Below are 61,352 nucleotides of genomic sequence, written 5' to 3'. Positions count from 1 at the left end.
TTAGATTGTTTACTTGAGATTTTTCTTGTTTCTTGAGGTAGGCTTGTATAGCTATAAACTTCCCTCTTAGAACTGCTTTTGCTACATCCCATAGGTTTTGGATTGTCGTGTTTTCATTGTCATTTGTCTCTAGGTATTTTTTGATTTCCTCTTTGATTTCTTCAGTGATCTCTTGGTTATTTAGTAACGTATTGTTTTGCCTCCATGTGTTTGTGTTTTTTACGGTTTTTTCCCTGTAATTCGTTTCTAATCTCATAGCGTTGTGGTCAGAAAAGATTCTTGATATGATTTCAATTTTCTTAGATTTACTGAGGCTTGATTTGTGCCCCAAGATGTGATCTATCCTGGAGAATGTTCTGTGCGCACTGGAGAAGAAAGTGTAATCTGCTGTTTTTGGATGAAATGTCCTATAAATATCAATTAAATCTATCTCGTCTATCATGTCATTTAAACCTTCTGTTTCCTTATTAAATTTCTGTTTGGATGATCTGTCCATTGGTGTAAGTGAGGTGTTAAAGTCCCCTACTATTATTGTGCTACTGTCGATTTCCTCTTTTATAGCTGTTAGCAGTTGCCTTATGTATTGAGGTGCTCCTATGTTGGGTGCATATATAATTGTTATTGTTACATCTTCTTCTTGGATTGATCCCTTGTTCATTGTGTAGTGTCCTTCTTGTCTCTTGTAACATTCTTTATTTTAAAGTCTATTCTATCTGATGTGAGTATAGCTACTCCAGCTTTCTTTTGATTTCCATTTGCATGGAATATCTTCTTCCATCCCCTCACTTTCAGTCTGCATGTGTCCCTAGGTCTGAAGTGGGTCTCTTGTAGACAGCATATATATGGGTCTTGTTTTTGTATCCATTCAGGGAGACTGTGTCTTTTGGTTGGAGCATTTAAGCCATTCACGTTTAAGGTGGTTATAGATATGTATGTTTCTATGACCATTTTCTTAATTGTTTTGGGTTTGTTTTTGTAGGTCCTTTTCTTCTCTTGTGTTTCCCACTTAGAGAAGTTCCTTTAGCATTTGTCGTAGAGCTGGTTTGGTGGTGCTGAATTCTCTTAGCTTTTGCTTGTCTGTAAAGCTTTAGATTTCTCCATCGAATCTGAATGAGATCCTTGCCAGGTGGAGTAATCTTGGTTGTAAGTTCTTCCCTTTCATCACTTTAAGTATATCATTTTTATCATTATATACTTAAGTGTATCACTCCCTTCTGGCTTGTAGAGTTTCTGCTGAGAGATCAGCTGTTAACCTTATGGGAGTTCCCTTGTATGTTATTTGTCATTTTTCCCTTGCTGCTTTCAATAATTTTTCTCTGTCTTTAATTTTTGTCAATTTGATTACTATGTGTCTCGGAGTTTTTCTCCTTGGGTTTATCCTGTATGGGACTCGCTGAGCTTCCTGGACATGGGTGGCTATTTCCTTTCCCTTGTTAGGGAAGTTTTCGACTATAATCTCTTCAAATATTTTCTCTGGTCCTTTCTCTCTCTCTCTTCTCCTTCTGGGACCCCTATAATGTGAATGTTGTTGTGTTTAATGTTGTCCCAGAGGTCTCTTAGGCTGTCTTCATTTCTTTTCATTCTTTTTCCTTTATTCTGTTCTGCAGCAGCAACTCTGTTTGTTTGTTCTTTAATTCTTCTAGGTGTCTGCTAAACATGTCTTGCATCTTCTCGATCTTTGCCTCCATTGTTTTTCCGAGGTCCTGGATCATCTTCACTATCATTATTCTGAATTCTTTTTCTGGAAGGTTGCCTATCTCCACTTCATTTAGTTGTTTTTCTGGGGTTTTATCTTGTTCCTTCATCTGGTACTTATCCCTCTGCCTTTTCATCTTGTCTGTGTTTCCGTGAATGTGGTTTTTCTTCCACAGGCTGCAGCATTGTAGTTCTTCTTGCTTCTGCTCTCTGCCCTCTCAGCCATCACTTTTATATCCATTTTACAGGGAGGAAACCAAGGCACAAAAAGGTTCAGTACAACTTTTAGTTGTACTTCAAGCAATGAACAGTTTAGAGAGATAAGACATATTCAGATATAAACAACCAGTCACACTCTTTTCCCATACGTTCACCCAAAGACTGCTTTTATTCTGAATATTTATTTCTGCCTTTTGTTTCAGTTGGCATCCAAGCTACTCTAATGCCACCTGTTGACCAGCAGAGGGAACCGTCTGACTCAGTACCTTCCCTATAATCTTCTTCTCCTTCTAGGAGTCCTATGTCAGTGGAATTCTGTCCTACATTCCATTTTTTCCATTTTAAAAAAAAAATATGTTTGCCTGCACTGGGTCTTAGTTGTGGCATGTGGGATCTAGTTCCCTGACCAGGGATCAAACCTAGGCCCCCTGCATTGAGAGTGCAGAGTCTCAGCCACTGGACCACCAGGGAAGTCCCTTCCTAGTTTTAAAATGTCCATTTTATTCTATATAACACTTAAAACTGTCATTTACATCTGAAGAAGAGACGGTTATGAGATTGATCTATGTAAGTAAAACATTTACTCTAAGAAATGTAGTCCATGCATTGTAAAATTTCAAACTGTTGATTCTATACACTGAATGGGTTTCTTTGCTACAGAGAATCCAAGTGGAATGAGGAATGGAGATGGGTAAAAAGTTTTCTTGAAGGAAAAAAGGATGACACTCTGTATACATTTAGCTTTCTGCCCCTTCTGTCCTCACTCTCTTCTCTTGCATTGTCTGATGTCCATAGCGTTAGGTTGTCTCTAAGCTACTGCATGATAAGGATATTTTGTATGAGTTTTCATTCAGTGCACCAAGTTCTATGAAGGCTTCATCAAAAGTCGTTTTAGCCAGTGTGTAGGCAAGCTCTGGGTTATTTAGGATCTCAGAGTAAAGTATAGAAAAGCTAAGAGCCAGTCCAAGGTGGACTGGGCGTGTAGATTGCATCTCTTTCATGTTTATATCTAATGCCTTTTGGGAAGCTCCTTGGGAATTGTCTATAGTTTGGTTTTGATCATCAACTTAGGCAACAGAGGTACTGGAAGTAGTCTCCATTTTCAGATAAAAGACTGCTTTCTGGATTAGCTGCACTGGCTATTATGTACTTATCCAACAATCTCAGGTCAGTGGTGCAAATGGATCTCAGTTCAGACTCTACTTTTTCCCGATAGTTCTTAATCAGCTTCAATTTCTTGTCAGAGGTGTTGGTTTTCTGCTCAAAGCTCAAGATGACTCTCCAGGTGGACCTGGGGCCTCAAGGATGTTCAAGTAGACCTCCCAGAGTAGGTTACATTCTCATTGGTTAGCTCTAGTGGGTCTTCATCTTTCTTTTCAGTCAGAGCTGTGGTTTCGTCAGAGTAACCAAAGTTTCAGCTGGGTGTCCAGAGGTCTCACGCGCATCCATCCACTGCACAGAAAGAGAGTAACAGCTGTGCTATTGCTTATACCAGTTGCCAAAGTGGTAACCCTGATGGGGCTGGAACTCTGGCTTCACTCTTTGCCTGTACCAGTAAGAATTATTTTGTTGAGCCCTGTCAAAACCTGCAAAACTCTCCGTCCAGTCATTAGACAAGAATAAACTACAAGATAGGTTAACTTTGAGACTTCCATGTTCCTAATTCCCCACTCTTGTCACTCTAGGGACACCAAGTGAGACAGAAAGGATGGCACAGCTGTCAGTTGCTCTGAGTTTGGGTCTTCAATGTTTTCCCTCTACTACCCTCCAAGTAGTTTCTAAGAAGAAAAAATAATAATAAATTTCTCCTTTATTCAAGCTTTCCTCCTCCTGTCCCATTATTTTTGGCAACGGCAGAGCTGAAGTACCCTGGTCCCACAATTTCATCAGTGTCCCCCTCCCCAATTCTTTGATATTGACCTTTGACATTCCCTCAGTCTGACTGATATACGGTGCTTTGCAAAATCAGCTTTAAGGCTTCTCTTCTAACTAGTCTGCAGCCTCTAACTTACCCTAAATAGAATTTCTGGACATGCCATTACTTCCTGGAGACCTTTCGCAGGGAAATGACTCAAAGCAGGAAGTCTGCTATCTTTTCTGAACCCCACTCATCCTTTGAAGCCCTCATTCCCCTAAACTGGGTAGGATTAGAGGTGCCTCAGTCTCATCCCCATAGTTTGCATGTGTCCAGGAGCATCAGAACCTGGCTTCTCGGCTAGCTTACTTCTAGCGATGCTCTTTGTGGATAAAGTTCTTTACAGTTTGTGTATGAGGTTAGGGCCTTTCTTAGTCTCAGTGTAGATAGATTCTCCTTCTCTAATTAGCTTCTTTCAGTTCCTTTTAGAGGGTATAGGAATGGGAAGAACATTTTTTAAAGTATGCTTTTATTGCAACCTCCTTTACTCTTTAATTTTACAAAATGAAGAAATTGAGGGCTGGAGAGGTAAAATGACCTGGTTAGATTCACATAGCCAGACAGTAGAGAGCAGAAGACTGAACCCAGGGCTCCTGATCCACAGACTAATGCCTATTTTTCCTGTTTTGTTGAAAAACAATATTCCAACAGTTTTTAAAACATTGTCTTTTCATTTTAAAATATTTGCTATTTCAACTACATTACGAATTCAGTTAGTGGCCTCCCCTCAGAAGTGAATTATTATTTAAATCAAGTTTTCTATAGGAAAATGCATTTCTAAATCTAAATATTTAATTTCCTTATTGTCTTAGTCAATTTGGGCAGTTAAAATACCATAGACTAGGTGGCTTAAACAACAGACATTTATTTTTCACAGTTCTAGAGGCTGGGAAGTTCAAGATCAAGGTGCTGGCAGATTTGGTATTTAGAAAGGTCCCTCTTCTTGATTTTCAGATGGTTGCCTTCTTGTTGTATCCTCATATGGGGAGGCTAGTAGCTCTCTGCTCTCTTTTTTTTTTTTTTTTTTTTTTTTGTGGTATGCGGGCCTCCCTCTGCTGTGGCCTCTCCCGTTGCGGAGCACAGGCTCCGGACGCGCAGGCTCAGCGGCCATGGCTCACGGGCCCAGCCGCTCCGCGGCATGTGGGATCCTCCCAGACCGGGGCGCGAACCCGGTTCCCCTGCATCGGCAGGCGGACGCGCAACCACTGCGCCACCAGGGAAGCCCTCTGCTCTCTTCTTATAGGGCACTAATCCCATCATGAGAACCCCACCTCATTACCTCATCTAAACCTAATTACCTCCCAAAGGCCCCATCTCCAATGCCATCACATTGGGGATTAGGGCTTCAACATATGGATTTTAGAGGGAACACAAACATTCAGTCAACAGCACTTATAAATCTTTGAGACAGCATGTAATACCTTGTAAAGACTTAAAGACACTAGATGAATATTGTAAAATTCTTAGGTGGAAACGAAGCAATTCCAGGCCTTCTCTGAAGGGATATCCATGTACAACAGGTGAGGGAATGTCATGGTAGCCAGTAAGCCTGGAAGAAGAATATCTCCCTCCACCATCAGCCAACAGTTTTAGTTCGGTGCTCAGATTCATAATTTGAGTAATTCAAATTAATTGTATCTTTAATATGCTCTTTTAATTATGCTCTCCTTATTTATGCATTGTTGTAGCACCTACCTTCTGTCAGGAGTGGTATTAAACTTACAAATAAATTATTGTCAGGCCATTTAAGAGCATTAAGTTATATGAATGCTAATTAATAACAACAAAAACAAAAGTTCACAAGCTGGGTAACATTTCCCCAATGATTTTCTGTGGAGATAGAAAAAAATCCCATCTTCAAACACTTTGGGGGGACTTCCCTGGTGGTCCAGTGGTTGAGAATCTGCCTTCCAATGCAGGGGATGCAAGTTCAATCCCTGGTCAGGGAACTAAGGTCCCACATGCCGCAGGGCAACTAAGACTGTGTGCCACAACAAAAGATCCCGCATGCCACAACTAAGACCCAATGCAACCAAATAAGTAAATAAATAAATATTTTTTTAAAACCACTTTGGGTTTTTCCATGGAGCTAATAATTTTCAGAGCTACCATCTACTGAGCACTTACTTGTGGCAGCCACTGCCCTGAGACTACTTGAAGAAGGAGATGACTATCCAGCTCCCAGGTGCTTCAGTCCACCTTGCTCCCTGCCCCAATCTGCTGCTACAGCTTCAGTCACTGTCTGATGTCACTAGCATGAGAGTCCTTCAGGCTGACTCACAGAAACCATAAGAAATAATAAAATGATTGTTGTTTTACCCCACTAAGTTGGTGTGGCTTTTTACAGAGCAATTGTAACTGAAACAGGTATGTAAGTATTACTGGAAGAAATAAGCAAGAACTGGGAAGACCTGGGAGGGAAAGAACTGACAGTGACAGAAGTTTGCACACTGGAAGTTTTTAAAGCTCTAATTACATATAGAGAATTGACGTGTGTGTGTGTGTGCTTGCACACTCACACACATGTTATTGAGTGTGTTTGCCGGGTTGGGAGGTGGGTATCAATCTGCATGCCTTACTTTTGGAACTTTGGAAAAATAGGTTACCTAAAAATTCTATTTTCATGAGGACCCAAATGTGTACAAGAAGAAAGTATAGAGATTTGGAATTGATATGCCTATGGCACCCTACCCGCTCCATGAGGAGCCTTGGACTTGTGTTTGGAACAAGTGTACTGGAACCTCTCTCCTATCCTCAGTCCTATGCTTCATCCCCATCCCATGTCCATTCTTCAGTAAATATACTACACTGACTGATTCCAGGCTCAAGAAAGAGACAGCCTGGTTTTGAATTCTGGCTTTCTCATCTACTAGCAACGTGGCCTTGAGAATCCAACAACTGGAAAATTGTTTTTATAAAGGAAAAAATCAAGGGAATTGTCCAGAGCCTACCTGCCCAGGTAAATGAGGGACTGGTTATGAGAAGCTTCAATGAGTTAGCGACTAAAAGAATATAAATATATAGGAGGTTACAAGCTGCCGTAAAATAAACTTCATTCTGAACACAAAAGTTAACTTAGAAAAACAATGAAGGAAAGAAATCTCACTTCCTAAGAAATCAGGAAAAGTAAAGAGAGTTCTCTATATGGATTGGAAGACAATGAAGAAATTAGAGCCTGTGAATCTGATTACCTTTGTGTATATAATGTGTATACCAAGATTTCCCCACATATATTACAATATTTTGTGCTTTAATTGCCTGGCAGAAATGTGATAGGTAGGTGACTCAGTATGGACCAAGAGTAATGAAGAGAGAAAGCAAAGCCCATTTTTTTGCACAAACATGGCAAAAAAACAAACATTTGAGGAAACCCTAGGCATCTTTAGTTTAAGGGATACCCTGGCCTAATTCCATCAAAGATACAAGGTTCCAATTCACCAGCAACTTGTTAGTCCCCTTTCTCACTTTGCATTGCCCAGACCTGAGCTATGTATCAAACAACCCTGGAACCAAGCAGATCTCTAAAATCCAGGAAACACCACTCAAGCACACCAGATAAGATAAATATTATTTGGACATGCAACAAAAAGTGGGTTTGTTTTCCTCACAAAATGATTCTACAGAGCATTTTCTGCTTCTCTAAGAGACCTCAAATATCAAATTACCTTTTCTTCAAGTAGCACTCATGCTCAGCCCCTAGGATCCTGATAAGCAGTAAGTTTACACTACAGAAATGAAAACCCTCATCTTTTAATATTGTTTGGGAAATAATAGGAAATAAAGACCCATGGGATTCAAATATTTTCCCCAGTATTAAAATAAATTGGATGTTAGTGATAAGAATGGGTTTACAATAGGAAGTAGTTGCAACCCTGACTAGTCCCAGTTAATGAGACAAAAGCTCTCACCTATTTGTTTGAGTGAGAAGAGTCAGAGGTGTGCTATTCATTGGTGCACAAAGGGAGAAAAAAGGACATTCTAAAACTCTTCTCCTGGCTTAACAAAGAAACGTCATAAATACTTAGTTACCTTTTAAAAAGTAGAGATGTCAGTTTTAAAATAATTACTAGGGAGCAAATTATTAAGATAACCAATTAGAACTGCAGGCTGGTGAAGGTCATAGGGAACTTTTCAAAGGACACGGCAGCAATTTCTCCTCAAGTCTGGCTGTCTTTAAAAGATTCCTTTGTATAAATATTTTGCAAAGACAGTTTTATAATAACAGAAAACAGCACAAGTTTATATATTTTTACAGTTGTCTCCAGACTGAACAGGAAAGTAAGACTGGTACTTTTGTGAACATCCTAGATTCAACCCTTTATCAGAAATACCTTGGGAATTCCCTGGCAGTCCAGTGGTTAGAACTCCATGCTTTCACTGCTGAGGACGCAGATTCAATCCTTGGTCAGGGAACTAAGATTCCAGAAGCCACATGTAGTGGCCAAACAAACAAACATACAAACAGAAACCCTAACCCTAACCTTCATGTTATTGAACAGTGTCTGCTTCCCTGTAAGAGAAGAAAGAACCTCTTTTCCTCTTTGTTTTTCTGAAAAATCAGGGGCAGTTAGAGAGAAAAAGGCAAGGCCTACAACTTACTTTTAAAAAGCATGTTTGTTAAAATCTTTGGTGGCAATTGATAGAGACCCAACTGAGGTACACAAAGGGGGAAGAAAGGAACTTGCTGTGAGGAATTAAATTGTCTCACAGAACCCAAGGGTAGAGATGTAGCAGGACCCTGATAGTCAACTGGAACCAGGGCTCAAGCACCACTGGGAAATCAGGAGAGGCTCTCCCTCCTAGGTCTCTGCTTCCCCTTCAGATCTCCATTTTTCTTTGTTCCTGCATACTGGCTATCTCTGTTCTCCAGACCATGGGGCAGAAAATATCACCATCAACAACTCCCTCCCTAGAATTTAAGACAGTTGAAATCTTCAGTCCCAATTCCAAATCTCCAGGGAATAAGTCTGGCTTACTTTGGTCCCCAGGATGAGAGAGGGGAAGAGTGTTCAAGTTTAGGAAGAATATATCTTTATATGGACTGAGAATGTAAGCCCCAAATTTCCAGAATATGGAGAAAGAGGGCAGTTCCCAGGACTCTGGAGGATGCGTCTCCAACTCATAGGCAAATTCTTGAAAAATGATTCTATCCCAGGTGATTGCATTTATATATTTTGCATTTATATATTTCATAGGTAAAGTCACCCTATTATATTGGAAATATAATGTACACTGTATCAATACATTTCAGGCTCATTATCAGCACCTGTTTGTGACAGTTGGTGTTTTCAGGACAGCACTGACAGCACCAAAATGTCCCCATTTCAACTAATTTATTTGGAAGAAACAAGTTCATATGCTAAATGTAATTCTGAGTCGAACGAAATCTCCACTAAAAAGTTAAAAGTGTTTTCAAGCTTATAAGCACTGAGAAGCTATGACCTTATCTTGTTTTATGAGAAGAGCCAAGGAGAGAACCAGGGGGAGAAGAAGCACTTTTCAATTTACCCAAGGATGAGTATGGATATTTGATTTTTACCAGAATGATCTATTTTCTTCTACCTATTTTATTATAGTACTCTCTTTTCTTAAGTTCGCAAATATGAAATAAAAGTCACTTAGGAAACATTCAGTAAAAAGTTGCTGTTGCCTATGCTTTCCATCTCTGGGGGAGTTTGGAATTTCTACCAGAAGATAGAGAATTGGAGAAATTTTGATTACTCAAGAAAATGCCCATTTATTCTTTCAATCAACAAATACCTATTAAGTTCCTGCTATTGAGAGAAATCTGCTTCAGCCCCTTGGGAGGATTCTTCAATGTTTTGGCTATCTACAGCTATGTAACAGACGTGCCTCAACTCAGTAGCGTGGAATAATTGTTTCTATTTTATTATTATCTCTCATAGTGTTGGGGGCTGACTGGGTCCGGCTAAGCCTAGTCTCCTGGGGTTGCAGTCAGACTGGCTGGGGCTGGAGTCATCTTGAGGCTTCCTCATCCACATGCGTGTAGAAGGATGTGGGCTGTTGGCCGGGACCTCAGCAGGGGCTTTTGGCTGGAACATGTATGCATGGCCTTTCTTTGTGGCCTGGGCTTCCTCAAAATAACTGACTGATGTGGGAACATAAAGGTCCAGCCATCTGGTTCTTGGTATACAGTAATCAGCAAAATGGACAAATTCTTTCCCCTTCTAGAGACTATATTCTAGTGAGAAAGATAGTTAATAAATAAGTGCATAAATTTATGTCAGGTGGTCATAAGCAACATAAAGGAAAATAAAAGCAGTATAAAGGGAGAGAGTGATAGAAGTGCTAGTTTAAATAGAGTGAATGGTCAAGGAAGCCTCTTTGAAAAGGTGACACTTGACAAAAATCTAAAAAAAAAAAAAAAAAAAATGAAGGGAGTAAGCCATGCTAATATTTGGGAGATAATGGGTTTTGAAGCTCTGAGTTTTGGTTGATTCCCAGTCTCCAACAAGCTTCTTAAAGTGATCGAGTGAATCTTCCTACCAGACGATCCTAGTTTAAGCAGTGAGTGCACTGATTCCTGTGCCCTCCACCAGCCCTGACACCGCAGGCTCTGGTTCTTCACCATAACGAGTCTCTTGCTCATCTTTGCCACAGAACACCAACAACAATGCTAAGCGCCTCAGGTCTTTACAAGACTTTCTGGAGAATGTCTCAATTCTTTCAGCCAAACTTGGGTGGTCGTCCTAAGAGTAGCTGGGGTGGGCGGATGTGTATGTGCATGCAGGGACTTTTTTCTCACCCCCACATCTCCATCAGCTGCCCAGATAAGCCCTACAAATAAATATACAATCTAAGTTATAGTATACTTTTAGATAAGCAACTTCGAAATAAGTCCCCAAAGTTAATTCCCTTCTCCCCCAACCCCCCATATAGTCAAACACACACACGTACACAAAAGACAATACTGCTCCAGATGCCCCCAGATGGAAGTTCTAGCACCAACACTGACTGCCATCAGATGGTTACAGCTCATTTAGCTCTCACTAGCTAGCCTTCCTTACTGCGTTTACAGTCCCGGTGTTGCTGCAAGCTGGGTTCCCCAGGAACTGACTTGAAGACTGAGTGAGTGTGCGTGATGTTCGTTAAGGAGTACCTTGGGATTAGCACCTGTGGAATGGAAGAGAAGGGAAGGGAAGGAAGCCGGAGTGGACACAGGGAGAAGTCGAATTGTGACCCAGTCCTGATGACAGCCTTGGCTGATGCCACAGGGAGCTCTGGAGCTGGAATGACTCTCCAGAGCTGTCCCAGGTTGGGCCAAGATGGCTAGACCTTTATGTTCCCACGTCAGTCAGTTATTTTGAGGAAGCCCAGGCCACAAAGAAAGGCCATGCATACATGTTCCAGCCAAAAGCCCCTGCTGAGGTCCCGGCCAACAGCCCACATCCTTCTACACGCATGTGGATGAGGAAGCCTCAAGATGACTCCAGCCCCAGCCAGTCTGACTGCAACCCCAGGAGACTAGGCTTAGCCGGACCCAGTCAGCCCCCAACACTATGAGAGATAATAATAAAATAGAAACAATTATTCCACGCTACTGAGTTGAGGCACGTCTGTTACATAGCTGTAGATAGCCAAAACATTGAAGAATCCTCCCAAGGGGCTGAAGCAGATTTATCTCAACATTTTCTAGTCAGAAGCACTTAATATTATTGTCTTCAGATCTAACCATCGTATCAAATTTCCTATCACAGTTTCTCTCAAGAGATTTTATATCCTTCAAAATCGGATCTTAAGATCTGCCTTTCATCTTCCTGAGGTAGACAAGCAGATAATTTTCCTGTAGTAGGTGGCATGTAGATTATGACCCTGAGGACAATGAAGTAACAACTTATTTTCTGTTGAGAGCATCTGCACTACACCACAGAACCAAGTAGCTGTATTCCAAGTAGTGGGATTTTGTAGTTTATTGCTTTGCCTTTTATCTGCTCACATTTACTAGTTCATTCTGAGACTTTACTACAATAAGTAAAAAGTAAATTACTTTAAAGGAAAATAAGTCAATAGTTAAAGAAAAAATTATTATTTAAGCCATTGAAGGATTTTAAAAGGAGAATAACATGTTCTGATTTACATATTAAAAACAATGCTGTTTCTATTGTGTGGAGGATAGAAGAAAGAAGATGAGTTAGGAGGCTATAGATAGATAAGATAGATAAGAATCAGCAGAATTTGATGCCAGATTAGATATGGAAGATAACAAAAGTGAAATTATCAAGGATGATTTCCAGGTTTCTGGAATGAGCAGCTGGAAGAAAAGGCTGACAGAGAAGTGGAATTGGAGGTGAGGGAAAGATCAAAAGTTCAGTTTTAGCCAAGTTCAGAGGTTTCCGTGAATGAAAATATCAGGAAAGATCAGTTGGATAATACCCTCTGGAACCACAAAGAGAGGTGTGGGCTGGAAGGGGAAAAATAAGAGTATAATCCAAGTTGCAAATGTGCTCCTGCATGTATTGTTGTTTATCCGAATGTGCTCGTTATTTCCTTTAGCATCTTCAAAAATTATTGTTCAGCCTTGCAGAAATGCAGATGTGCCTTATTTGTAAAGTTGCTGTGAAATGTCTGCCATCTGGTGGACAGTCATGGAGAGCGCTATAAATTTACTTCAACCAAAGGAATAGAAATGCTTTTACTGTCAAGTAGCACAAATCTTTTTAATGTCATTGTCTTACTAATAAACATTCACATCTTTATCTATATTTCTCAGGGAACATTGGTTGCTGTGTTTAAACCTAAATCACATCAAAGTGTGCAGCATTGAAAAGGTTTATAAAAGGAATCTTTAGTTTAATAAAGTATTAGAGCCAACATTAAGCATAATTCCCCAAATTGGATTTTCTAGGAACTACATCAGAAAAGATGGAGTCTTTGGCCTCTTTGACAGAAAATAAATTAATATTTATTTTTTCCCTCAGGTAACAGCCAGTGGGTGCTGGAGCTGGCTTACCCAGGCTTGAGAGCTGATTGTGCACATCTCTCCCCAACTGTATGTTCTGTGATTTCAGGTTGGTAGCTTGAAGTTGGCCATGGTGGGAGTACTCATACTAAAAAAGTCAACAAAGACTTCAAATCAGAATTTCTTCTTTGTTTTTGTTTTCAGAAAGCCAGTTTATTGGCACACTATGCATATATCACTTTTCTCTCTTGATTCCACCAATTTTTAACAAAAGCATTCCACGGAACATTTGTTTAAAATTTTTAATTTTATTTAAATACGCATTTCCAAATTTGGGAGACCATGGAATCTTTTAGGAAATATTATTTGAGTTTTATACTTTTCTTTTAATTGGAGGAGCCCAGAGTGAATTTTTAGGTTATTTATGATTAAAATTATTACAGAAAAATATTATATCTCACATCATTGCAGTCCTAGTAGGACCATTACCAGTTCCGGTGTTTGGATTTCTTGAAATGATGATTGTCAGCTAATAGGTGCAATGAATGACCATATAGTTCCAAAATTGGGACCAGAAATCTAAAAGTTCTAAGTACATATCAATGGAGGAATATGTGCTTTGAGACTGTCCTGGTCTATTTTTAGAGAGATGGACTTGAGAGGGATATGTTCTTATTGTATTTGTCTGATGACTCAGAAATAGTGTCTCTGATGTTGTCTGAGGGCAGTATGATCAGTTTACCTTTGCCTCTAGTTACATTGCCTTAAAGAGGCTTAAACCATAATGCAAGGGAATTCTTTTTTTAGAAGCCAGATCTCATGTTAACACATAAGGACAAGTCCTAGACATAGAACTATTGGATCAGGGTCTTTATGTTCAGTCCTTCACCATGCCATATTCTAAAATAGGATTTTCAGATCTCATGGGTTCTATAAACTTCCTTGTAAACAGCTATCTTTGTATCTCCTACACCCAGCATGAAACTTCAAAAAATATTTGTTCATTTTTTACAAAGTTATAAAGGTAAAAATAAATGCAATTATTTATTTAATGCCTGTTTTCCCCAGGGGACTGCGAGTTCCATGGGGTCAGGGATCATATCTGTCTTGTAAATACTGTATCCTCAGTGTCTGGCATATGATAGGGAATTCATAAATATTTATTGAATGAACAAATATAGATATTAGCGATGATATTAGGTACTGGATCTAATACAGGTGTATTTAAATTTGTGTTGTGGGTATTCTGGCTTACTCAAAATGCCATTCTGTTTTTTATAGATGATTATATAAAGGAGATTAGGGGGCTTTACTCAACCATCTCATGATACTCAGGTTAATTATTCTGATTGTTAAGGGTCTGAATTTAATACAGTATGGAAATTTTCCTGGTTTCTAGGATTCTTGTCAAACACTAGTCAAGGGAAGAACAATTCACTTGTACTGTTTGGGGGGTCACTCTTCCTACTTTGCTTTAGAGAATACGAGGTCTGCGATTCTCCCGAGTTACTTAGTCATTATGCTTTCCTCCCCTTGAGACAGGAAGGGGGCAAGGGCACAACCTTTGAAAGAATGACATAGCCTGAGGACAAGACATAAACTGATTAGAACCAAATAGGTCCCAGATGGGTCGACTTCCACTAGACCTTGAGCCTCAGTATATGCTCAATGTAACACATCAACAAGCTAAACAACACAGTTACAGGCACCATGACAGTTCCAAGGCCAAACACAAAAGGTCAAAAGTGGGTGGTGGCCCAATTCCTGGAAATCCCCACCCCTTCCCCCAAATAGCTGGAATACTCCTCCCACTCATTAGCCTATGAAATTACCCACCCCTATTAAAACTGACAACCCCATATCATGGTGCCTTTCTCACCTTCCGAGATGGCCCACATTGTCTGTGGAGTGTGTTTCTCCCTGAATGAATCTTCTTTCTCTTTACTGTGGCTCATTCTTGAATTCTTTCTTGTGCGAAGCCAAGAACCCACACTTGGTGGCCATCCCGGGACTCACCTGAGACCTGGGACATGGCCATCCTCTCGTGCCCCACTCTCTTTCCTGCAACACCCTTTCCTTTTCGCAAAATGAAGGAACCTGAAGTAAAGGCACAAAACCATGTCTTAGGCAAGATTATGTTGGTTTTACTTATAAAAGTGTCTCCCGTCTTAAGAACCAAATGCTTCTTAAATAGGTTATAGTCAAAATTTATAATCTTCCTGGTCAACATCCCCTACCATCTGAACTTTGAAAATCTAGTTAAATTTGTCTCCTTCCAGTTTCTCTTCATGCTGTTGGCAGACCCATTTCCTTTGTGCAACATGGTCGTGTCATGCTTTTGCTTTCTTCATGTCTTCAAAGCTTATATTGATATTGATACAATGATGTCAGGTCTAGAAACTCCACCTCATGTCTGAGACTTTTCATGAGACTTTCTTTGAAACTCCCTCAAATTAAGCACTGGTATGTATATCTTTGTAATACAAAATGTCACCCACTCAACCCTGGGATAAAGGGATTAACAGTCAGTAGGGTCCTCAGCTCAGTTCAATGGCAAAAAGTGTCATGGGGGGATTCCCTGGTGGTCCAGTGGTTAGGACTCTGTGCTTCCATTGCAGCGGGCACGAATCTGATCCCTGGTCAGGGAACTAAGATCCCACAAGCCGTGTGGCATGGCCAAAAACAAACAAACAAAACCAACCAAAAAAAAAGAAGTGTCATGGGTCTTTATTTATGTGGGATCCATGCTCAGTTTGGACTCCAAGCAGGAAAATCTTTCTTATCACAGCTCAATGGCCAGAGGAACACATGATCAATTCCTACAGGGAGAGTGCAAACCCAGAACATTCAGGCTAGAGAGACCAAACTGCAGAATCGTCTAGTCATTTTCAGCTTCAACATGTAAAGATTCTTACATACCAGTACAATGAGAATGATAACAGTTTATTCCTTGGGATTTTATTTTCAATATATAGAGTAAACAAAATGAGATGTGTAGAAATATTTTGTAAAATGCAAAAGGGAAAGGGACTTACATTCATCGAACACTCATCAAGTGCCAGGCCGTGCATGTAACAGATGTAGCATAGGCGTGTATTTCTTGGTTCTCTGCTCATTACACTCTGGGGGAGCATTCAACCATAAAACCTTAATTTCCAAGACTAGTCATCCTCTGTCTTCCCTTATGTAGAGAAAGACCTCCATACTTGAATGCTCAGACTTGCCGTTAAGGTCATTCTCTGCTATTTGTCTAAATTTAAACTAGTTTCACATAATTCGAAAAAATACATGCACCCCCGTATTCAGTGCAGAACTATTTACAATAGCCAGGACATGGAAGCAACCTAAATGTCCATCAACAGAGGAATGGATAAAGATGTGGTACATATATACAATGGAATATTACTCAGCCATAAAAAAAGGACAAAATAATGCCATTTGCGGCAACATGGATGGAACTAGAGATTGTCATACTGAGTGAAATAAGTCAGACAGAGAAAGACAAATATCATATGATATCGCTTATATGTGGGATCTAAAAAAATGGTATAAATGAAACAATCCCCCCCAATAACAAATGTTTTGTTATTTACAAAACAGAAATAGAGTCACAGATGTAAAAAACAAACTTATGGTTATCAGGGGGAAAGAGAGGGGTGATAAACTGAGAGATTGGAATTGACATATACATACTACTATATACAAAACAGATAACTAATAAGGACATACTGTGTAGCACAGGGAACTCTACTCAATACCCTGTAATACCTATATGGGAGAAGAATCTGAAAAAGAGTGGATATATGTTTATGTATAACTGATTCACTTTGCTGTACAGCAGAAACTAACACAACATAGTAAATCAACTATACTCCAATAAAATTTTTTTAAAAAAATAATAAAGTGGTTTTACAGGAACTTACCTAGCTCTTTATTATTTTTTAATGACAGTATTTACTATAGCTACATTTAAAACTATTATATCTGCTCTTCTTAAGTTGTGGTATTTCAGTTAAATTAATTTTGTCACTTAATAGTGCTCTCAGTCTTAAGTAAGGGACAGGAATTATCATGCCAATGGGGAAAGTAGTTGCCCATTATAGCAGTTGAAAGAGTTTCTCAGTGGAGAAAAGACAGTCTGTTTGATAAATGGTGTTGGTAAAATTGGATATTCACATGTAAAATAATGAAAATAGACTCCTATCTTACACCACTTACAAAAATTAACTGAAAATGAATTGAAGACTTAAACATGGGACCTGAACCATGAAACTCCTAGAAGAAAACATAGGAAAAAATTTCCTTGACATAGGGCTTGGCAATGATTTTTTGGATATGTCACCAAAAGCAAAAATAAACAAGTTGGACGACATAAAACTAAAAAGCTTCTTCATAGTAAAAGAAACAAAGCAAAAAGGCAACCATGGAATGGGAAAAAAAATATTTGCAAACCAGATATCTGATAAGGGGTTATTATCCAAAATATATGAAGAACTCATACAACCCAATAGCCAAAAATCCCCCCCAAAACAAAAAAACCATAATGAAAAAAACAAATAATTCAATTAAAAGATGGGCAAAAGACCTGAATAGACATTTTTCCAAAAAAAGATATACAAAAGGCCAATAGGTACATGAAAAGATGTTCAACATCACTAGTCATTAGGGAAATGCAAATTAAAACCACAATGTGATATCACCTTATGCCTGTTAAAGTAGCCATCATCCAAAAGATAAGAGGTGAAAATGCTGGTGAGGATGTGCAGAAAAGGGAACCCTTGTGCACTGTTGGTGAGATAGTAAACAGGTACAGACACAGGAAAACACTATGGAGGATCCTCAAAAAATTAAAAATAGAACTACAATACGATCCAGCTATTCCATTTCTGGGAATATATTCAAAGGAAACAAAAGCACTAACTCGGGAAGATATCTGCATCCCCATGTTCATAGCAGCATTATTTACAATAGCTGAGACATGGAAAAAACCTAAGTGTCTGTCCATAAGTGCATGGATAAAGAAGTTGCAGTATATACCTACAAAAGAATATTATTCAGCCATTAAAAAATGAGGGAACCCTGCCATCTACAACAGCATGGATGGACCTTGAGGGCATTATGCTAAGTGAAATAAGTCAGACAGAAAAAGACAAATACTATATGATCTCACTTAAATGAAGAATCTTGAAAAACAAAACAAAACACTAAACTCATAGAAAAAGAGATCAGATTTGCGGTTACGGGCAGGGGGGCGGTTCAGGGGAGGAGGAATTGGAGGAAGGTTGTCAAAAGGTACAAACTTCTACAACCTAAATGTCCATCAACAGATGAAAGGTTAAAGAAGATGTGGTATATATACATACAATGGAATATTAGCCACAAAAAGGATGAAATAATGCCATTTTCAGCAACATGGATGCATCTAGAGATTATCATACTGGGTGAAGTAAGTCAGACAAAGACAAATATCATGATATCACTTATATGTGGCATCTGAAAAAATGATACAAATGAACTTATTTACAAAACAGAAACAGACATAGAATAACAAACTTACAGTTACCAAAGGGGAAAGGGGGAAGAGAGGGATAAATCAGGAATTTAGGAGTAACATATACACACTACTATATACAAAGTAGATAAAAAACAAGGACCTACTGTATAGCACAGGGAACTATACTCAATATTTTGTAATAACCTATATGGGAGAATAACCTGAAAAATAAAAAGTTTTGTATATATATAAAAACTTAATATATATATATATATATAACTGAATCACTTTGCTGTACACCTGAAACTAACACAACATTGTAAATCAACTATACTACAATTAAAAAATAAATAAAATTTTTAAAAAGGTACAAACTTCCAATTAAAGATAAATAAGTACTAGGGCTGTAATGTACAGCATGATAACTATAGTTAACACTGCTGTATGATATATAGAAAAGTTGTTGAGAGTAAATCTTAAAAGTTCTCACCACAAGGAAAATTTTTTTTTCTCTTTTTTCTTTCTTTTTTATCTATATGAGATGATGGACGCTATCTAAACATTACCACAATATATGTAAGTCAAACCATTTTGCTGTATACCTTAAACTTATTCAGTGATGTATGTCAATTATATCTCAATAAAACTGGAAGGAAAATAAAAAGGGAGAGCCCCCTGAGCAGTAGCCTTTCCTAAGACAGGTCTCCTAAGACGGCATTAATGAACCTCTGGATACAATCAAAGAGTAAAGACCAATAGTCCATGCTAAAAGGCACTATTCCCTTTTCATTCTGTGAAAAGGAAAAGGGAGGAAAGGCACATAAATACTTTAGTTATATAGAGTAGATGAAACAAGGACTTTGAAACCGCACAGAACCTGGTTTCAAATGTCATTCCATCACTTCCTATTTGAACTTGGAAAAGTTACTTCACCTCTTTGTACCTTGATTTCTCTTATGAAAATCCAGATAATAATATCTAAGTGCTGTTGCCAGGATTAACTGGCATACAATTTAGCATAATAAATAACACATACAAATCATTTAATAAATATGTATCACTTTATAAGAGCTATCTTTGTGATATATGGACCACAGAAAAGCTACAGATTCCTGCTAGATTTGTCTAGAGAGAAACTACAGCGAATTAAAATACTGACTGCATTTTTCATTTTCCGCTTTACGTTTATATTGCAAAGAGAAAGTATAAAGCCAGTCCAGCTATAACCACATCTTCTAATATTAGTTAGGCTCCAGTTCTTGTAAGTGCTATAAAATTAGTTAGTTCCCCCTTGAGTATAGCCACTTATATGCCTAACAGGTAAAGAACTGAGCTCATCGTCTTGCCTCACACAAACCGTTCCTTTTTTTGACTTCCTGATTTCTTTGAATAGCATCACCATTCTCCCAGTAACTCATGCTTGAAACTCGTCATTTTTGACAACCACTTCTCCCTCACCACCATCTATTGAACTTACTTCCTCATTGTTCTCAAAAATCTATCTCCACTCATCTCCATTTCTAGGGCCACCACCCTAGTTCAGGTCTCCAACCTGTTTTTCTGGACTTAAGTGTCTTTTCGCCACCAAATTCTTTTCATCTATAGTTGCCAAACAAATGTTAAGCAAATAATGCTTTACTGAGACTGTTTCACCCCATTACCTCTGCCTCTGCTGAAACATCTCTGATAGTTCCCCATTGCTTACCAAATGAACTTCAGGCAGTCTGTACCTCCATGAGATGACCCTATACTAAATTTTTGGCCTTGTCTTTAATTACTCTACTATCTGCATCCTCCTTGCCTTTCCCCAAGCAAGGAGGAAGACTTTTTTACCTCCATAAAGCTATTATTATTTATTATACTTTGAAAAACCTACACTTTCATTTCATCTGTTCAAATTATGTCACCCTTTAAGGCCAAAAGCAAATGTCATCTCTCTAACAAATGAAATAGTAGATTTGCAGAAAATTCATTTTAAAATTAATGAACTTATTTAATTCATTGATTAAATGAATTAATCAATGAATGTATAAATGAAATAAAAAAATGAATGAATAAAATTCTACCCTGAAGGGCTACGTTGATTCCTGGAATGAGACCAAGAATTAAAATGGAATCATTAGAAGATTAGTGTAGGGTTTGATTAGGCAGATTAAAATAGAGGCAAGAAATCTTTATTTTGGCAAGAAGAATGGAGGGTTAGAAATGGGGAATTGAGCTGGAACCAAGAACTGAATATGATGGGTCAGGCTTATCAGCAAGCAGAAAAAGTTGATGAGAGAGAAGTTAGGCCAGGATTGGTTATAACAGCACAGACTCTACTCAGAAGGGCAAATTGTGTGAAAAATGGATTGCCACCACTTAGAGTTTAGATTTGTTCTTGATCGGTGGTTCTCAAAATGTGATCTGCAGACTCCATGGAGTCCCTGGGAAGCTATCTGCAAGGTCAAAAATATTTTCACAGTAATACTAAGACATAATTTGCCTCCCTCACTGTGTTGATATTTGTACTATGATACAAAGGCAATGGTGCTAGTTCCTTAACAGAAATCAAAGCTATATACAGTCGGCCCTCTGTATTCCCGCAGATACAACCAACCATGAACTGAAATTATTTTTTTAATTTTTTCTTTTGAAAAGTTCCAAAAAAGCAAAACTTGTATTTGCTGCTCCAGCAAATATTTACGTAGCATTTATGAACTATTTACATTGCATTTACATTGTATTAGGTGTTATAAGTAATCTAGAGTTGATTTAAATTATACAGGAGAATATTCCATAGATTGTATGCAAATACTGTGCCATTTAGTATGAGACATGAGCACCGTAGTATTTTGGCAACTGCAGGGGATCCTGAAACCAATCCCCCGTGGATACCAAGGGATGACTGTACTCACAGGAAAAAAAAGAGAATTTAAGATTATGCTTGATAAAATAGTAATAATTATTAATTTTATCAAATCTGAACCCTTGATCACGTCTTTTAAAAGTTATGTGAGGCAAAATGCATAAAGCATTTCTGCTGCATACCAAAGAACAATGGTTGTCTCGAGGAAAAGGATTTATGTGATTGAGTTGTGAGCTGGACAAGCCACTCTATATGGAACACCATTTTTGCTTGAAAGACTGACAGACAACCTATAGTCATTCAGACTTGGGTATTTGGCAGACAGTGTCTCAAAATTTAATGAACTCTGTAATTTCAATGAAAACAACTTACAGCATTTTTTGTTAAGAATAAAATTTGAGCTTTCAAAAATTAGAATTTTGGAAAACTTATATCCACCCTGTGAGTTTGACAATTTCCTAATTCTCAAGGACTTTTCTGATGAGTAGTTATATTAGTGAATGTTGAGTTTTTGATATTTCAAAATGATACGTGTCAGGATTTAGAAGATATGCATAACTCAGTGAACCACTATTTTGCAAATGACCAATGAATGACATTACAAAACAATGTGGGACTAAAAGAACCATTCAAAGTTCAAGACACACCATAATACACCGATGGATTTTAATGTTACAGTATACAAATGTTCATTCATATAGTTTCAGGTTCCACATTGCTACTAACCTCTAAGAAACTATCACTTTTAAGGTTTTGGTGGTGTGAAAGGAAAGAATTATACTCACAATTAGCTTTTAAAAAAACTATTAAATACTTTTCCAATTACATACGTGTGCGAGGCTGGATTTTCTTCATTTATTTCAACCAAAAAAATGTATCAGAACATATGGAATACAGAAGTAGACATAAGAATTAAACTGTCTTCTATTAAGCTGGACATTAAAGAGATCTGCAAAAATGTAAAACCAATACCACTTTTATCACTAAATTATTTTGGAAAATACAGTTAATTTTCATGAAATATATGTTATTTATCTTAAAATATAATGGGCTTATTATTGTCTTTTTTAAAGGAATCACTAAACCTTAAAAATTACTAGTTTTAATATCTAATATGGTAAATATCAACAGATATAAACAAAAGCTCTTTGGAGTTCTCCATAATTTTTAAAGGTGTAAATGGGTTTTGAGACCAAATGCTTAAGAACTGCTGTCCTCAGCAGCCCCACCCCAGGACCTTTTTAGGTCTACTGGAAAACAGAAGTTAGGGAACGGTAGCTCCTCTACGTAAATGGCTATATTTCCTTGGTCCAGAAATTGTTCAAATCTATCTTGAGTTGAAGTAGCAGAAAATCTGAGAGTCTGATGAAGTTAAGATTACCCACATCCCCTGGTTTACTGATGTCTGATCTAAACTTTAGCTTTATTTGGTTAGAATTCTGATGCCCCCATCCCAAGGTAGCCTCTAGAAGACAGTCTAGAGCATGGGCTTAATGGCACTAGAATCCCCAGTCTAGTTGCAGTCAGAAAAAGTTAACAAAGGAAGGTACCCTGACCTTTGATCTCTTTGTGGTTTTAACAAAAGGTGGTAGTGTTACTCCCTGGGCATTTTTCTCTAGAGCAGTCTTTCCGGACAGTGTTCAGAAGCCATCTCCTAACATTAATATTTTTTACCATCTGGGGAAGATGAAGATTTTCAAAATCATCAAGTCCTGATCCCTTTTTAAAAGATTAGTTTTTATTTTTGGCTGAGTTGGGTCTTTGTTGCTACGTGCGGGCTGAGGGTGGGCTTTCTCTAGTTGCAGGGAGCGGGGGCTACTGTTCGTTGTGGTGCGTGGGCTTCTCATTGCGGTGGCTTCTCTTGTTACGGAGCACGGGCTCTAGGCGAATCACTGTAACTATATAACAAAGTTCCATCACTTACAACTTTTGCTTTCAACAGAACTGCAGCAGACAATTTCACTAAGCTTTTTTGCCACTACATAACAAGGATTCTCCTTCCTCTAGTTTCCAATAACATGCTCCTCACTTCCTTCTGAGACCTTCATAGCAGTGTTCTCAGTGTCCATATTTCTACTGATAGTCATGGTGATTCTAGTCATGGTGCTTAAATTTCTCTATTATGCTCTTCAACATTCTTCCAGCCTCCACCCATCACTCAGTTCCAAAACCACAGACATATTTTCAGGTACCTGTTAAAACAGCACTCCACTTCTAGGTACCAAAATATGTATTAATTTTCTATTTCTGTGTAACGAATCCCATAAACTTATCAGCTTAAAACAACACATATTTATTATCTCTGTTTCTGTGGGTCAGGAGTTCAGGCACAGCTTAGTTGGAGTTTCCACTGTTGGGTCTCCCACTGAACGTGTTGACTGTGTTGTGTTCCCATCTGGAAGCTCAAATGAAGAAGAATCTTCTTCCAAACTCTCAGGTTGTTGGCAGAATTCATTTCCTTGCAGCTGTAGGACTGAGAGCTTCAGACGTTTTTGCTGGCTGTCAGTCAGAGGATGTCCTCCACTTCTAGAGGCCATCTGAGTTCCTTGCCACATGGTTCTCTCCATTGGCAGTTCATAACATAGCAGCTTGCTTCTTCAAGGACAGCAGCAAAGTGACAAAGGGCAATTCTGCTAATAAGATGAATTCTTACATAATGTAACATAATGATGGGAGTGATGTATCCCATCACATCTGCCATACAATGTAATTATGGGAGTAACACCCTATAACTTTTGCCATATTCTATTGGTTGGAAGCAATTCACAGGCTCCACCTACATTCAGGGGTAGGAGCTTAAAGAAGGGCATTAAAAGGCAGGGATCATTGGTAGTTACCTTAGGGTCTATCTGCCACAATGAACAATGAGGGGTGGAAACTAGTAGATAAATGCTTCCCTCTTCTTCACTCAGGCAGACAATTCTAGACGAATTCTAGACAAATATTCAAAGATCTAGAAAAATAAATCCTAGTTGCCTACAGAAATGTCTAGACTGATCATCTAGTCTTGAATTGGCTTTCCTTCCTTCCATGTTTTAGTTTCCCAGTTTTTCACTCATTTGCTGGGATCTCTTTCCAAAATCAACTACCTGCATGTAAGTCATTGTCATAGACTAATTTCTGGGAGGAAGCTAGGTTAAGGTAGAAGGAGTAAATAAACCTGTATAGATGGTACATTACAAAATAGGAGGGATATTAAGCAGGAGATCCTCCTTCCCACAGAAGAATTATGAACCTCCTCCCACAACCCCATATAATTTCTTTGGACTATCTTTAGTAAAGCAATGCTAAAACTTCACAAAAGAAAGCACAAGAGGGTTTTCCAAGATACAGTATCTAAACTCTCTTCTCCACAAAGCCAGAACTTACCCTGGATGCTAGACTGGGATAGGCTAGCAAGTGGAGCTTAATTAGTTTCTGTTGTAGAGAGAGAGTTTTATCAAGTATGAACCTGGCAAAGCTTAACAGCACAAAAAGAATGACAGAAGTATTTAAATATAGAGAAGAAAACTATTAAAGAACACCTATCACCAAAAAAGGACTAGTTTTCTTTAGTTATCTCTATTTTCATGGTGCCTGTCTTCTGAAGTGGTGACTACCATTCACTCTACTTTGGCCGAGTCATTCGTCAAATCAATGACTGTTGGGTCATATGTTTGGGGAGGGTATGGATGGAATTACAAAAAGGGGACCCATGACACTCGGGGTAAGAGTTATGAGGAAGAAAAACCAATGAGGTACTTACAAAAAGGACTTGAGTCAGAATCATATGGACACCATGTCCAGCAGAGTGAATTACTGTAATCTTCACATAAAACTTTGAAAATAGTTGCCTTAAGATTATACTGTCTGTATGATCAGAGTTCTCATTTCCTTTTCTTAAAATATGGGTTAGGACTCTTTGAAATGTCTAAAGATAGGTGACTACCGTTGGTTGAGTATATTATATGAACAGGCCCAGCACTGAGCTAATTGCTTCGCATGCAATTTCACAACATCTTTTTGAGCATAGAAGCTATTATTATTCTTTCCCCTAAGTATGGGGAAACTGTTAACCTCAGGATATTGAGTAATTTGCCCAAGGTCATAACAGCTAGTGAATGACAAAGCCAAGACCCAAAACTCATGTCCACTTACTCTAAAGTTAAGGGCTTTAACCACTGCATCACACTGCTGCCTCAGGTTTCAAGATAGGAAATCTCAATTTTTAAAAAATATTTTAAAAGAATTTAAGCTTTTCCATATCTCATTTTAGTCACTTAAACTAATGAGCTTAAAATTTCTGTTTTTCTCTGAAAAATGCAAACTAATCTATGGTGACAGAAAACACACATCAGCACTTGAGGATAGGAGAAGGCTGGGAGGGGCAGGAGGGGGAGGAAGGAAACACAAAGTGGCATGAAAAAACTTTTGGGAGTGATAAATATGTTTGTTATCTTGATTATAATGATAGTTCCATGTCTGTATACATACGTCAAAACTTATCAAATTATACTTTAAATATGTACAGTTTACTGCATGTCAATTATACTTCAAATTGCAGATGAGGAAGTCAGTATCAAGAAGTTAAAGTGTCTTGTCCAAGATTAGCCAGAGAGATGGTGGTAGAGACAATAAAAATACAGCTTCTAAGATTCTTGAACAAGTGCTTTTTGCATCTCAATTTGATGTTATTTCCATCTGGTTTCAAAAAGGATTTGAAGAGACATAAAATATGACATGAAAGAAAGAAGAGGATCATGCTTAAGAAGACCTATGGGCTAACTTACTTATCTCAATTGAGACTGGAAATCCACTGTGAATTCACTTGATGAAAAAGTCCAATGCATCTCTTTAGAAGTTTGTCATCATATGCAATTTACTGAGAAATACATATTTTTAGGAAGTCTAAAGTTTGTGTGACCAGCAGGAGGCAACTAAATACTTCAGAAACAGCATCTTGTTTTTTTTGGGGTTTTTTTTTGTGGTACGCGGGCCTCTCACTGTTGTGGACTCTCCCGTTGCGGAGCACTGGCTCCGGACGCACAGGCTCAGAGGCCATGGCTCACGGGCCCAGCCGCTCCGCGGCATGTGGGATCTTCCCAGACCAGGGCACGAACCCGTGTCCCCTGCATCGGCAGGCGGATTCTCAACCACTGCACCACCAGGGAAGCCCCAGCATCGTGTACAGGAGAACAAATTAAACTTGGAGACTGTTAGCATTCTCAGCTGTGTAGGAGAACTAAATTCCTTTTAAAATGATAATTAACACCTAGCCACATATTCTCATAACACTGAATTTGTGAAGATGGTTAGAACACTCCCCTAAGTAGACAGACTATAAAACCACATACTAAGGCCTATATGTGGCAGATTGTTTTGGCTGTTTTTTTCCATCTACAAGGTTCTTTGCAAAAATCTATGTATTTTATAATAGAGTTCTTTAAAACTTCTTGTATTATAGAAAATATAGGGAATTCCCTGGCGGTCCAGTGGTTAGGACTTGGCGCTTTCACTGCTGGGGCCCAGGTTCAATCCCTGGTTGGGGAACTAAGATCCCGAAAGCTGCGTGGTGTGGCCAAAAAAAGAAAAGAAAAGAAAAGAAAATATAATAAACATTGACTTATTTCTGTAAGTTATTCTAGAATTCTGCTATTTTACTTGACATATTTTTTTGCAGTATTATCTCACTGTAGTTTTTTTTTTTAATTTTTATTGGAGTATAGTTGCTTTACAATGTTGTGCTAGTTTCTACTGTACAGCAAAGTGAATCAACTATATGTGTACATAGATCCCCTCTTTTTTGGATTTCCTTCCCATTTAAGTCACCACAGAGCACTGAGTAGAGTTCCCTGTGCTACATAGTAGGTTCTCATTAGTTATCTATTTTATACATAGTATCAATAGTGTATATATGTCAATCCCAATCTCCCAATTCATCCCACCCCCCTTTTCCCCTTGGTATACATACGTTTGTTCCCTATGTTTGTGTCTCTATTTCTGCTTTGTAAATAAGATTGTCTATATCAATTTTTTCAGATTCCACATATACGCGTTAATATACGATATTTGTTTTCTCTTTCTGACTTAACTTCACTCTATATGAATCTCTAAGTCGAATCACATCTCTGCAAATGACCCGATTTCATTCCTTTTTAGGGCAAGTAATATTCCATTGTATATATGTACCACATCTTCTTTATCCATTCCTCTGTTGATGGACATTTAGGCTGCTTCCATGTCCTGGCTATTGTAAATAGTGCTGCAATGAACATTGTGGTATATGTCTCTTTTTGAATTATGGTTTTCTCAGGGCATATGCCCAGTAGTGGGATTGCTGGGTCATATGGTAGTTCTATTTTTAGTTTTTTAAGGAACCTCCATACTGTTCTCCATAGTGGCTGTATCAATTTACATGCCCACCAACAATGCAAGAGGGTTCCCTTTTCTCCACACCCTCTCCAGCATTTATTGTTTGTAGATTTTGTGATGTTGGCCATTCTGACTGGTGTGAGGTGATACCTCATTGTAGTTTTGATTTGCATTTCTCTAATAATTAGTGATGTTGATTTTTTCATGTGTTTGCATTGGCCATCTGTATGTCTTCTTTGGAGAAATGTCTATTTAGGTCTTCTGCCCATTTTTTTGATTGGGTTGTTTGTTTTTTTGATGTTGAGCTGCATGAGCTGCTTGTATATTTTAGAGATTAATCCTTTGTCATTTGCTTCATTTGCAAATATTGTCTCCCATTCTGAGGGTTGTCTTTTCATCTTGTTTGTGGTTTCCTTTGCTGTGCAAAAGCTTTTAAGTTTTATTAGGTCCCATTTGTTTTTTGTTTGTTTGTTTTTATTCTCATTAATCTAGGAGGTGGGTCAAAAAAGATCTTGCTGTGATTTATGTCAAAGAGTGTTCTGCCCATGTTTTCCTCTAAGAGTTTTATAGTGCCTGGCCTTATTTAGGTCTTTAATCCATTTTGAGTTTATTTTTGGGTATGGTGTTAGGGAGAGTTCTAATTTCATTCTTTTACATGCAGCTGTCCATTTTTTCCAGCACCACTTATTGAAGAGGCTGTCTTTGCTCCATTGTATATTCTGGCCTCCTTTGTCATAGATTAGGTGACCATAGGTACATGGGTTTGTCTCTGGGCTTTCTATCCTGTTCCATTGATCTATATTTCTGTTTTTGTGCCAGTACCATACTGTCTTGATTACTGTAGCCCTGAAGTATAGCACAGATGCAAGAATCCTCAACAAAATACTAACAAACGGAGTCTAACAACACATTAAAAGGATTATACACCATGGTCAGGTGGGATTTATCCCAGTGATGCAAGGATTCTTGAGTATAGGTAAATCAATCAGTGTGATACACCATACTAACAAATTGAAGAATGAAAACCATACGATCATCTCAATAGATGCAGAAAAAGTTTCCAAAAAAATTCAACACCCATTTATGATAAAAACTCTCCAGAAAGTGGGCATACAGGGAACCTACCTCAACATAATAAATGCCAAATATGACAAACCCACAGCAAACATTATTCTCAATGGTAAAAAACTGAAAGCATTTCCTCTAAAATCAGGAACAAGACAAGGGTACCCTCTCTCACCACTATTATTCAACATAGTTTTGGAAGTCCTAGCCACGGCAATCAGAGAAGAAAACGAAATAAAAGGAATCCAAATTGGAAAAGAAGAAGTAAAACTGTCACTGTTTGCAGATGACATGATTCTATCGTAGAAAATCCTGAAGATGCCACCAGAAAGCTACTAGAGAAGAATTTAGTAAAGTCGCAGGATACAAAATTAATACACAGAAGTCTCTTGCATTCCTATACACTAACAATGAAAGATCAGAAAAAAAATTAAGGAAACAATCCCATTTAACATTGCAACACGCAAAAAAGAAAAAAAAAACATTGCAACAAAAAGAATAGAATACCTAGGAATAAACCTACCTAAGGAGGCAAAAGACCTGTATGCAGAAAACTTTAAGATACTGATGAAAGATACCAAAGACGACACAAACAGATGGTGAGATATACCATGTTCTTGGATTGGAAGAATCAATATTGTGAAAATGACTATATTACCCAAAGCAATCTACAGATTCAATGCAATCCCTATCAAATTACCAATGGCATTTTTCACAGAACTAGAACAAAAAATTTTACAATTTGTATGGAAACACAAAAGACCTCAAATAGCCAAAGCAATCTTGAGGAAAAAAAAAAAAAACAATGAAACGGAGCTGGAGGAATCAGGTTCCCTGCCTTCAGACTATACTATAGGACTACAGTAATCAGGACAGTGCCTGACATTCTAAAATCAAAATATATAGTTTGCACAGGATCTTGTTTTATATATATATATATATATATACAGAGAGAGAGAGAGAGAGAGAGAGAGAGAGAGATTTTAAGAAATTGGTTCATGCAGTTGTGAAGACTCAGAGAAGAGTTGCAGTTCAAGTCCAAAAACAGTCTGCTGTCAGAATTCCTTCTCACTTGGAGAAGGTCAGTCTTTGTTCTGTTAAGGCCCTCAACTGATTGGATGAGGCCCACCCACATTATGGAGGGCAATCTGCTTTCCTCAAAGTCCACCAATTTAAATGTTAATCTCATCCAAAAACACCTTCACAGAAACATCCAGAATTAAGTTTGACAAAATATCTGGGCACGGTGGCCCAGCCAAGTTGACATATAATATTAAGCATCACAGTTTTCCTATTTGTTTATATCTATAGGAATAGAACTATACAGTCAAATAATCCAAACCTTCTCTAGCTGGAACAGCAATGCCTGACACAAAGAGAGCATTCAGTAAATGTATGCTGATTTGAATTTAACTGAATTTCAGTGAATCGAATTAAATATCCCTAGTGATGGCTAGGTCCTGCCAGGCTTCCAGTGTGATGTTGGGAGATCGTATAGGACAGAGGTTAGGCACAAGCTCTGGAGTCAGATTATCCAGGTTCACATAATGGTGCCTCTGCTTACTTTCTGTGTAATCTTGGATGAGTTAGTTAACTTTGCTGAGTCTCCATTTCCTCATCTATACAAAGGGAATAGGAATAAAAGCTATTAATAGTATACATTGCTAGTGTTAATCAACATTCAGTTCTCTTTTCCTTCTGGGTACTCAGTGGATTGACTATTTCTCAGCAACCCTGCAACTGGATGGGGCCATGTAACTCAGGCTGGCCAATGATATATTGTGGAATTGAAATGTATCAATTTCAGAATGAGGGCATGAAAGGCCCATATGAAATTCCCCAGTCTTTCTTCCCTGACTGGGACAACCACAGAAGAAGACTCATGTTAAGATGGTGACACCACAAGCTTGAAAGAGCCTGGGTTATTGTGTCACCATGTGGAGGACAGTAGTCTGCAGCCAGAGCCAACTTTTTGGAACAAGAAATAAATCTGCATTCAGTTAAACCACTGACTTTTTTTTTTCAACTGCATTGTAACCTAGACTATTCTATTCTGTCTCACAGACGTGTTTTGATGATTCAATCAGATATTGTATGGGAATTGCTTGATTGATAAGTAATTAGCACTCAAATGTTATCATTATTATATTGAATGAATCATATTGGCTTTGAATATAAAACACTGCTCTTCTGTTGATCATTGTAACAATTCAAAACTCGAACAAATCTGAGTGCCTGGGAACTTTTATTTAAAGTATTCCAACTCTTTAAACTTTTACTTAGAACACCGCCTAATACACAATAGGCATTCATGAATAAAGAACAAGTTCCTATTTCAGTGAACTGATAATAAATGCTATCATTCTTTTCTGGGATCTTTTATTCCCTTATTGTCAGGCTGCTAAAATTTCTTTTACATTTCTTTTATGAGACCACAGTTCTTATTAAACAACCATTTTTGGATAGAGTTGTCCTATCAATAATGGGAATTAGGCAGTGATAGCTGCTTACATGTCTTAACTCTCTTCTGAATTCAGAACCAGTTCACAGGGATCCAGACAGAGAAAACAAAACAAAGCAAAACAAAACACCTTCTTACTGATAAAACTGCTTGGACAATATGATTTCAACATACAGTCACAACAAGGATTTTCAATACTCCTTCCCAAGTCCAAATGGGAGATTACATACCAAAGGAAAATTTAGGTTTGCAGGACAGATAAACTAAGGCAGAGTCACTGTTTTACACTCAGCGAGGTCAACAGTAGGAAGAAGGAGAATTAGGCCTCAGGCCTGCTCTAGAAGGTAAGCCTGGACCCTGATTCATGTGAGTTTAGTTTATTACACAGAATGAGGAACAGATCAGAACATAATCTGTTGTGCGTAGGTAGATTTGAAAAATATGGCAAGAAAGGGAGTGGATCTTATTTTCATCTCCCCAAATCACCAATTAAATAAAACACTCTTTCTACTTATAGAAGGTTTCAGAAATAAAAATGGAAGTTACTCTTCACTAAAGTTCTAAAAGAAGCATGTTACTATTTTAAGAGCCAGGTAAGGGAGCACCTAAACATATAAAACAAATATTAACAAATCTAAAGGGAGAAATAGAAAGCAATACAATAATAGAAGTGGACTTTAATAGCCTACTTTCATCAATGAATAGATGATCCAGACAGAAAATCAATAAGGAGACACTGGCCTTATATGACATGTTATATTAGATTGAGCTAATAGACATATGTAGAACATTCCATCCAAAAGCAACAGAATGCCATTCGCCTCAAGCACACCTGGAATATTCTCCAGGAAAGATCACATGCCAGACCACAAATAATAAATTTAAGAAGACTGAAATCATATCAAACATCTTTTCTAATCACAATGGTATGAAACTAGAAATCAATTACAGGTAGAAACTGGAAAATTCACAAATACATGGGGATTAAACAACATGTTACTGAACAACCAATGGGTCAAAGAAGAAATCAAAAGAGAAATTAAAATATATCTTGAGAAAAATGGAAGTAGAAATAGAACATACTGAAATTTATGTAATGCAGGAAAAGCAGTTCTAAGAGGGAAGTTCATAGCAACAAATGTCTACATTAAGAAACAAGAAAGAGCTCAAATATATATATATATATATATATTATATATATATATATTATATATATATATTATATATATATATATATATTATATATATATTTTGGTTGCACTGCATGTGGAATCCTAGTTCCCTGACCAGGGATCGAAACTGCACCCCTTGCATTGGAAGCACGGAGTCTTAACCACTAGACTGCCAGGGAAGTCCTGAAAGATCTCAAATAAATAACCTAACTTTACACCTCAAGGAACTGGAAAAAGAAAAACAAACTAAGCCCAAAATTAGTAGAAGGAAGGAAATAACAAAAATCAGAGTCGAAATAAATGATATAGAGACTAAAAAGACAACAGAAAAGATCAATGAAACTAAGAGGTGTTTTTTTTTAGTGGAGATATAATTTACATATAACATTATATTAGTTTCAGGTGTACAACATAATGATTCGACATTTGGATATACTGCAAAATAACCACAATAACATCCATCACCACACACAGTTTCAATTTTTTTTCTTGTGATGAGAACTTTTAAGATCTACTCTATTAGCAACTTCCAAATATACAATACAGTATGGTTAACTACAGTCACCATGCTGTACATTACATCCCCAGGACTTATTTATTTTATAACTAGAAGTTTGTACCTTTTGACCACCACCACACATTTTGCCCATCCCCACCCCCTGCAACTGGCAACTACCAATCTGCTCTATTTATGAGTTTGGGGGTTTTTTGTTTGTTGTTTTTAATTTAATTTAATTTAATTTTTAAAATTTTTATTTATTTTTGGCTTCATTGGGTCTTCGTTGCTGTGCGTGGGCTTTCTCTAGTTGCGGCAAGAGGGGGCTTCTCTTGTTGCAGGGAATGGACTCTTGGTGTGTGGGCTTCAGTAGTTGTGGCATGCAGGCTTCAGTAGTTGTGGCGCATGGGCTTAGCTGCTCCGCGGCATGTGGGATCTTCCCAGACCAGGGCTCGAACCCGTGTCCCCTGCATTGGCAGGTGCATTCTTAACCACTACGCCACCAGGGAAGTCCCTGTTTTTGTTTTTTAGATTCTACATGTTAGTGAGATGATATGGTATTTACCTTTCTCCACCTGACTTATTTCACTTAGCATAATGTCCTCAAGATCCATTCATGTTGTTGCAAATGTCAGAATTTCCTTCTTTTTCATGGCTGAGTAATACAAATATATTACATTTTTTGATCTATTCATCTATCAGTGGGTACTTAGGTTGCCTCCATGTCTTGGCTATTGTAAATAATGCTGCAATAAACAAGTAAGTGCAGATATCATTTGAGTTTGTTTTTCATTTCTTTCAGATAAATACCCAGAAGTGAAACTGCTGGATCACATGGTAGTTCTATTTTTAATTTTTTGAGGACCCTCCATACTGTTTTCCATAGTAGCTGCATCAATTTACATTCCCACTAAAGGTGCACAAGGGTTCCCTTTTCTCCACATCCATGCCAACACTTGTTATTTCTTGGTTTTTTGATAATAGCCATTCTAACAGGTGTGAGGTGATATCTTATTACGGTTTTGATTTGTAGTTCCCTGACGATTAGTGATGTTGAGCATCTTTTCATGTACGTGTTGGCCATCACTATGTCTTCTTTTAAAAAATGTCTATTCAGCTCCTTTCTCCAATCTTCTCCATTTCTGAAGCCAGAACCTGAAAGTTATTATTGATCTTCCCTTCTTCTTCAACCCCCAAATCAAGCTAACATCAAAATTAAGCCTTTCTCCAATGAAAAAAGAAGAGTGTTCAGTAAGGAATTTGGGAGCAATTAAAGAAAGATAAACAGAGCAGAGAAAGATAAAGTTGCAAAGGAGACTCAGGAAGAGTCAGAAGGATAGGATGAAAACTAAGAGAATATGATAACATAAAAACTAAAGAAGAGAATTTCTGCCCAAAGACAAACAAGAGACAAAGAAGTTGCGAATTAGCCATGACTGCTAAGTGAAAAGGCTGTGTGGATCTGCTGCTAATGTAGCCCTCCCGAGCCATAGGTAAGATGCATGGGCCAAGAAAATCAGCAGGCAAAGAGAGGCTTTGAAGAAGTTACCAGCTAGGCTGGTGCCCTGGCAACCTCCCAAGCTGGAATGTACAGACTCGTGTTGATATGTGGGCTAAGTAGGAAGTAGCGATTTTTTTAAAAAAATAAGCTTTTGTTATTATAAAAGCATTATATGCAAGGTAGAAGGTTGGAACTATAAATAAGCAAAATAGGAAAATAAAAACAACCATATTGCCTATATAGAGTTTACCACTGTTAACAGTTTATTGTATACCTTTATTTACCCTTACATATGTGTATATATATATATATATAAATATGCATTTTTTAAACAAAGTGGTATCATACTTGATGTGCAGTTTTGTAATTTAGTTACCTTTTTAAAATTAACAATCTCTACCTTAACCTTTCCAAGTCAATACATTTTCATCTTATCTAAAACTCAAATTCAGATTTCCTCATTAGTCTCCAAAATATCTTTACTTTGAGAATAGTAATTAAAAGTAAAGAATTATTATTTATTTTTCATTTCCTGTAGGAACCATATTTCAGGGTAACCAAAGTGTTCCAAGTAATAAAGGCAAGCTCTAGTTTACTAAAGAATGTCAGAATATTGTAGCAATGATGAAATTAGAATTAATTTTGCAATTCTTATTGAAATTATTGGCTCATGTAAGGGTTTTTAATGGGTGTTAAAGGATGAGCTTCATGTTTGGAGGGGAAGTGGACATCTCTATACTATCAAAGTAATGTCATACAAATTACTTCCTAGTCACAAGTTTATAAAGTAGGGATAAGACTGCCATATCATTAATTCAGTTATCAGTCTAAGCATCAATAATTGTCATCAGTCAAATAGCATGAAAGATGCTGTATAAAAATATACTACATCACCTACAAGTATTCTAGCCCAAAATATTTATCTTGAATTGATCAAGTCTTCACATTTAATATCTTTTAAAGAAAGAGTTCAAAAAGCCATTTTTACAACTATCAAAAATCATGTTCTCGTTTGCTAAGTGACTGGGAAGGCAGATAAATAATGAAATGTATGCATTGTGCTTAGAGATAAATTTTGTTTTACTATGATTCACTGTACTTAAGAAATAAGCTTCGCAAGAGGTGACTGGCTTAGAGTGTTGACTCCATGTACGGTAAGTAGAGGTCTGGTTGGAAGTCTTACTTGAATGGAAAACACAACTCTGAAATTGAGTCAACCTCCTGGTTGCTAACGAAGTGGCTTTCATTCTTACATTATATGTGAGATCCTGATATTTGAATTGGGGATTGTCCAGATTCTTAAATAAAACTGCTCGCATGGCCTGAGGTTATGCTTGTCTATGTATTTTTTGTAATTCTCAGAATTAGGCCAGTCGATCAAAAGGTTTGGTATCAACAGAAAGTTGGTAGCGTGTGTAGTCTGTGTATTATTTTCTTCCAACTGAGTGGAGTGAAAATACAGTCAGAAATATTGTGTAGAATGCAGTATTTCCAAAAGGTAGTAATCATAACAGTTTATATTTCTTGAGTTCTATAATTCCTATAACAATATGGTAAAATAGATTTTTTTTTTAAACTCCACATTAGAGATGAGGAAAAGAGCCTTGGTGAGGTCACACAGCTAATAAATGATATGGTTGGGATTAAAACCGAGATCTGTCTGACTTTATATAGAGTTGGAGCTCAACCCCTCTACACTAAACTACTTCAGTGAGTCAAATTTATATTAATAAACTTTGTAATATTGATTGAAGTGATTTTTGAGATTTTTCTGGACCTAATAGTAATACTAACTCATAACAGTTTCTAAGTTAAAACTACTAACCTAATGGGAACATTTATGCATGAAATGAAAGTATCAATACTTAGTTCTTGTCAAATATTAGCACAAAAGAAATAAAACATTAACAGAATACTTTTGATTTTTTTTTCAGATGTCAGTGCTATTCAAGGCAAAGCCTAAACTTTTACTTGACATTTTTTGCTACTTTTTATGAATTTGACAGTTGTGCATTTGGAATCCGTTCAAATTCTATTTGTAGTTAAATCATGTGAATGCCAAGATCAGTACATCTGCTTCTTAGCATCTCTAGAGTAATTTGTATTTGCAAAATGCCTTATATAAATTTAAACAAGTTAACATGCTCAATCAGATTTATTTACCACAGGTTATATGCTGTTAGGCTTTTCACAGTAGTTTAAAAACCGTTTGGAGCAAATAATAGGTAGCATGAGTTGCTTTTGATTTGAATACTTTTACTCAAAATAATCATATACATGATAAGGAGGAAATGATACTGTATTTGGTTAAGGGGAGAAAATAAGTAATAATTGCAGAGTACATTTCCATTAGCCTGACCTATAGGTAGAGAAAAGAAAGTAACATGTTTTGAAGGTCTTTTTTTTTTTTTTTATTAAGCAGGGGCACAGTTATAGTTGAGAGTATGTGTCCCTAAGAAATGAGACATTTAAAAAAACATAATCACATATCATTATTATAATCAATAATTCCTTAATATCATGTAACATGCAGTCAGTATTAAAATTTCCCTGATAGCCCACTAATTTTTTTAATAAAAGTGGTTTGTTTGAATCAGAATCTAAAAAAGGTCCATACATTGCATTCGGTTGATATGTCTGATGAGTCTATTTTAATCCATAACAGTGCCCGCCTTTTATTTCTTGCCTTTATTTGTGAATAAAGGTCATTATCTTCTAGAATTTTCCCTGTTCTTAGTTTAGATTCTTGTATTTATATAGTGTACTACTTTTGTAATAAGTTGAGGAAGGTGGGGAGAGTTAGAATGCAAATGATGTCAGGTCCAAGACTATTGGCTGACAGCAACAGGAAGTTAGGGGGAAGTAATCAACAGTGAGTGACCACCAGGGGTGAAGTCTTTGGCCATCTCTGGAAAGGAGTTGACATTCAAAGACAAAGTCTTAAATGGAGCTGTGCCAACTCCAGTCCATTTCCAGAAGGGGGTTACAGAGATTAGTGGTTAAAGGAAAGGACTGGGGGAATGTGAGTGGGAGCCTGGTCTTAGCTGTACATGTAAGAATACTAGGCAAAAGTAAAGCTCACACAGGAATTGACTGAAAACAACTACGGAAGAATATCAACAAGGCCCAGAACAGAGGGATAAACCTGACCGGAACGCACTAGGTGGATGTTATTGGAACACAGAGTAGGTGCCTTTTTTCTCCCCCTTGTCACCTCTGGGTACCAATGTTCTAGGAGGGTAGAAGAGACACCCAATACCTAGGATATCTGGTAGCAGGCATCTAGATAAGTAGGACCTGTCCTTTTTGGGAGGGGTAGGTAGATGGCTGCTACCTGATAATGCTGGAGTATGGCACCTTCACTGCCAGCAGAGATCAGCAGAAAGGACAGTTTTGAAACACTGTTAGTTTATAGGGCGGGGCCTCTTGCCAGCTTCACATCATTTTAGGAAAGAGGTGGAGTAACCTATAGATTCTTAATAATATTTTTTTCTTTGTAAATAGGATGGGCCTCAGTCCCAGTAAAACTGATAACTTATTAAATTGAAGAATTAAGGTACAATTTGGTTTAAACAAATTGAATTACTTGTGACCTCTCAGAAAGTTTATAGATACATAAATACAGGTTGAACAAAGTTAACTGGAGTAATCTATACTAGTAATATATAATCTTTTATATGTTAAAAGATACAAAGAAATAAAAGTCATTTGAACATTCTGCAGTGAAATAATAGTTTTATCAAGAAAGTATTATAGAAGTAAGTATATTTTGAATGTTATCATGAGGTTGAGGGAAAGAAAGATAGTAAAGCTTTGGTTAAAATAAGTTATAATTTCTTTGCATTATAGTTACCACAATTTTAGAAATTTAAGGGATTATGTGTTCTATGTTTCCCATGTTTACATAATTGTGATAACAGCCTTTCATACACTCTCCTAAAATTGAAATGAAAAACATATTTACAACCTGGAAAGCATAGTCAAGGTAGCCATCAGAAAGAAATGGCTTCTTTTAAAAACTTATTTGCAGTTTAGGGTGCCCTCTGAGCTGAATTAAAACTCAGGAGTCGGGCTTCCCTGGTGGCGCAGTGGTTGCGCGTCCGCCTGCCGATGCAGCGGGGCCGGGTTCGCGCCCCGGTCTGGGAGGATCCCACATGCCGCGGAGCGGCTGGGCCCGTGAGCCGTGGCCGCTGAGCCTGCGCGTCCGCAGCCTGTGCTCCGCGACGGGAGAGGCCACAACAGAGGGAGGCCCGCATACCACAAAAAAAAAAAAACAAAAAAAACAAAACTCCGACGGGAGAGGCCACAACAGAGGGAGGCCCGCATACCACAAAAAAAAAAAAACAAAAAAAACAAAACTCAGGAGTCAATCCTTACACCTGAGCATAAATTTATAACTATTTCCAGAGATGATGTTAAAAGTCAGCATGCACCTAACTTTGAATAGGCAATGTGGGTGGAAAGAGTAGGCAGAGCTTTTCACTAAGACTTAATTGTCCTTAACCTATGAATACATAATTACATAATTCATTATGATGAACTTTCATTTTTAGACTTCTGTGGTGGGAATCATTAATTCTTCATAGTTATGTGAAAAAAGTATATAATTCTGTTTTTTATTATTCTAAATCATGATCTCCTAAATATACATTAATGTCAGTCTGATTGTTAATGAAACATCTTCATTGGTACATTATGCAAATTTGAACTAAGAATGTCATTATGAAGAAAAACACTTAAAATGCTGCACCAGTACAGTTATTTAAAAAGAGAATACCAACAAAATATTAATACAGTTTTGCCTATATGGATGAGAACAGAGGAAAAAAATGGAAATGTTTAGTGTTTTTGCTTTTAAGGGCATATAGTAGATGGAGATAATAATACAAATGGGTGACATACTTGGTCTGATGAGGTCTGTTTAATAGTAGGTGTGAAGTGAGAATTTGGTTGGACTTATTCTGCTGTTAGGCATCTGAATGATTATTTTTTTCTTTTAAAAATATTGAAATAGGACTTCCCCAGTGGTGCAGTGGTTAAGAATCCACCTGCCAATGCAGGGGACATGGGTTCGAGCCCTGGTCTGGGAAGATCCCACATGCTGCGGAGCAACTAAGCCCGTGCACCACAACTACTGAGCCTGTGCTTTAGAGCCCACGAGCCACAACTACTGAGCCCATGTGCCACAACTACTGAAGCCCGCGTGCCTAGAGCCCGTGCTCTGCAACAAGAGAAGCCACTGCAATGAGAAGCCTGCGCACCGCAACGAAGACCCAATGCAGCCAAAAATAAATTATTTATTTATTAAAAAAAATATTGAAATAATTTTAACAATTCTTATTGTTTTGCATAGTCAATAGTTTTTAGATTTATGTAAATATTTGCCACTTTCAATGATTTTCCTTTAGTCTCAGCCCTCAGACCTCCCATTTAGGATCATTTTATCTTTGTCTGAAGAAAGAAATTTCTTTAGACTTTGTTAGTGAGAATCTATTAGCAGGGAACTCTGCTCTTGCCTGAAAATGCCTTTATTTTTGCCTCATTCTTGAAAGATCTTTTCACTGGGTATTGAATTCTAGGCTGACAGTCATTTTCTTTTAGCCCATTGAATATATTATTCCATTGTCTTTTGGTTTCTATTGTTACTGATGAAAAGTCAGTTATCACTTTTGAGGATAATCTGTGGTTTTTTTCCTCTGCTACATTTAAGGTTTTCTCTTTTGTGTTTGTTTTTCTAGACTTTCACTATAATGTATCTAAGTGTGGATTTATTATTCTTTAACTTGCTTAGATTTGAGACACTTCCTAAGTCTGTGGATTGGAGTCTTTCATAAGTTCTGTAAAGTTCTCATCCACTATCTTGTCAAATATTGCCTCTGGCCCATTTTCTCTTTCCTATTCTTCTGGAGCTATAATTAGAATTATTTTAGATCTTCTCACAATGTCTTCCATGTCACTTAAAGTCTCTTTTATACTTTTCATTTATTTTTCTTTTTTTGTTGCATTTGGGATAATTTTTTCATCTCTATCTCCCAGTTCACTAGATTGTATTTCTGCTGTGTCATATAGACTATTAAACTTGCCCACTGAATTTTAAATGTTAATAATTTATTTTTTTAATTCATTAAGTTCAATTTTTTCAAATATCTTCAGTCATTCTTGTTTTCTGTATGTATGTTCAAGCTTGTTTTTTATTCCTTTATTCATATTTTATATATTTTATAGTCTGTGGCTGGTAATTTCAGCATCTGAAGCCCTTTTTAATCTGTTTCTGCTGTCTTATATTTCTACTGTTTCTCACTAATGGTGTTTTTCTTCTGTGATTGTTATTCTTTAAAATGTGAGCTGCTAATTCTCCTCAGAATTTTATTTGTAATCATTCTTTAAGGCTTAAGATGAAGGTGGATTCCTTCAGAGAGGATTGGCATTTGCTTCTGCCAGGTGTCTGACAGCACAATAATTCAAAATTATTCTTAATTAACTTATCAGCTTAAGGCGGTTTGGGGTCACCCAGATAGTATGAATTCAAGTTACGTTTTTGTGTGAGAGCTGGATTGAGTCCAAATTCTGAGATATAATTTTGCTTTTCCCTTGAGCATAGGTGTTAACATTTAAGACAGTAAATTTTCTTTGTAGACTTGGGGATGGGTGTGTATGCTAGCAAGGGCCAAGTTTATTTCTAACATCTTTATTCTGAATGAATAATCCTTGGAACCAAAGCTTTCTCCCCCCACGCCCCACTCTGTGTAGGGCAGGTCATGGGTTTTGTCTCTTATAAGACCATGAAAACGTCATGTTAACTGGGTTTGGCAAATGCCCTTGGGGTAAAGGCTGGCTTTAGGATCTGCTCAACTCTCTAGGTTTCTGTCTTCACTTAATTTTCTTGACCTAATAATTTCTTACTTTATTGCCAGTTAATCAATATATTTAATAAGGTTAAAAAATATTTTTCCAGGTATTTATTTGTTTTCAGTGTGATCATTGACTGAGGTACCTAGTCCATATTGCCAGAAACAAAGCCTATATTATTCTTTAAAGTTTATTATCCAAATTTTCCTGGAGGGATATTTGGTTAAGATAAATAATAGTAAACAAAAATGCTTAAAATCAATATGCAAATATTTTGCAAGCGAATCTGTAGATTTTATAAAGAGTTTCTTTTTAATATATATTTTAGTTGAATGTTTATCAAATATCTGGTTGACTGTTTTGTAGACGTGTATTATTTTGTTTTATTAAATAGAAGTTTGAATACTGTTCTATAGTGCATTTAGTCTTTGAACCACTAATCTGCTGGCTCATATTCACTTTAGGTGATCTGCCAGGTTATACTACATAACAATTTCAAAAATCTCTGTGATTTGAAACAAAAAATATTTATGTTTTACTCTTGTTTCGTGTTAGTAGCTGCAGGTCAGTTGCTGCAGTACTGCTCCAGGGTAAAGGTCAGTTTCAGGTCTGCTCCACATACTTTCTTATTCTGAGACCCTATCTGGAACATGCTTTTCTCATGGCAGGCAGGACAAGACTAACAGATTGCCCTGAATGTTGCACTAAAACTTAAAGATGTTAGCATGTGTCACATTTGCTCACAAACAATTGGCTAGAGCAAGTCGTATGACCAAGAATAATAAAACAATCTACCATAGTCTTCAAAATTATATTAAATACCTTATTTATGTTTGAGGTTGCTCTCAATCTCAGTCTTCTTAGAACAAATGAGGATTTTAACCTAAAATCCTCATCAGCAATCTTTGGCAATGTAAGTGTCTAAACGGAAGGCTAAAGGAAAAAAAACAAAAACCAAAAAACAAAAAACCCTTAAGCCAAATTTCTTACATTCTAGGTCAGAGTTTTCTGTGGGAAAGATTATCATGCCTGTCAGTGCTTAAACTGATTTGGAAAAAAGAACTTTTCATTCTTAGAAATGTATAATTAATTAAACACCAGGCAAAGAGATGAATTTTCACTGGAGTTTAAATTGGATAGTTATAATAAAAAGTTTTAGTTTAAAATGCTATTCTTAAAATCATTTAAGAGTAGCAAACTTGCAGGGCCTCTCTTCACATAACAAATGGAAGTTATTGAACATTTTTCAGTTACAGTGCAAGATCACATATTACAACTTCTGCTTATGTTGTGATTACATTGAAAATGCTAGACTGAATGATTATTTCCTGGAATCATAGAATACCAGATTTGAAAGGATCTGAAAAGCATATATTTTTCAACTGTAGTGTATTGATATGCCATTTTGCTGCAATCGTGAGGTATGTTAAAATCATTAGTTATTCATGACAAGTAACTATTACTAGCAACAGTTAAAATACAGAATATTATTAAAGATATACTTGAAACCCAGCAGAGCCCTGTGGGGCCTTCCCAGGGACAGACCCCCAAATCCCCTTCCCCACTCTTGTTTATAGAAAAGCTTTTGCCTCCTAGGCCTTCCCCAAGTTCCAAAGGGCAAATTTAATCAGAGAAGTGAGAAAATGCAGAAACAGAGGAAAACAGTCAAGTACAACAAAATAATAATTGTTTAGCCATAAAACAAAGTCAAGGGCCTTTAGTTCCTCCTCAAGGGCTATAGATAATATCCTGAGTCATATCCTTGAGTTGTTTAGCAGAAACTAAAGCATGTATCAGGTGGAAGAAGTTAATTGCTGACCACCAGCACACAGACCCCAGACTGGTTGGAACCAAAAGGATGATGTGTGGACTCCCAAAATACCGCCCTGTTACCTCACCACCAACCAGTCAGAAGGATGTCCACAAGCTGATCAGGCACCCTGAGACCCTCTCCCTCACCTTGCCTTTAAAAACCCTTCCCTGAAAGCCATTGTGAAAGATATACTTGGGTCTTTTCAGCATGAGCTCCTCCTTCTCTTTGCTTGGTCCCATATTGGGCATCTTGCAGTAAACTCTGTACTTTCCTTCACCACAACTTGGTGTTAATGAGTGGCTTTACTGTGTGCCAGCGAGGACACCCAAGTTTGATTCTGCAATATACTTACATTTGTCTTCCTAGAATATCTTCACTTTCACTTACTTGCATTCTGATTTTGTGTGTGTGTGTGTGTGTGTGTGTGTGTGTGTGTGTGTGTCTGAAAGGAGTTATAGCTAGTTTGAAAATAATCTGCATAATCCTGGGTACACCATGGCTACTTGTTTCAAATGTGAACATCATCCCCTGGAAAAAAAGATTGAGCATCATTCCTTAAAGAGCATGTAGTCAACTTCCTACTTTTATTAGAACTTGAAATGCAGAGAGTAATTTATCTAGCCACATATCTAGTTAGCTAAGTCTATAACCTAAGCCTCCTTGATTCCAGTACAGCGCTTTCCATTTCAATAAATGACCATTTGTTTTCGTCAGACAGTATAAGAAAGTGGGGTTGAGGCATTAGAGGATTAGGCAAGGCAATTCATCTACTTCTAATCTTTGGTCTTAGTTCCCAAAGTAAAGGAAAAGCACCAGAGAAACGGAGCCCAGATGGCATATTTTGCATGTTACCTATGCTCTAGGAACATTCTTTTTGAAATCTATTTGATCGCAACTCACAATAAGAAATACAGTTTAAATCACAACACAGGACATACGCACCCTCCCCCATAACTGAAACAGAAGTTTCACAAAGAATTCTTCCCCTTATTATATATGCACTCTGATATTTTATTTTTGATTCCAGTCTAGCCTATTTCATTAAAAAAAAAATTGACTTTTGAGCCAGTTTGAAAACCCCTGCTCTAGAAAATAGAAGGCAGGCTTCAATCTGCTGACAAACTCCAAAATTACTAGCTTTGCTGAAATTGTGTCATTCACAGAATACTAAACATCCTTCATGTGTATTTGAACTACAAGTACAATCTCTCAGACTTCAGAACAGAGCCTATAGAATCTTTTCCTCACTGGAACACCAGTTCATTACAATATCTCATAGATTCTAAGACTCATTGTTTTTCATATTTTAACATCTCTTGAGTTCAAGATGTATCTTTAAAAAATCAGTGGCATGGCATAGTTTAATTGGCAGTATTTCTTTTCTTTCTTGGGTAACATGAAATAACAGTAAGACTTAAAGTCAATGATTTCTTAGAGTTTCTGTGAAATAGCTTAGTTCATAAGGATTACATAGGCCAAACTCTATTGCTTATTCATTTCAAAATATCCAGCTGATCAGAATGCTTTTCGCCGTCTTAAGAAAATGTAATGAGGAGATGACAATCACTTAAGAAAAAAACTTAGCTCTGGGTTAGAAGGAAAAATGAGTTACAAACTGAGTTTGGTTATTATATAAAGCTTTTTCATGTGCCTTCATTGTTAGAAGAATTTGATTATGATCTTTCTGCTTTTCTACCTCCCTTATTTTTGTATTGTTACTGTCTTTCTCTTGGTCACTCCCATTTTACTCTTCCTCTCAAAAACAGGGTTGGGGGGAGTGTTCCTTGGACTACCGTTAAAAAGGAAGGCAAAAGGTTATGTCCAAAGTTAAGGTACCTGAAAAAAAAATCAAGAATTAGGCTTTATTTTTTTAAATGGAACGAACTGTCAAATTCCTGTGTAGCTGTTTAAACTGCCACCAACCTAACACATTGTAAAACTTAATGACTGTAAAGCTGGCACGAAGGATCCTGAACAGGACTAGGAATCAAAATAAAATTTCTAGGCTATTTGCATCCCAGCGTGAAGGAAATGCACCATCCTCTCCTCAAAAATAAAAAGCTCTCATGAAGAAACCAGTACTTTAAAGGCCACAATTAACGTGCTACTAGAAATAGGAACAAGTAGTTACTGCTTTCCAAGCCAGACACCACGATGCCTTCTGCTTTTCTTTGTTTGACTAAAACTTTAGTCAAGCCCCGGGCTGGGGAGGCGGGGGCCCCTGAGCCCTACCCGGGAGCTCTCCGGTGCAGCCTCCTCAGATGAGGCAGGGCCCTGCACGACCGGTCCGAAGACCTCGCCTCAACAGGCGCGGGGCGGGCAGCAGTAGGTTCGCCTCCCGAGACCGCCCCAGGGGGTGCAGAGGCGGTTCGGCGGCGATCAGACTCAGCCGGAACCAGGTGTTGACAGTTGCTTCAGCCCGGCTGTCTCCGGCCAGGCAGAGGAGGGCTCTCCAAGGCCGCCTCGGCGCGTCGTCACGTGACGGGAAGGGGGTGCGACCGGAGCCCGCTAGTAGGGGCGGGCCCGGGGCGGGGCAGGAGGCGGGGCCTCGAATGTGAAGGATCTCGGAGGCTCTGGATGCCCAAAGAGGTGGCGGCTCGGCCGATGACAGCATTAGGCCGCGACGCGGTCCCGGCCTGGCGGTGGTGGTAGCGGCAGCGGCATTAGCTTTCGCCGGGGAGGTAGCCGCCGCCGGTATCCCGCAGACGGAGGGAAAGTGGGGCCCGCCCTGGCTGGTAGACCGCAGGGCCGGAGTTCCCGCCCTCCTAGCGGGCCGAACTGGCAGTGCCTCCGTGGCGGCCAGGCAGCGCTCTTGGTCTGGGCTCGCGCCCCAGTTGCCGCCGGCGACAGCGGCCGAGAGAAGTTGGGGTCCGATTGGACGCGTGCAGGGCCCCAGAGGAACCGGCCGCCTGCGCCCCGCCTCTCCGGGGGCTCCACACCGGTGAGTGTCGAGCCGGTCCCCGAGTGGGGGGCGGCGGGTTCGCACCCCTACGGGCGACTGCACCCCCTAACTCCCACGTTCTGAGCTGAGGCGGGCGGGCACTCAGGGCCCCCGCGCCGGGGAGTTTTTCTTTGGCTCCTTTGTCCCCTTTTGGAGTGGGAAATTCCAAAGGCTGGCGGGGATGGAGTGTTTTGGGGCCCACGGTAAGTGCGTCTGCAACCTTCCAAAGCCGCGGCAGGGGCAGGGGCCGGTACGAGCTTTTTGTTGGCCCTGGATGTGTGCCTCCTCCCGAAGTTTGACTGGGCGGACGGCGGGGTCTCGCCGGAAGCCCCGGCGCCCTGGAGAGCTGGCGCTTTGTCACTTGGTGCAGTTAAGGCGAGGCTCCCATTTTCCTGTGACAGCCCCAGAGGAGGCTGTGCCGCGCATCGCAGACCTCACCCGCCCTTGCAGAGCCGAGGGCCATGGTGGTGTTCCTCTAAACCTCAGTTCCTGTGGCCTTCTTGTAGCGTAGGAGGAAGGCGAAGCCTTAGCTGTACTTTTAAATGTAATGTTTGTTTCTGAGCCCCTTCTCAAGAATGGAATCAGGTTCCAAGGAGCTTCACAAAGAGCGTGCGTTTGGTTCATTGAGGCATCCGCTCAAGACCGGCCGAGGCGAAGCAACAGTATATGCAGATTTTCCATTCACAAAAGTCATTTAACACCCTTCTTTATGAGAGACATGTGCGGTTGGGGAACATACTTAATTTCATTTTATCTAAATCCTGCCTGAAATAATAGGTAACTTGGGCTCCTACTTAAACAGATGGGGAAATTTACCCAACTGATGATATACGGATGTTTACTTTAAATAATTTAATGAAGTTTTTGCCTTTCTGATGCTGGAAGACGTAAATGACTTCTAAGTAGTATAAGAATGCGCTGTGTATGGTAGGGTTATTCGTTTTTAATTAACTTCCCCTGAAAGTTAGCCTCAAATTAGTGATACTTTAGGTCTTTTCAAATAATCATTTAAAAGGTGTTTTGTTTGTTTGTTGTTTTTTTGTTTTTTGTTTTTTTAGTCCCTCCGTTAGGATTCCAAGAATTGTGGAGGAACATGGGTGGAATGCTTGTTAGGTTTCCTCCTTCTGTCCCATCAAGTGTCATCTAAACTTGATCATGCTGAGAGACTAGGATCAATTTCTGTGCTTGCTAGACAGAACCTGTTTTGAAGTGAAATTATTAAGATCATGCCAGTTTTATGAAACAGGTTGGGGAAGGAAGACCAAAGGCATGCAATTTGTCCTCTGTTAAAAGTGCAGAGAATTTCAAATATTTGTTACCCCTTTTTTGATAGTAACTATGTATAGAATGACTACAATATGCCTGTTTAAAGTAATGGGAAAGGGAATAGATGAAACATAAGAACTACCTTTTAGGTCTTTAATTATGGAGCTTAAGTTGTTGTGGTCAAATTCCATCTGAACCATTTGAGCTACAATACATTGTACACAGGTGCTTAGAAGTGCCTGTTTAATTAAAAATGGTCATGGTTTATTTCTTTTTCATTGAATCGTAATATTTGTTGTAGCTGTGATCTATGAAAAGGTGCTGCTACATTTTTTTTCAGTTAGAATATTATTACATTTTAGAGGCAATCAAATATGTTTCTTATAAAACATTTATGGCACCTATAAATTTGGCAATATCTAGTCTTTAGGTTTCTTTTGAATTGAAAAGCCTTAAAATATACTTTGGAGTAAGTACACATACTGTTTGTAATGAAATTATGTTTTAGTTTTGATTTAAGAAAAAAGTGGTAAAATTAACAAAATTTGCATTATAAAAAGATCTTTCTTTTTAAAGGACTAATTGCATAATTTAACTAGTGAGAGCCCTTAGTACATTTAAACTTGGTTTATAAATAATCCTTCAAGAGCATGTTGCTTGAATTGAAGCATGAATGACAAAATAAAGAATCGATACTTAGGGCTTCCCTGGTGGCGCAGTGGTTGAGAATCCGCCTGCCCATGCAGGGGACACGCGTTCGTGCCCCAGTCCGGGAAGATCCCACATGCCGCGGAGCGGCTGGGCCCGTGAGCCATGGCCGCTGAGCCTGCGTGTCCCGAGCCAGCGCTCCGCAACGGGAGAGGCCACAACAAGTAAGAGGCCCGCATACTGAAGAAAAAAAAAAAAAAGAATGGATGCTTAGATGTAGTTTTCTAATATTATTTTGGAAAATCCTTATCCTAATAATACTTGAAGTTTTATATTTTAATATCTATATTATCCAAAGCTGAACATATTTATAGCGATGATTTTGGAACATTGGGGGATTTAAAAGTAGAAGACATAGGTCCTATCTTATTCTTATGAATATGACCTACAAATAATACATAAATACAACTTGAATTAAAAAGTCTGTACATACTTCATTAATGAAGGTGCCTGCGTGCAAGGAGATTGAAGTATAGTTTCCTTGTGGTTGGGACACAGGAAGAGATGTCTGGACTAATGTGTGAAGATTTCATGTCAATATTTTCTTTCAGGAAGTCCCTGAAAGATTTTAGATCTTCCTTCCACCTTGGTCCCCACCCTCTCTTATATCCTCTCAAAGGCATGAAGTTGAAGGTCTCATTTGGAACACATGATAGCAGGGATTTTTCCTCCCTGAAAAATGTTACCAAGTTTGCAAGGAGAGAGCTTTCTTCAGAGACCTTGTAGGAACGGAGTTCTTGTCCTGAAATATCAAATTCTTCTACCCTATGTTATTCTTACTTTTATTAAAATTGGAAACAATGTAAGCTCTCCATGATAGCAAGGACCATTGACTTTCCAAATGCTTAATAGTCATTGAATGAAAAAATGTAGTTCCAGATGTACTACTGGAGAACAAAGAGGAGTATGTGATAATGTAGTTCAAATTAGATACAAGCAGTAAGGTGACAAAGAAATGATGTTGGCTTGGCAGGAGGGAAGCAGGTCATTTAATCTGGGGAACTTTCTTGGAGGAGGTGATTCTTCATTTAAGTCGTCTGAAAGCTGTATATCTGATGATAAGCAGGTGTTCTAAGAGGGATAGACAGCATAAACCAAACCATTTAAATTGGACTGGGTAGTCATGTCAGATTAAACACAGTGAGTCTTTTTTGGTAACATTATGAAGAATTTTTCTTCTTCCCTCATAACTGTTACCTCTCCCAGGTAAAAAGATTGGCACACTTTATAAGAGCTAAAATTTAGAGTACTTGAGTTTTGGAAGAGACAATGGTACAGTGAAAGCAAGAGCATTGATCTGGGGGTTAGAAAATTTGAATTGGATTTCTGATTGCATTTTATACAAGCAGGTATCCTTAGGCAAATCACTGGGCCTTAGTTTTCTCATTTGTAAAAGGAGGATAATACTTATCCCACAAGGTTGTTGGGGGAATGAGATTACATAATGTATATGAAAGTGCATATTTCAATATTAACACATAGGAGAAATCAACAAACATCAAATTATTTAAAAACATTTCTTTGTCTTTAGATCTTTAAAAAATATTTTGGTGTATTTATCACGAACTCTAATATCTACTTGACCTTTGCATTGATCTATGGTGTTAACCTTTAAATTTATCAGTGTCAAAATTCTAGATGCTTAGTTTTCTTTCAATCAGGCATAATGCTTTCTGATATAAATGAGGCTTAATTGTGTTACTTCTTAAGGTTATAAACTGCAAGGAATGCTAGATACCTCGAATTTGTAAAGCTTTAAGGGAGATGTGTTACTGAAAAATCTGAGCCTTTAGGCTTTGTTCTCTACAGAATTTGCTTTTGAAGAAATTGGCCTTGCCTATCATGCAATCTGTGTATTTATTGTTGTGAAAAAACAGAGCATTTTCCTGCTATTAAGGAAAAAAGTTACCAAAAATATCCTTTATATGTTTTTAGTGGTCTGAGTGACTGTAAACCATGAGGAATCTCTATCTGCTGTGCTTTACGTTAGAATTCAATATTTTGTGAGCAGGCTAATAGACTTCTGCATCAACATATCTAAGCTTTTTGCTCCAGTAGCTGTTTGTTCTTTTATGAATCTCAAAATTTCGTTATACTTTGTGAACTCTTTGCAGTGTTTAAATCCATGGAGCAGGCTGTCCTTTGTGTAATATTTGGAAGGGAATTGTACTATAAAAAGACTAAAAAAGAGTATTGAATCTTCAAACGATAAGCTAGTTACCCGCCACCTTCCATATTCACAAAGGCCTGAAAAAAAAAGAGGAAATGTTTTTTGAGCTTCAAGACTCTTTTCAGATAAAAAGGAGAAACTGTTTGATTCAGGGTTGTTAAAAACATGATAGATTCAGAGGGAGATTGATAGCTCCTGACGGTGTCTTAGTAGGAGTGGTTGGTCATAATAATAATAATAGCTTATATGTGTTAACTGCTAACTATGTATCAGATACTTGACCTATGTACTTGACAATGACCCCCCCAAATCAGACTATTTTCTTGTCCTTTTTTAAACCTCAAGCACTGAGAGATTAAGTAGTAGGCCGCAGAGCCAGGATTTGAACTAAACCTGAGTCACGGGGAGGCTAAGCAGCAGGTGGTGGAGCTTACCAAAAGGATTTGAATTTGAGGTTTAACCTGACCTTTGACATCAGAACCTGTCCTTTTAACTGTCACATTATAATGCCTTGTATAGTTTATTTGCAGTTGCCCCTTGTGACAGGTCTTGACCTTTATGATCTTTCTCAGTCTATTTTGACTTTATGATTTGATGAAAATACAGTTTGTAATAAGATGGCCTCAGTTTTTTTCATTTCATGTGTTTTGACTGACATCCTATGTTTTACTTGGAGTAAAGCAAATAATTCTTTATTGTTCATTCAGTTGCCATTTTCTCACTAGGAAATTCCAGACTAAACTGGAACTATAAGGACATATAGTACAGTAGATACAGTATTTTAAGGTGACTTGTTAAAATTTTTAAAATTCATGCTTTTTTTTTAAAGAGTAAAACTGATGCACAGAATTGGTATGGATGATTTTTATGAGTGATATTTGAGGGACACAAATCTGTATAATTAAAATCTATCCTTTTGAAATGTCCACCATTAAAGTAAATTGTTTTTTGGCTGCCAGATGCCACTATTAGCAGGAGTAGTTTATCAGATTGTGTAGCTTCTTACAAAGAAGGCTCAGGCCCCTGTGAAAATTACGAAGTCTGTTTAAGTACTTTTTTTTCCCCAAAATTAAAAAAAAATTTTAATTAAATTAATTAATTTAATTTGGCTGCGTCGGATCTTAGTTATGGCGCATGGGCTTCTCTCTAGTTGTGGCACGCAGTCTCCAGAGTGCACCGGCTCAGTAGTTGCGGCGCAGGGGCTTAGTTGCCCCGAGACATGTGGGATTTTAGTTCCCCGACCAGGGATCGAACCTGCGTCCCCTGCATTGGAAGGCAGATTCTTAACCACTGGACCACCAGGGAAGTCCTGTGTAAGTACTTTTTGATGGGGTTAGAGTATGGTAGATTTGGGGAGACAGCAGTTCAGTCTAAGTAACACTATTATTGGGTAAGAATAATGAGGTGGGATTCTTTGGACATGAAGGCACAGGTACATTGTTCAAGTAGAGAGTAGGGTGAGGGACTTCTGAAGACAAGTTTTGCTTACTGTATAATTTTGCCTTTTGTTTTGACTATAATAACATTTAAGATCAGCGATCCAGAGGTAAAGAAAAACAGTGCTGTGTATCATAGTGGGGAGTTTGTAATAGTTCCCTAGGCTCTTTCGCAAGATGTGGATGCTTTATAAATACTCACTGATGATCAGGGAAGGACTCTCGTACTACCTATTATTTTAGAAATCTAGGGAGGCAGACTAGCACAGGCTCTGGAGCCAGGCTGCTTACGTTCAGAACCTGCACAGCCACTTAACTAGCTTATTGCCCTGTACTGGCCCTGTGCTGACATGAGATGGCTTCAGGGGAAGAATATGGTGTATTTAGGCAAAGTGAGGCCCAGAGATGCACCCTGTGATTTTCCTGTTCTTATGTGGTATGAAAGAGATCTGGAAGTTCTCACATAATCCTAGTGAAGGAAATAGAAGTTAACAGAGTGAGAGCTAGCAAGCCTGTCACGAGGGTACCAGGTTATAGGGAAGAACCAGGTTATAGACGTTGTGGAGAGGGCGGCTGTGGCAGATTCAGCTCAATGCCCACCAGAATTTGTTCTCTCTCTTGCCTTAGTTCAGTTAACACTGGGAGGTGGCTGCCAGGCAGGAACACATTTCTCAGTCATTTTCTCCTCTATCCCCATCCTCCTTCCCTGCATCTAGGTGGGACCAGAAGACTGCTTTTCACCAGGGGAATGTGAATGGAAGTGATGCACTGTCCCTTCTGAACTGAGGTGGGAGAAAAGCGGCTGTGTTTCTCCACCTTCTCTTTTCCAATCCAAGGGCCAGATGCAGAGGCTGGGCCTCTTCAGGTGTGATAAGATTGGGAAGATCTCAAGTCCCTCAGATTTCCATGTGGAAGAAAGCTGTGCAGCAAACAGGAGTGCTCACGACGGATTGTATAATTTTAAGGAGACATTTTAGTTGTGTGCAGTTACTGATGTTTATTTGTTAAGCAGCTAGTATGGCCTTAACCCAAGCATGGGCTGCTTAGAAGAGGTAGTTGAGGCCCTAAGAATATCCATACCAACAGGAGCTGAGGGGCCAGGTTAGGAGGTCACTGGACGCTGCTGCAGCATCCTCATCAGTATATGCCATTACGACTCTATCAAACCTCAGGGACCCGTGAGGACCCAGAGGGCAGTCCATGGGTCCACATTCAGACCATCCGTAACATCCCCTGTGCCCGTGAAAGCGTTCCTCTACATCCAGATACCATGATAAGAATAAGGAACAGAGAAACTATAAACGTTTTTCTGTAAAAGTCTGAGGAGTCCCCATAAAGCAGGGTTTCTCCAACTTGGCTTTATTGACATTTTGGCCTGGATAACTCTTCGTTGTGGTGAGGGCTGTCCCATGTATTGTAGACTGTAGAGCAGCATCCCTGTCCTCTACCCATTAGATGCCAGTAGCACCTCCACTAAAGTACAACCAAATATGTCTCTAGACATAGCCAAATGTCCCCCCGGGGGCAAATCACCCCCAGCAGAGAACCGCTGCCTTAAAAATGGAGTTAACCTGAAAGAAATTATTTTAAACTGAAAGAAACTTACCTTTAATTAATGGACTTTTTCTCCCCTTAGGAGATGGGTGGAGTTCATGGGGGAGGTAGGTTTACAAATGTGCAACAAAGGAAGCTATGCCGCTTTTATAAAACATACTAGTTTCTATTGAATGTCGATCTACACTTTTGCTAATTTATCAGTTTAGACATTGTCTGGATTTTCTGCTTTTTCTTTCTTCTTTCCTTTTCTTTCTAGACTGGTAGCTATACTTCTTGCCTAAATAAACACATTTCCCCCATCCCCCCCCAACCCCAGCTGTCACATCCATATGTCCATTACTAAATGACAAAACCCAAGGTATAGTTTTGATACTATGACTATGTAAATATCATTTAATCCTAGGCCAGGTAGTATGCTCAGATTATGACTTCTTTTCTACAGATCCTATTAAGCGGCCCTTGGGCCACTTGAAGAAAAATACCTTGATACCATCAAGGTCCAGTGTATTTTATTTTATTTTATCAGTTGCTCAAAATCTAGCCATTGAATTAAAAACAATGGACATGACTTCCTATTTTCTTGGTGTTTCTAATTGCCCCCTTTTCTGGTATTGTATGCCTTTATCATAGTCTCCACCAACTCTTCATCATACTACCTGTTGTATTGTGTCCCCTATTTATCTGGCGTAATTGTAATTCTGCTTCAGTTTGGACTAGTTACCTTTTAGGTCTCTTTCTGGAACTTCCTTTCACTGTCCTCTTGAATTGGGTTCATTCTATTATAGATCTTCCTTTTTTACTAAATTTACTTGATCTTTTTTTGGAGTACAACTTCCAAAAAAAGTGTGTTTGAGAGGCAAGTTTTCTGAATTATTCTATGTATAAACATATCTTCATTCTGTTCTCATATTTGACTGATAGTTTGGGCACAATATTGTAGGTTGCAAATAATTTTCCTTTGGAACTCTGAAAGCATTGCTTGGTTGTCTTCCAGTGCCAGGGATGCTGATTCGAAATCAGGTGTCATCTAATTCACTACCCTTTTAAGGTGATTCGTTCTTTATTCTGTCTGAAAACTTTTAGGATCATCTCTGTTTTATCTTTCTGCTGCAAACTCATAATGAGCTGTACATGTTGTTTTGTTTTGTTTTGGTTATATTTGTTTTAGGCACTCAGTTGCCCTTATTATTTGAATCAGATTCTTCAGCTCTAAGAAATTCTCTCTTGTCTTTGATATTTTCTTCCCTTCGTTTTCTTGCTTGCTTGTTTGTTCTTCAGTAGGCAGATGTTCTCTGACTTGGACTGGTCCTCATCTCATTTTACTTTCATATTTTGTGATTCACTTTGCTCTGTGTTCAGGGGATTTTTGTCCCTAGTTTTTTGGCTGATTTGTTGGGGGAGGGTAATCCGTGAATTTTCGTGCTCCCTTTTTCTGCCATTCTTTTCTTGTTTTATGTTCACTTTGCTCTGTGTTCAGGGGATTTTTGTCCCTAGTTTTTTGGCTGATTTGTTGGGGGTAATCCGTGAATTTTCTTGTTCTCTTTTTCTGCCATTCTTTTCTTGTTTTATGTTGTAGTACTCTCTTTAGTCTCAGAAAATGCAAAGTAGATTTTTAAAAGACATTTCGTGTTTCCTCAATTATTTCCTTTTCCCGTCTGGCCAGCTTTTATGTTTGTTTTTGTAATCTTTTTTTTTTTTTTCCCCCCATACTTAGTTTTCCTCATATGCCTGGATTGGTTGTCTCTTCATGTTTCAGAAAGAAGGACCGGCTTCCTGGTCTGGATGTTCCCCTCCCACCCTGTTCCTTGGACTGTTTTCCCTATAGGTGTTTTTTTTTTTTTTGAGTAGGAATTTTGGACACATCACTTTAGGGCAGAACAGTATAGGGTGGGGCCTATATATTGACAAGCATTTTAGGGTAAGAGGGAGGGGAGCCAGCTTCCAGGCTGTGGGCCTTCTAAATGCCAGATAAGAAGGGTTTATTACTCTGTGCCAGCATCCCCTAGACAGTTATTCACTTTCTTTAGAGAAAAGCTGACTGTGATTTTGCCAGGGAGTAAATGTCAGTTGTTTATTTAGGTGCTGCTTGGAGATGGGGGATGGAAAGTGTAGTCCCTTATACAGTCAGTCAGGTAATATATAATTCTCCTATTTTTAGCCCCACTATTTATTCTCACCCTTTGCTGAACTGTTTACTTTGCAATCATGCTTCTCTGGGGGTTCTGTCATATGTATTGGTTCCCAACCTTTTGCGTCACTCTTAAAGGGTATGATGAGGCTGTGGCTCTCTTTACTTGTGATATCAATCAATTTCACATCTACTTTCATCTTTCAGAAATTTATGGACTTCTCTCTCTACTCTGTCCCCACTTTTTGTGTGTGTGTCTTATTTTTAATTTAATTTTTTATTTTATTATAATTAAAAATTTTAAATTTTTATTTATTATATAAAGGTTACTTTCCATTTACAGTTATTACAAAATATTGGCTGTATTCCCCGTGTTGTACAGTACATCCTTGAGCCTATCTTACACCCAATAGTTTGTACCTCCCATTCCCCCACCCCTATGTTACCCCATCCCCACTTTTAATTTCTTTGCTCTTATGGTTTTATTTTTTTTCTGTATGAATTGTTTTTGTTTCAATGGGAGATCTGAAGTAACTGGAGGGAAAATTTATATTCAGTCCATCAACTTTTATTGGAGATCTTTCCTACTTTTTTTTGGTTAATGCAATGATCATAAAAATTATGATCATGATACTGTGTTGAAATACAGTGATATTTCTTCACTATTGATTTGTATAGGTGTTTTGTATCTTTATGCCAGTTGGTCCTAAAATTTGTATGCTTTTGAATTCTTGTTTGCTTCTTAGTTTTTCTGTTTCCTCTTCTGTTGCCACCTGCCCCAACTTGTACATGTCATTATGATTCTCTTGCCATTTCTAGTTTGTTCCTTGGAAACTGAATGAGACCATTTAGAATTGTGCATAAAATAGTGACTTTTCTCCAGAGAATGGCATGTCAGCTGTAAGCCCATGACTCTTGTGACATCTTGATTATTCATTACTTATTTTCTGTTTCTCAACTGTGTCCAGGCAGGTGAGGTGTTATTCTTTTTCATTTACTTCTCTGCCTTAATCGTGATATCTGCTTTGGTTCCTTAGTTATTGATCTTTTTCTCTATAACTTTTCTGTCTCTTCTACCTAATTATCTTTGGTACTTTAAATGTTGAGCTTAGATTGCCTAGCTGGTTCATGAAGGCCGTAATTTTCATCTCCTCCTTTCATTTTATACTCAAAAGAATTTCCCAGCACTGTTCTAAATTTTTTATACCTTATTCTCTTTTATTTCCCAGTCTCCTTTCCTGAATCTTTAGGAAAATTGATTGATTATAATTTATCCTGGGCAAATAAATTTAAATTCATCTGTTTACTTCCTTCTCTTCCATGATATTGCTGCATTTCTCATTAATCTTGTTCAGGCCTTCTCTCATGAGACTTTGTAGTTCTTTCTTCTACAGCTATGGTTTTGACTGCTGGAAAGTGTGTCTTTTATGATTGGATTTATAATTCTCTTGCAATTAGAAGTTTATGTAATCCAGATTTTTTAAATGCTGACTATTTTGAAGTTGAGATCCTGTCAGAAGGGCTGTGATTTGGAAGGCTTAAACCCCTAGATTTGGCCTGATTATGTAAGATGCTGTGGAACCTACATAGTACATGCTTATTTGAAATTTAAAGTAGCTTAGAAAAAACTGGCTCTTGTGTAGTTTCTTTATTTGCCCACTGTAGGGGAAGTCAAAGTTGTAAATATTCCCTAACGTTGATGTCTATTTACTGATTATTTTGTGAACTTTCTCTTATTCTGAGGTTTGATTAGATCATGGTTATATGTCTTTTGCTTTACCTTTTTCATGTATTCTAAGCATTTTTCCTTTTAGATACCTGTCATAATTACTATCCTTTTTGTCTGCCTCATTACGGTATCCTTTATTACTTCTCTTAGGTTTATAGTTTTGGTACTTTTTCTCACTTTTCCTGAACTTTTAAAATAGAACCTTCAGCATTATATGGGTAGTACTGTGACTGTTTTTCAAAGGTTTGATTACTTGGGAAATTATGGTTTTTATGTCTTTATTTTCCCAGGAATTTATGATTAGAGTGTAGAAATTAAAAAAAATAATACTCTGTCATTACTGAGGAAAAATTCCTCTGTGAAAACAGAGACTCATTTAAGAGGTTGATTGCTTAACATGTTTAGTGTTTTAACTAGCAAGGTCTTATTTGGTTATTTTGGGGCTTCTTCTTAATTTACAGTAGTAGTAATTAGCCTCTTCAAACTTATAAGTTGAAATTAGCCAGTGATACATTTTGTGGCTATGAGACAAATAACGATTTTAATTAAATTCAGCAAATATATGCTTTTTTTTGGATTCTCCAAGAATTTTTTCATTGTCACCATATTGATCAGTTTTCTTTTAGGAACCGTCTTTGAATATGAGTTATTTCCATAGTTTCTCATTTTTGGTAGTCATTTTTAATTGAAGTATTAAAAATTGTGTTGGTTCTCAAAGATCCTTTTTGAATTGGCATGTGGAAGTGTAATTATGTGTCTTGGTTACTTACATGATAAATTAAAGATGATCAGGACTTTGGTTGTGGTAATTTATACCGTGGATTCAAAACTCAGAAGCATCTAGGCCAGAATTAGGCACTCAGACACTCATTTTTCTTTCATGCCCAAGATAAAAAGCCATCCTTAGCTGTATCAAAATATGAAGAAATTGCTTTTGGGATTGAATAAGAAAATCGGTAATAAAATTCCTTGAGATTATCTTGAATTAACTTTAGATCTTGTATTTCAAGCTTTGATCCTTGATAAAGAACCATCACCTTAAGTATGGGTATGAATTTACTTGTAGGAAACTGGGGTAAGTCTCTTGGTTGATTATAACCAGTTACCATAATTAATGAGAAACACATTCACTTTTTTCTAGTATCTTGATTTAAAACTAGGTTCATATTTTACTTAGAAAAGAACCTTTTAAGAAAATAGTGAAAATTTATGCAGAATGAGGTAGTTTTAGCTGTAATTTAAAATATCTAAGTTTAAAAACAAAGACTTAAAATCCAAGGGAGACATTTAATATATAGGACTAAATTATTATTATTATTTTTGTGTGTGTGTGTGTGTGTGTGGTACGTGGGCCTCTCACTGTTGTGGCCTCTCCCGTTGCGGAGCACAGGCTCCGGACACGCAGGCTCAGTGGCCATGGCTCACGGGCCCAGCCGCTCCGCGGCATGTGGGATCTTCCCAGACAGGGGCACGAACTTGTGTCCCCTCCATCGGCAGGTGGACTCTCAACCACTGTGCCACCAGGGAAGCCCTAGGATTAAATTATTAATACTTGATTGCCAGGGAAATATTTCCAAATACTGTCCTTAAGAGGCCTTGATTTATTACTGTCTCAGAAACCCTCTTTGAGACCCTATGTCACAGGCTTGTGCAACCTAGCATTACAAACACCAGGTGATTTAGTAAACAGATGCACTGGGAAAATAAGAAGCCCGCCAGAAGTATTGTCTTTCCTGCTAAATAACTTTGTGACCTTGGCAAACCACTTAGTCTCTGTGGGTCTTAGTAAAATGGAGAGTTGGAACAGATAGCCTGTTAGGTTCTTTTGAGGATTCCTTGATGATGCTAGGGGGTAGAATTACAATCAGATGATATATTATGTAATATAGTCCTTATAATAGCTCTGAAATAGATGGTATTATTCTCATTTTACAGATAGAATTATTGATGTTGTACAGACTCCGTGTTCAAGTAACATGCTCAGTCATGTAGGTACTAAGGGGCCAAGCAAGAAGTTGAACCTTGGCCTATGTCATTCTGTAGCCATGTTCTTTTTGGTATATAGTACCACCTTTCCAAGCCATGTTGTTAGAGTAGACCACCAGATTTTAGTGTTAGAATTTGTTCCGTTTCTTAATCTGTATTTCATAGTAAATTTGCTTTTGCATTATATCATTTGTTATTCAGGAAAAACCAGAAGTCAGGGATCAGGCCTGTCTGTGAGTTGTGCCCAAAGTAGAAATGTGTGACCAGCTTTTAAATAAGATATTAAAACTTATATGTCTAAGAGATGATTGATGTGTTCAAAGTTATCTTGAATTTATTTCAGTAATGTCACTGTTTTTCAGAAACACTTTTGAAACTATTTCGGCATTTCTTTAGTGCCTTCAGCCTCATTCTTTTACTTATATTCTGTGGTGTTGAATAACATCTCTTGAGAATGTATTTGATATTTGGAAAAAGTGGGAAGTGATTCTGAACAGGGTCTCATACATAAAATTAGGGATCAGAATGAGAAATGTCATTTTTCGTTAAAAATAATCAGTGACCAAAAGGATGAAACCTATTATTCTTGTCATTTATATGGTAGCTAAGAAAGTGATTAGAGGAGAGGAGTTCGAGAATTGTTTTGTATGATGGCAAGTTGAAATGGTCTCTAAAAATGACTACTCTGAATGGAGATAACCTTTATTTGGATGTAAATTCTGCTATATTAGTTAAAGTTACATCTTAAGATAGTTACACTTGTTCTCTGTTTGCGACTTAGGCCAGGGCTATGCTGATTTAGCATACACTTCAGAGAAAGAGTTGGTGAATGAATTATACATGGCAGATATTCTTTCCATTTAAAGGAGATCAGAGTCTATATAACAAAAAAAAACAGAGAATCTATATAACATTTGTTTGCATAATAATTTAATTTTCAGTTATATTCATATTTATTATATAATTTGTGGTTATCCGTATTTAGGTTTAATTCCAGGCAGCTACCCCATCCCGTTTCGTAGCATGAACTAAAACCACTTCTGTTGCTAAGCGTGAGTGTACTCTCTGATGCGGGTTTACACGTAAAATAACTTTTCTGCAAAAATTATACTAGGGTGCATTATAAACATTTATATTACTGAATGGTTTTGTATATCAGTGCTGTACTCTACTGTTACAGATACTAAGCAATAATATACCTATATATCTTGTTGCGGAAGAACTTGTGATAGGAAGATTTCATGTTATCTTTTGAAGGCATTATTTTTCTTAATTTAAACTCCTAGATGGTAGAGTTTAATGAAGCTTCCTCATTTGTGAGTATTAAAGGATACTAAAAAATGCCTCTAGTCCCTTTTTAATAATACTTTTCCTTTTGAGGTTTCAGAATAATTTAATGTTACAAGACCTTTAATTCAACAGATATTTGAGGGTAAGTCACTATGCAGGGGCGGAAAATTTAGTGGGAACTAGATAGACATGTGATTTCTTTGAGTTTGTGTGTGTGGGAAGGGTGGGGAACGGACAGTAAACTACTAATTGCACAATTCACTGTGTAATCACCATTGTGGACAGTGCTAAGAGGAGGAAATAGAGGGTGATAGAAGATTTTGCTGACCCTAGTGGGTGGGGAGGGGAGCCAAGGAAGGTGACTTAAGCTGAGGGAAAAAAGAAGAATATTTCTGGCAGAACATCTTGTTTAAATATCCTGGAACAGCAAGGAACTTGGCTTTTGCTAGGAATTGATTGATAGAGTCCCCTGTGACTGGAGTGTTAAAAAAAAAAAAAAAAGTGATAACAACGTGGCGCAGTAGGCAAGGACCAGGTCATGCGAGGCTTGATAGACCTTGTTAAGGATTTTGATTTTTGTCTTAAGGCGCCTTGGAAACCATTAGAATATTTTAAACAAAGGATCATGAAATGATCAAGTTTAGAATGATCACTCTGGGTGCTGTGTAAGAATGGTTTGGAGGGAACCAGGTAGATGCTGGGAGACTCATTAGGTCGTGTTGAAATTAAGGTACCTATGGGTTATCCAAGGGAGATTCCTGCAGGCCTGTGGGTCTCAAAGTGTGTCACCTGGGAGCTTATTAGAAATGCAGATTCTTGGGTTCTACTGAGACATATTAAACCAGAAGCTTTGGGGGTGGAGCTTAGAAATCTCTTTTTGAACAAGCCTTCCAGGTGATTCTGATGCTTCCTAAAGTTTTTGAACCTCTGCTGCAGGTCATTAGATATGTGGTTTTGGTGTAGGAGAAAGTTCTATGTTGGTAATATGAATAGGGAATAACTGCATGAAGATGGTAGTTGAAAATGAGAGGAGGAGAAGAGGCTCTAGTAGAATGATGAAACCTTGAGAGACTTTACTGTCCAAGTCCTGTACAGAGTGAGGTGAGCTAGTGAAAGAATCAGAAAAGGATTGCTTAGAGGAACTAGAAAATCAGGAGCGTCTTTGCATAATGGCATTGGCAAAGGAAGCATTAAACTTGGCAATGAAGGGTCTTTGTGTGAATAACTGTAGTGGGAATACAGAGGTAGGCACCAGATTTCAACGGGTTGAGAAGGAAGTAGAGAGAGGAGTGAAGAAAATACAATTTACTCATTTAAGACATCCCTTACTCCTTGGACAGAT

The 61,352-nt window shown here is 38.0% G+C and overlaps 1 protein-coding gene and 1 pseudogene across 1 annotated transcript in view; one reads left to right on the top strand and one right to left on the bottom strand.

Annotated features, from left to right (window-relative positions):
• Positions 1-2,530: 2,530 nt before the first annotated feature.
• On the bottom strand, positions 2,531-23,193 carry LOC102979998 (14-3-3 protein theta-like; annotated as a pseudogene).
• A 22,297-nt stretch (positions 23,194-45,490) lies between these two features.
• The window catches only part of OSBPL8 (oxysterol binding protein like 8), a 178,766-nt gene continuing 162,904 nt past the window's right edge, over positions 45,491-61,352 (top strand). The window contains exon 1 of the mRNA XM_024122783.3: positions 45,491-45,740. The gene's annotated coding sequence lies outside the window, so the exon portion shown is untranslated. The remainder of the gene's footprint in view (positions 45,741-61,352) is intronic.

The sequence above is a fragment of the Physeter macrocephalus genome, chromosome 6, assembly GCF_002837175.3.
Source record: "Physeter macrocephalus isolate SW-GA chromosome 6, ASM283717v5, whole genome shotgun sequence".
Classification (NCBI taxonomy): Eukaryota; Metazoa; Chordata; class Mammalia; order Artiodactyla; family Physeteridae; genus Physeter; species Physeter macrocephalus.
This window is presented reverse-complemented; position numbering and strand designations above follow the sequence as displayed.